Here is a 72,089-nt window from a genome sequence, read left to right on the forward strand (position 1 = left end):
GTGCCCCCTTTTTCCTTCCCCTTTTTGACGGGGAAGAGGTCCGGTTTTCGACATTCACGTGGTATAATAACTCATTTCTTTTTGGGAATTGGATATTTGAAGAGTCGCCACTTAACAGGTTATGGTGCGTTAGGGCACCTAGAGCGATGAACTCTGAGTTGGTTTGCATTACCAGAGATTAGGGTAAGGGCTTGAAATAACCTCGAGGGGAAGGTTTTAGGCACTCCTCTTGGTCCACAACAGTAGGTCCTGGCCGAACTTATATTTACAAATTTGTCCATATAAATAGTTGAATCAAATAAGTTGCAAGTAAAGCACGTTAGATAACTCAAGTGGCAAGATAAAGGTTTGAACAAGCATAAATAGAGAGAGAGAGGATTTTGTAAAGAGGGGTCCTATGTTGTTTATCCTATAGGATCACCCCACGCAATGTCCAGTAAACACTCCTCAATGAGGGGCTACACATGACATTAATGCGTAGTCATCATATCCCATGTCTACCCTTCCCATCCCCTTAATGGTCATGCAAAGCGAGTGTTTGGTCACTGATTGTTAATGGTCCTGAAGGGGGTTAGGACCTCTACCTATAGGTAGTTCTAGACGTACCCCTAAGGTTTAGAAAGGTGAAAACTCTAAAGCAACAGTCAAAACATTTAGGACTTTCACACATAGTGGGAGCAAATAAGAGGCTCACAGTTTACTCCTCAAGTAAACATACAAGCAGCACAACTCAAACACAATTAAGGTCTTTATTAATTAATGTCCTAAAGCAAGATATCTATGTGAATATGTAGAAACAGACAAAAACTTTTATACCCGGAAGTTAAAACCTAGTAGTTGCCTAGGGACTCCCTTTTAAAAGCCTGTTAGAATCAGAAACGCTAAGCGACAGAGACGGCTTCAGGGAAATGCAGTTTGTTTTTCTGAAAACACCCTAAGGCTTGCCTATATGCAGTATACTGGCATCTATATTAATGCAGAAACAAACAGGTTTTTCATAATAGACTCCTTTAATACCTATAGGCATGATATTTTATGATATTAAAGCAATTATGGTTTGGAACCTATAAACATGGTTTCTAACATGACAGAATGCAGAACCTTATGAACATGATTGCTGTAAAAAACAAAATTAGAAGTGAGATCCTATAGGCATGATTTCTATTAGGCAAAGCAAACAGATCCAAAAAGCAAACCTATGAGCATGTTTTCTACTTATGCAAGCAGTCAGACTTTTAAAAATAATGTCCTAAGTGCAATATTTCCACCTGTATTACCCTTTAAAGTATACATCTACCCACCCTTTTACTAAATACCCCAAATATCTATTTACAAATTATTACAGGGCAATGAATGAATTACATAAATAGAAATTAAAAATCAAGAAACTATTCAATAGGGAGCCTGCAATTAGGCCCAAGTTTCCCAAAGCCTTCAATGGTCTCACATGCCTCAATTCCATAGATAAATCAGAGTCTAGGTGCATCAAAGTTCCCTAAGGGTCTCAAGGATCCCATGCAATGCTTACACCTAGACTTAGCAAACAAGCATTGAACCAGTGCAGTGTGGAAAGGCCAGCCTCAGTATGCTAGAGTTCAGAGGGCTCTCAAGAGGATCCCAAGGCAGTACACATACTAGAGGGGACAAAACTTATTGACTAAGAGTGAAGTGAATGTGCAGGACACAAGTTGAAATAGGTTTATTAAAGACTGGGTAAGAAAGTCTATTTTGAAAGTAATTAGTAAAGCAACAGAGATTGTTGGAAAAAGAGGTTGGAGTAGTAAACAAAGCTTAAACACCTTAAGATAGGATCACACACAACTAGTTTACAAAATCCAAATGAATTCAGTAGTTACACAAGGGTCAAGGATTTTGGGAATCACAGACATTTGACTGCAAACACATAACCCAGCAAGGGTCTTAGGACTGGTTTGGACATGCTTAGTAATAGTTGACACTGGTATAATCACAAACCAGTCAGGAAGGACACACACACATAGAGGGGGATAGGGATTTGGGATTTATCAGATGGTAAGTACGTAGTAATTAAAAGCCAATTGACAAGGCATGCTTTGAAACACACATAAGGGAATACATTAAACTAAAGGGAAGGGTAGACATAATAACATGCTGATAATGTAACTTAACTACAAGTTTCACAATATAACCACAAGTAAAAGCAGACTAGAAATAAGAGAAACTGAAACAATAAGAGAATATGTTGTTATTGAGGCTTTAAATTAAAACTAGGACATACCAGTGAAGAGAGAAGTAAGCAGAATGAAAGAACAAGAGAGCATAGATGATTAGCCTTGACAACCAACATAGCAGCAAATAGCACAAGAGAGAGGGGAGAGCAGAGATTTTTAGTAAGAGAGGTAGTTTTGACAACCAAAATGTTCGTCTGTTTTAATGAAAAATTTAGGGTATCTATAGTTTTGAAAATAGGCAGAAAATAAGGTAACAAGTAAAGGTTCAGCATAATTATGGAAATAATCACAATTAGAATCCAATTAATATAAGTACTCTCCTTCAATCAAGGAATCACAGCTTAAACGGATACCAAAATGGATAATCAAGGAAAGGAAATCAGTTGAGAAAGACTGATTATTACCATATAAGGGGTAGTAAAAGTATAGAGCATATGATTGAGTTTAAGTACAGAATATACCAATTAAGGAAAGGATTCAGTAAGAATGAAGTACCATAGTAAATAAAGAAATGAAATCAGTCAATTTAACCAGACGAGTAGAACTTTAGTGTTTTGAAAGAAAATCTTGCAATCAAACCATCGATTAAGGAAATTAGAATCAAATCAAGAGAGGGTCATGATTCTATATTGCAACATATAAATAGAGAAGAACGAACAGACGTAGCAAACAGGCAAAGTCAGCCATATCGACAAAAGGAAGCAAGAGATAAACAAATCAAGATGAATAACAATCACATGGAGGTGATACAAATAAGCTAAATCTCAGTAGAAAAACCCATTCGATGCATAGTAACTAGCAGGAACTTTAACAAGATCAAGTAATCATGCTAACACGCAGAACAAAACAAAGAAGGTCTTAAAAAATAAGGGCTTTTTAACAGAGTCAAGTTAAAAAGAAGTAGGAACATAAGATCAGTCAAAACTAGCAAGGAAAGAGGTTTAATCATAAAGAAAATCGGCTAAAACAAGTGTAGAAGAAACTCCGAGGAACCCTAATTTTTTTAAAGAAAGTAAATTGTTTGAAGTTGAGGATCTTTCAGAAGACATTCGAGAATAATGCAAAACATAGGAAGAAATAGACTTAGAGCATAAAAATAGCACAGATCTGAGAGATTCAGACGAGAGTTAGGGTTTCAAAGGAAACCCATATAGAAACGAAAGAACCTGTTGTAAACTTCACCGATCGTAACATATAAGGTGTGATTTTGCCCAAAATAACACCGAAGAAGGCATAAGTAATAGAAACAGAAACCCTAGATCCAAATCGGCATGGCCCAGGACCCTTGAAGGCCTTAGAGATGATGAGCAAGGCGGTGGAGTGACCATTGGAGGCTTGGGGTTGAAAGGTAGTCGCCGGAGATGACCGGAGAAGGAGGCGGTGGTTGAAGAACGATTATGGTAGGTAGAGAGAGAAGAGAGACGAGAGCATCTGAAGGAGGTGGGGGTTTGGAAATCAGTAGGGTTAGGGGGTCGTTTAGGAATTAAAAAGGAAAGGGTGTGTGCGGACAGTTGATCTAGGAGATCAACGGTTAGGATTCAACCGGGTAGGTGGGTTTCGGTTTTGGGTAAGGGTTTATAGGGTCTGGGTTGGGTTATTTAATAGGAAATTGGGCTGGGGATTGGGTCCGATTTGGGCTACAATTGAAAGCCAAATCTGGCTATTATTGAAATAGCCACTTTCCCTATTTTAATTTATAATAAATCATAAATAATTTCTGGAAAATAATTTAAGGTGCTAAAATGATTTAAATTACATAATTAATATTTTAAAAATATAGGGACTGATTTTACGCATATAAAGTATAATTATATCTTAAAATGGGCTAACATTGCAATTATATGCAATTTAGCTTAAAAATACTAAATGTAATTATAAAATTGCATGAAAATTATATTAGCTATATTTTGGCATAAGTATAGAAAGAAAATAAATAAATTATCATAACAATAATTTTGAAAATAATTATTGGGGATTTTATGAATAAAATAGGAGAAAATAAATCAACTTAAACCCTTAAAATTATGGGAAAAATTATAAAAACCTTGTGCATGCTTATATATGCATATATATGCTATTTTGAAGGTATTTATGCATATTTAAAATACATAGGGAAAAATTGGGTATCAATAGCTGCCCCTCTTTACCCGGAAAGGATGAAAGAGTTTTCGGGTAAAGAAATGATGACCAATTTTGACCGGATGGGGTGTTTTGAAAGACAGAGGCCGCGCTTCGATTTTAGAGTTGCCTACATATCCCTGGTTTTATAGGAATTAGGTCTTGTGTAGTTCTGGATTCACCTGCGGAGTATGCCGATGAAATTATTGTGAGAACATACATGAGATGTGGAAGCAGCTACGATGAGCGGTTAAGGCTCAGGACGATTGGAGGGAACTGGAGCGAGATTTCTCCTGCTAGGATAGTGGTTGTTTGTTGGTTACCTGCAGATAACAGATGCTACAAACGTATTTGCAAAATTTTAAACATGATGCAAATTCCCTTTGGACCATGAAGGTTGTCTTTGGACGGTTAAAGATGACATCCTGGGCCATGAATTGTTTAGTGAGGGATTCGCAGGCCATGAAATGGTGTTCTCGGGCCATGAAAATGGTGCCTCCGAACCATGATGCCTTTGAATAATGATATGCAAGTTCGAGAGATCCCCAGTCCATGACATGGTGTCTTTCGGCTATGAGGATGATGCCTTTAGACTATGATGCCTTTGGACAGATTGGCGATATTTCAGCCCATGATATGCAATAATATGATGTAACAAGACAAGGTATAGTCTTGCGAAGTAGAGGCAGAGCTTAGCCCGATTGAAAAGCAGGTAGATAGTAGTAGAAAATAGAGCAATATTAGTGCAAAGAGGGATAGTGTTTAGTCCCGTGCAAGTGGGGAGGCAGGGATTAGTCTTATGCAAATAGGGAGGCAAGGATTAGCCTTATGCAAATATGGAGTTAGGGCTTAGACTCATGCAAGTATGGAGGCAAGGATTAACCTTATGCAAATATGGAGTCAGGGCTTAGACTCATGCAGAGAGAAGGCGGTGCTCAGCCTTATGCAAATATGGAGTCCGGGATTAGACTCATGCAAATATGGAGTCAGGGGTTAGACTCATGCAGGTATGGAGGCAAGGATCAGTCTCATGCAAATATGGAGTCAGGGATTAGACTCATGCAAGATTGGAGACAGAGCTTAGTCTCATGCAAGGAGAAGGCAGCGCTTAGCCTTATGCAAATATGGAGGTAGAGCTTAACCTCATGCAAGATTCGGGACAGGCCTTAGTCCCATGCAAATGGAAGGCAATGCTTAGCCGTATGCAAATATGGAGATAGAGCTTAACCTCATGCAAGATTCAGGACAAGGCTTAGTCCCATGCAAATGGAAAGAAATGCTTAGCCTTATGCAAACATGGAGGTAGACCTTAACTTCATGCAAGATTCGGGGAAGGGCTTAGTCCCATGCAAATGGAAGGCAATGTTTAGCCTTATGTAGATATGGAGTCAGGGCTTAGACTCATGCAAGATTGGAGACAGGGCTTAGTCTCATGCAAATGTGGAGTCAGATATTAGACTCATGCAAATATGGAGTCAGGGCTTAGACTCATGCAAATATAGAGTCAAGGATTAGACTCATGCAAATGTGGAGTCAAGAATTAGACTCATGCAAATGTGGAGTGAGAGATTAGACTCATGCAAATATGGAGTCAGGTCTTAGACTCATGCAAATATAGATTCAAGGATTAGACTCATGCAAATGTGGAGTCAAGGATTAGACTCATGCAAATGTAGAGTCAGAGATTAGACTCATTCAAAGAGAAAATAGCAGATAAGGGTAGAGTATATCTTAGCTAGGATAGGTTCAGCGTCTAACAACCAGATGGATGGTGAATTTGCTTTGTCTACGAATGCTATCATCAAATGTGCCTGCGCTTAAAGAAAAATTGTATGTCGCATAAGGGGAGGTTAGTTCTTGCTTCGTCTACCGGCCTTGCTTTGCCCCGCCCTAGAAGCCCCCTTCGAGTTCCCTTGGTAGCACCTGACTGTTATGAAAAAATAGAATTTTCGAAAAATATGCATTCATTGATAAAATAGGATTGTTTTGGAAGCGTATTGATATATCAAGTAAATTTTGATGAACTAGCGACTATGACACATTTTAAAGGCATTGCAACTCTCTTATGTTGGAATTTTGAGGGTCCTCCTCAAATTCTGCCACCGTTTGCAGATGGTGGACGTGCTGAATCTTCTTCGGAATTTTGAGAATCCTTCAAAAAATTTTGCCCCAGTTTTTGACTGGCGACTGACTTCTTGGCATGTGATGGTGCTGGCTGGACGACTTGCTCCGGAATTTTGAGGACCCTCCTCAAAAGTTTGCCCTAGTTTCTGATTTTGAGGGAAATGAAAATTTTATTATGATATGATCGAACTTATAAGGCTGCCTATGTATCCCCTCTTAAACGGGAATCAGGTCAAGCATAGTTCAATTACATCAGAAAAAAAAATGTGAAATAATCTAGGCATAGTATCTCTTGACTGCATCTGAATTGATTGGTTTTGGCTAGATCTCTCCATCCATCTCTGCAAGTATGAGTGCTCCTCCTGTTAGTACTCTGTGAATCATATACAAACCTTGCCAGATGGGAGAGAATTTCCCTTTGGCTTCATCTTGGTATGGGAAAATCTTCTTCAATACTAGCTGCCCTGGTGCGAACTGTCTTGGTTTGACCCTTTTGTTGAAGGATCTGGTCATTCTGTTATGATAAAGTTAGCTGTGACATAGTGCGTCCATTCTCTTTCCATCTATAAGGGCCAATTGCTCATAGTGGTTCCTTATCCATTCTGCATCGCTGAGCTCAGCTTCCTGTATGACTCTTAAAGAAGGAATCTCTACCTCGGCTGGGATAACAGCCTCGGTACCATAAACTAACATGTAGGGGGTTGCCTCGGTTGACATGCGAATTGTGGTGCAGTACCCAAACAGAGCAAAGGGTAACTTCTCATGCCACCGCTTGTGATTCTCTACCATCTTCCTTAGTATCTTCTTAATGTTCTTGTTGGCAGCTTCCACGGCTCCATTCATCTGAGGTTTGTAGGCGGTGGAATTCTTGTGCTTGATTTTGAAGGTTTCAAATATAGCTTTCATCAAATCACTATTGAGGTTGGCGGCATTGTCAGTAATAATGGACTCAGGAAATCCGAATCAGCAGACAATACGATCCTTGACAAAATCTGCGACGACTTTCTTGGTTACAACTTTGTAAGATGCGGCTTCTACCCATTTTGTGAAATAATTAATGGCTACCAGAATAAATCGGTGTCCGTTTGATGCAGTGGGCTCAATCGGACCAATAACATCCATTCCCAGGCGGCGAATGGCCAAGGTGAGCTTGTTGCATTGAGCTCGTTTGGTGGAACTTTTATCATGTCGGCATGCACTTGACATTGAAAGCATTTGCGGACATACTAAATACAATTAGTCTCTATGGTCATCCAGAAGTAACCTGCCCTGAGTATTTTCTTGGCCAGAATGAAGCCATTCATGTGCGGCCCGCAGGTCCCAACATGCACGTCCTCAAGTAGCTTAGAAGCTTCCTTTGCGTTGACACACCTTAGTAAGCCCAAATCCGGAGTTCTCTTGTACAAGTTCCCTTTGTTGTGGAAGAAATGATTTGACAATCTCCGGAACGTGCATTTCTGAGTGTGATTTGCATGCTCCGGGTATTCTCCTTTTGATAAGTACTCCTTGATGTCATGGAACTAAGGCTTTCCATCTGCTTCTTCCTCAACATGAGCACAATATGCCGGCTGATTATGCATCCTCACCGGAATGGGATTAATATAGTTCTTATCTGGATGTTGTATCATTGATGACAAAGTGGCTAATGCGTCGGCGAACTCATTCTGAATTCTGGGCAAATGTCAGAATTTTATCTTCGTGAACCTCCTTTTCAATTCCTGCACAAGGTGCAGATATGGCAATATCTTGGAATTCTTGGTAGCCCATTCTCCTTGCACCTGGTGCACAAGCAAATATGAATCGTCGATCACTAACAACTCATAAATGTTCATGTCGACTGCCATGTTGAGCCCTAGTATGCAGGCTTCATATTTTGTCATGTTGTTGGTGCAGGGAAATCTTAGTTTAGCAGATACTAGATAATGCTAACATGTTTCTGATACCAAAACTGCTCCAATGCCTACTCCTTTGAAATTTGCGGCTCCGTCAAAGAACATCCTCCAACCGTCATATGATTCCGTAATGTCTTCTCCCATTAATGATACTTCTTCATCAGGAAAAATACGTTTTCAAGGGTTTGTATTCTCATGCCACCTGATTTTTAGCGAGGTGATCTGCCAATGCTTGTCCCTTGACTACCTTTTGAGTTACATAGATGATGTCAAACTCACTCAGCAGTGTCTTCCATTTAGCCAACTTTCCCATAGGCATGGGTTTCTGAAATATGTACTTCAGAGGATCCATCCTGGATATGAGGTATGTTGTGTAAGCACAGAAATAATGCCTCAATTTCTGGGCTATTCAGGTCAAAGCACAGCAAGTGCGTTCAAGAAGAGAATACCATAATTCATAAGGTGTGAATTTCTTACTCAGGTAGTATATGACTTGCTCCTTTCTTCATGTCTTATCATGTTGTCCCAAAACACATACGAAGGCTCTATCTAACATGGAGAGATAAAGTAGCAAAGGTCGTCCTAGTTCTGGCGGGACTAGAACTGGCGGTGTGGACAGGTATTCCTTGATCTTGTCAAAAGCTTTCTGGCAATCCTCGGTCCAACTTGTCTCGGCATCTTTTCTCAGCATCTTGAATATGGGTTCACATATTACTGTGGACTGTTCTATGAATCGGCTAATATAGTTGAGCCGCCCCAGGAAGCTCATCACATCCTTTTTGCTCTTAGGTGGTGGTAACTCCTGAATATCTTTGACTTTAGTCAGATCTAGCTCGATCCTTCGGCGACTAACAATGAATCCCAGTAACTTTCCTGCAGGGACCCCGAACGCACACTTTGTGGGGTTCAACTTCAAATTTTACCTCTTGAGACTGTCAAAGAATTTCCTTAAGTCTTCTATGTGATCTACGACCCTCTTGGATTTGATAATGACGTTGTCCACATACACATCCATTTGCTTATGTATCATATCATGGAAGATGGTTGTCGTGGCCCTCATGTAAGTGGCCCCAACATTCTTTAGTCCAAACGGCATCATCTTGTAACAGTATACACCCCAAGGCGTAATAAAGCTGTCTTCTCTGCATCGTCTTCATTCATCCAAATCTGGTGATAACCCGCGAAACAATCTACAAAGGATTGGAGTTCATGCTTGGCGCAGTTATCGATCAGGATGTGTATATTTGGTAGTTGAAAATCGTCTTTGGGACTTGCTCTGTTCAAATTCCAATAGTCAACACATACTTTAACCTTCCTGTCTTTCTTTGGAACTGGCACAATGTTAGCTAACCAGGTTGGATATTTAACCACCCTGAGAACCTTGTCTTTGATCTGCTTGGTAACTTCCTCCTTGATTTACAGACTCATGTCTGGTTTGAATTTTCTGAGTTTCTGCTTGGCTGGCAGGCACAAGGGATTGGTAGGCAACTTATGAGCTACTATAGATGTGCTCAAACTAGTCATATCGTCATACGTCCATGCGAAGATTTCCTCATATTCCTTTAGAAAATGGATGTACTCTTCCTTTTCTATTGGTGACAAGTGAATGCTTATGCGGGTCTCTTTGACGATCTCGGCGTCTCCCAAATTTACTGCTTCTGTTTCGTCCAAGTTGGATTTAGGCTTGTTTTGAAAATTCTCAACTTCTCTGATAATTTCCTCGGGTATCTCATCATCTTCCTCTGAGTCACTATTCTCATGTTGTGTTGCCTCATTACATGTCACAGTCACTGGTTCATCAGGAAAATTAATAATAACATTGTAGAAGGGAAAAAGTATAAAAATAGTAATTAATAATGATAAAGTATAAATGCATTTGACTAAAACTGAGAAATTGTTCAAACAAAGCTTGTCTCGGTGGGTCGAGAATTTAGTTTAAAACAAAATTGATGAATAATTTAAATGCCTAGAACAACTATAAATTCTACCAAACTACCCAAGGACTCGGCGGGCTCGGGATGGTGTGGCGGTCCAGTTTCTAAGAACAGCTCCCTTTACCAAGGTCTGAATGGAGAGGCCTTCTTCTTCCTCCTCCTCAATTATGGCACTGCAGTCCATATCCTCATCTTCCAAGAACATGTCCTTCAGCCCAACTAGTGCTTCTTCTTCAGCAGTTCCCCATATCGTGTCCGCCTAATGGAAAGCTTGTTCCAAACGGGGTGCCGGTTGCTCAAAAGGGTAATAAGGTCCACGCTATGGAGGCGACTACTCTATGTACTTTTTCCATGTATACTGGTATCTGATCCCAAAGGTGGTACCATGAGTTTTTAGCCGTATCGGCTTGGTGATACCCTGGAGGTTCTTCCCCAACCCCTTGTCGGGTTCATATCCGGACCATGCTAGTATGTTTTCTATTTTGTTACTCCACCACTTATCCTTCTCGACGGCATTGACCCATTCAATGTGATGATATGTTTCTCATCCTAGCCTCCTTCTATGTCCAATGGCCGGGATGGTTTGACTAGTGTAGATGGGGTTACTCCCATCTCTATGAATGATTACCTCCTGACGGTTCCATTCGAATTTTATGACTTGATGTAGTGTGGAGGGCACGGCTCCAGCAGCATGGATCCATGGGCTGCCCAACAAACGATTATATGAGTCTGGTATGTCAAGCACTTAGAATTCCACATTGAACCAAGTCGGCCCCATCTGCAAGCAAAGGTTGATTTCCCCGATCGTGGCCCTCTGGGAACTATCGAAAGCTTTCACATTCATGCTTCCGGTCCGTATTTTATGGAAACCTTTGTCAAACTTTTTCAGGGTATCCAGTGGACAAATATTCAGACTAGAACCTTCATCAACCAAGACCTTGGAAATGAACTTGTCTTCAAATTGTACCGTAATGTGCAATGCTCGATTGTGATTCAGACCTTCGGGCGGTAGCTCATCTTCGTGGAAGATAATCTTATGGCTCTCCAGCACCTGACAGACCATGTTGGCCATTTCTCCACCAGTGATATTATTGGGTACATAAGCCTCGCTCGATACTTTCATCAAGGTGTTCTTGTGTGCCTCTGAATTCTGTAGTAGTGACAGGATAGATATTTGAGCAGGTACTTTGTTCAGATGATCAACAATAGAATAATCTTTCGCCTTTACTTTCCTGCAAAAGACATCCGGTTCGGTTTCAATAACAAGCTGCCTAGCAGTGGCATCCTTAATTGAACCTCCCAGGTGTTCAGGTGTGTAGACTCATCCAGTTCTAGTCATTCCTTGTGCGGCGTCAGATTCCTCTATCTTAGTCTTCCCTTTTCGCCGAGCCTCAGCAATATAATCCTAGGGTATCACTTTAGAGTTGAATGGGGGTTTGGTTGACACCGTCACAGTAAAAGGTGTGACCACTTCTACTTCAAATGGAGCGGGGGTGGCTGCGGACGGAGCTACTTCTACCTCAAATGGAACTGATTCAGTTACCTCAACATCAATAGGTACTTGAGTCTGAACCACGATAGGAGTAAGTGTAACTGCAACCTTAAAGTCATCGCCTTCTCGGATAAGCCCGATTGACCCCTCAGGGCCCCATTCCTCATTTGTTTCTATAACATGTACACTGTAACCTCTATGATCAGGGAGGGGATTGCCGCGGACATTAGGTGTGGATTCTTTTGCTTGTTTGACCTTGTTGTCAATGAGTGTCTGGATCTTGTCCTTCAATGTTCGGCACTCAGCAGTGGTGTGCCCTTTCATACGGGAGTGGTATGCACAGGTTTTGTTTGGATTGACCCATTGGGATGGATTTTCTACTGCCACAGCGGGAATAGAAGTGACGTAACCTGCGTCTTTTAACCTTTCATACAATTGGTCGATGGGCTCAGCAATGGCGGTGTATTGTCTGGGTGGCTTGCGGTCGAAATTGGGTCTTGGTCTTGGATAATTTTGGCGAGTTGGTGGTGACTGGAAGTGGGATGGTTGGGAATTATAGGTGTGATAGACAGTGACTGGTTGGGAATGTATGGGTGATGAAAGTTGATATGTAGGTGGTGATGCTTGATATGTGGGCGGAGGTGTTTGATAGGTGGGTGGAGGTGTTTGATAGGTGGGTGGAGGTGCTTGATATGTGAGTGGAGTTTTTGGGCCCTGGGCCACCATTACTACCCCAACATCTCTTTTCTTCGATATGCCCCCTGATTAGAGTGCTTTATTCGTGGCTTGCATTGCTTCGAAATTTGTTACCATCCCGATCTTGATTCCTTCCTCGATCCTTTCCCCGAGCTTGATGATATCAGAGAATTTGTGATTTTCGATGACCATCAGTCTCTCATAATATTGTGGATCCTGTGCTCTGACGAAGAATTTATTCATCTATTCTTCGTCCAAAGTGGGCCTGACTTTGGATGCTTCCGACCTCCAATGAGTAGCGTATTCGCGAAAAGTCTCAGTAGGCTTATTCTTAAGATTCTGAATGTAGAAGACATCCAGTGCATTTTCTATGTTGAACCTGAAACGGTACATGAAATCTGACGCCATGCTTACCCAATTGGACCATTTCTTGGGATTCTGGCTGATATATCAAGACAAAGCGTCCCCAGTAAGGCTCTTCATAAAGAGCTTCATTTGAATATCTTCATCTTTTCCAACCCCGACCAGCTTGTCACAGTAAGTCCTTAGGTGAACCCTGGGATCACCTGTACCATCGAACATTTCAAACTTGGGAGGTTTGTACCCCTCTGGCAGTTCCACATCGGGCTGTATGCACAGATCTTCATAGTTTAAACCCTCTATTCTTCCGTTTCCTTCAACACCTTGAACTCGACTTGTTAACTTCTCGAGTTCTTCGGCCATATTCTTAATGAGAAAGTCCTTTTCGGAGGATTCTAGTGCATAGGAAATTGGCTGGATAGAATGTGGTATAGTTTCCACGTATACGAGATTGCTCTGATTGGTGCCAGGGGCTTGGGTATAGTGATGGTCATTGGTTGAGCTTTGTGGATCGGGAATGAGTGGTGGTGTATTTTGGGGAGTGTGGTAGGTGGTGGTTGGTGGGTACGAGATTGGTTGATGCTTTTGTGGTGGAGTTGGAATTGGCAATGGATTGATATTTTGTGGTGGAGTGGCGTATTGATTTGGTATGGTAGGATTTTGCAGCTGTTGGTTTTGTGTGTTTTGGAAGAGGCGTTGGGTTCTTTGCGTTCTGTTGGTGGATATCAGAAATATTGAGGGTGAGTGATAAGTTTGCCAAATTGCAGACCTGCTCAAGTTCTCCTTCCAGTTCTAGTATCTTTTGTTCAAGTCTCAAAACCAGGTCATTCGGGGCCGGAGTACTACGACCAACGGAGGTCATTGCGTTCTCAATGTTTTCCTTTCGGATTCCACTTAAGTCGTCCATCTTTGATTTCCCTCTACTTTTTGTGTTGCTTGGAAGAGGAAGAGGTGGAGGTCCTATGGATCTAGTATGATATGCTGATGAGGCCAGTATGGATGAACCAACCTATGGGGTGGGAATAATAATAAAAATAAACAAAACAAAAAGGTAACAAGTTAGTGGGATTCTGAAATGTTTGCAGTAATTAAACACATATTGCGAAATGTAAACTCATTTCCTAATTTGGGAGCCTCATTGTGCCCGAGGTAGGCCGAGCGACAAATAAATTTGGAGAACTTAAAATGCCAATAAATGCTTCATTTCATAATATAAAAATAGTTGAATCCCAAAACGACACTAAGACAATAAAAAAATAAGTCACTACTGGCAATTGGCCTTATTACATTTGGAAAGCGAGTAAACCTAATCTATTTAGTCTCGGAAGGGCCTTCCTCAGGTTGAATGCTCTCGTTGATCAAATCCTCCAGTTCGCGTAGGTTAACCAGTAAAAATGCCTTTGCCAAATGTTCTCCTTCATTTCCCCCAGCGTTCTGGAAGTCGATGACTCTCTTCCTCACTTTTCCTTCCAATTCCAACAGGTTGTATTCCAGATATTCCAGCTTCTCGCTGGATTTGGTGGCCCTCTCTTTCCATTCATTGATTTGGTCATTTGATGGAAGATTCCTCCACCAGTCCAGTAAGAGTGAGGGTATGCTAACCATACCGAAGCTAGGGACCTCATTCCTCATTTTCTACAAAACAAAAGGGTTAGCCTTACCCCACCAGACTCGACTATTTATATATTTATGATCAACATATCGGCATTTAGTTCTCCAAATTAATGCACAAACGTGGTTGTGTCCGTTGGGATCATGGAAAACCCGATGGACTTTGGATAAGGCTGATCTTAAAGGATCATTATGTGGACAACGTAACTGATCAAACTAGGTTTTACCATGATGCATGCACAATTTTAACCAGAGTAAGGTTTCTATGGGATTTTAGACTGGTACCCTCAAGCGGACAACTTGAGGGGGAAGGCACGAAACCGTCGACTACACCGCTGATCGACTGGTTTTACCGCAAATAAGTCTTTCCGAATTTAAGGGTAGTAAATAGGAAGAGCGCAACCACTCATTAAAGCATTGCTATAGGATTCAAGACGCATGAGTGGAATATGATGTGGAACATGATTTATGTAGCAATTAATAACATGTAGTCAAGTATTTTCATGTAGGGAAAAATAAATACAGTATTTAAATAATTGAAAGACAGTTACAAGAAAATGGAACTAGGGAGACAAGTCAGTTTCCGAGCAATAAAGAAGTCATAAATGCTTGAAAAATAGGCAGTTAAATTCAAATAAGGGAGCAGCGTATGGGATAATCATGCTTGGACTAATTTCTAAAAGATAAGTTCGTTATGGTAAGAGCCTAAAAATATCCCCAGCAGAGTCGCCATGCTGTCGCACCCCCTTTTTCCCTCCCTTTTTTGACGGGAAAGAGGTCCGGATTTTGACATTCATGGGGTGTAATGACTCATTTCCTTTTGGGAATTGGGTATTTTAAGAGTTGCCACCTAACGGGTTATGGTGCGTTAGTTTACCTAAACCGATGAAATCTGAGTTGGTTTGCATTACCAGAGATTAGGGTAAGGGCTCGAAGTAACCTCGAGGGGAAGGTGTTAGGCACCCCTATTGGTCCACAATTGTGGGTCCCGACCGAACTTATATTTACAAATTAGTCCATATAAATAGTTGAATCAAATAAGTTGCAAGTAAAGCACGTAGATAACTCAAGTGGCAAAATGAAGGTTTGAACAAGCTTAAATAGAGAGAGGATTTGGTAAAGAGGGGTCCTAGGTTGTTTATCCTATAAGATCACCCCACACAATGTCCGTTAAACACTCCTCAATGAAGAGCTACACATGACATTAATACGTAGTCATCATATCCCATGTCTACCCTTCCCATCCCCTTATTGGTCATGCAAAGCGAGTGTTTGGTCACTGATTCCTATTGCGTGCTGCTACCCGTCCCTTCTTAATGGTCCCGAAGGGAGTTAAGACCTCTACCTATAGGTAGTTCTAGATGTACCCCTAAGATTTAGAAAGGCGAAAACTCTAAAGTGACAGTCAAAACATTTAGGACTTTCACACATAGTGGGAGCAAATAAGAGGCTCATAGTTTCCTCCTCAAGTAAACATACAAGCAGCACGACTCAAACACAATTAAGGTCTTTATTAATTAATGTCCTAAAGCAGGATATCTAAGTAAATATGCAGAAACAAACAAAAACTTATATACCCGGAAGTTATAACCTAGTAGTTGCCTAGGGACTCCCTTTGAAAAGCCTGTTAGAATCAGAAACGCTAAACGATAGAGACGGCTTCAGGGAAATGCAGTTTTTTTTAAAACACCCTAAGGCTTGCCTATATGCAGTATACTGATGTCTATGTTGTCACACCTCCTGTTTCCGGCACCGCGAGGTGCGTAGGGAGTTTTTTCCAATTAAAGGACAGTCGAAACGGGATTGGTTTAATTATTTCAGAGTCGCCACTTGGGAGATTTAGGGTGTCCCAAGTCACCAATTTTAATCCCGAATCGAGGAAAAGAATGACTCTATATTACAGTCTGCGTACCAGAAATCTGGATAAGGAATTCTGTTAACCTGGGAGAAGGTGTTAGGCATTCCCGAGTTCCGTGGTTCTAGCACGGTCGCTCAACTGTTATATTCGGCTTATTTATCTGATTGTTAATACAATTATGAACCATGTGCAAATTTTATCTTTTACCGCTTTATTATTATAATTATTATTTTTTAGGAATGTGAACATCGCTTAAAACATATCTTTGGATTGTGTCACATGAAATGCACCTACAATACGGAACATATTTTATTTGATGTTTTAGGATTTAGATTTGGGTCGCATGAAATGCGCATCCGAGTTTAAGAAGGTAAAATTAATTAAATCGCGCCTAAAGAGTCTAACGCGTCATTATCTTTGGGGAAGGAAGTGAAATTCACTAAACAATCCATCCCAAATTCTAAGTAATTTTTTTTAATAATTAAATAAATAAATGAGATTGGAGAATCCTATACATTCGTATTATTTACATCTATTTATTTTTAGCGAAATCCTTTAATAATATCCTTTAATGACTACCTTTTTATTATTACTAAGTTTTTTTATAAATATAAAATCAATATCTACATTCTTGAAAATGACATATTAAATAGAAGAGAAAAACAAATATTAGCAGAAAGTAATAAAATTATAATCATAGATACAACATGGAATTATCAAAAAGTAAAAAATAAAAATAAAAATAAAAAAAAACTAATTATCCCATAGTTGGATTAAAATTCAAATTATTAGTAAGACTTAAGCTTATTGAAACTAATTATTTACAAATACTGAAAATTGAAAGAAATAAAAACAAAAACTTGAGTTCTAAATCATATTTCTAAAAATTTAAACAATTTAACATTAACTAACTTTGTTTTAATTCATCATGTCCTAATACTTGTTTGCAAATTAATTCATGTTATAACTGAAATTGACTACATGATTCGGATTAACTTATCGTTGACGAAAAACCTTCTGAATAAGGAACTTAGTTAATTTTTGCCAAACTGATTCAATAACGCCATTTTTACGTTATTTCTTCTATTTTTTTATTAAACAGTTTTAATTAATAATCAGGCTTAAATATATTTCCTAATAATCTGGTAAAGGCGTTATTTAATATGTCGCTATAATATGCCTAGTTATGCTGATGACAGTGATTTACAGAATAATAATACATGAATAACCTAAATACAATACAAAAATTAAATTAAACTAAATTAAAATTTAACACTCCATTCTTCATTTCAGCTTACAAAATGCCAAAATTACAGTTGTGTACCTGATATTGTCAATATAAGAAGAAGAGAGTCAGCAACGTAATACGTAACACAGCAACAGCAACAATAACCAGCAATAACCAGTCAACGAAAATCCCAGTGACAGCTTTGAAAAATTCAAAATAAAATCCAGGAATGCCGAAAATAATGGACAGAAACCAAAGGAAATTTCAGATTTTTGAAAGGCTAGTTAATCTTCAACCCTTAATTTCTACACCTGTATACCAGAATATTTCTCAGGTGTGTACTACTTTCTCTTCTAATTTTCAAATTTTTTTTCTTTGTATGTTTTTTCTTTTCTTGAGAGTTTCAATGTTTTTTTTTCGGAATAAATGTTCAGCTTTTTTTTTCAATCCCTTTTTTTCTGTCTGTATTTCTTCTCCTCTCTTGTGTTCAAGACTTCACATATATATATCCCATCCCATAAATCAATTAAAATCAATCCCTTTCTCTACCAAACCCATTATCTTCCCACTCATTCCCATTATATTAAAAAAACATATCACACCACCCCATTTCATTTTGTCCCCCATGCTTCTTTTAAAATAATGCAAGATTCCCCTTTAAATTAAATCTTGTCCCCCCTTTATATTAAATAATAATATCACAAACCACCCCATTTCATTTTGTCCCCCATGCTTCAAATAAACAATTACAAAATGTACAATTCCTAAACTACCCCTTCCGACCTTACTGAAATTACCAAACTACCCCTGAACGTATTACAAATTTACCAAACTACCCATCAGCTATAACACATCAATTAATCAAACTTAACCAAAATATAGACAATATGATCAATTTCTAACAATGTTCAAACAACAATATGAACATGGATGAACATCATAACAACAATATCACATGAACATGATTTTAACAACATTTCAACAACAAATCACATGAACACAAATTGAACAACCAAGAACAACTAAAATTTGATTGAACAATATTTTAGCAACAAACAATCCTATTTTCGGATTCAACACCAACAACAAACAAAGTATGAAGATTTCTAAATTCAATCATATTGAACTTAAAATCAACTCTAACAACATTACAACAAACAATTCTTATATTAAACTTTAAACAAGATTATGAGAACAATTCAAGCAATAATCATAAATGGTAAACAAGAAATCAAACTATACAAAATTCGGATTCAAGATCATCCAAACAAAGTATGAACATGAATGAATCTATTTTAAGACAACAAACATGACGGATTAAACGATTAAAACAATATATTCCTTTAATACAACTAAATTCTTTAAACAAATAACAAGATCGACGAAAAAACAATTATGAATTTAAACTTGAACTTATCAATATTAACAATTTCTAACAATACATAAACACATGAAACAAATTGAAGAAATAGTTGATTAAATTTCAATTTGAATCTAACAAACATCAAACTAACAAATACATACTTAAACAATAATACAAACATGAAATAAACATGAAAACAACTAATTAAACTTCTATTTTGAAATCTGAAAATTAATTTAACAAACAACATGAACATGAACAAAACCAAAAATCAAATATCTAACCATAGACATGAATAAAACAAACATTTGCCGATTTTAAATTCGAAAAATATCAAAACAAAATACGGACAAAATAAAACTCAAAAACTACTAACCGGATCGAAAGACGAACAACGACCAAACAAACAACGAACTTGACGATGAACTCACGACGTATAGGATCTTCACTTGACGAAAAACCCTCGAACTTTTGCCGGACTTTAACCGGACTGCCTTGCGTCGTCCACAACAGTGCAATGGTGAGCAACCAAACGGAAGACTCCTGGGGTCGTCGATGGCAGTACACAGCAGTGAAGGAGACGACGTGAAGCAGCAACAGTCCAAAGCAGCGAGCAGCAGCAACTGTCGACGACGTCCATGGCGGAATGGATTGCTTCCGATGGCAGCGCGCGAGCTTGGTCGTGACGAGCAGCGGCGATGGGAGCTTCGAACAGCAACTGACTCATCGAGGCTGTGTTCGTTTGGTTGTTTGGTTGAGACAGAAACAACAACGACATAGACGTCGAGCTCAACGAGCTTGAGCTCGCCGAGCTTCATCAATGGCGGATAGGGTTGGGGTCGTTTGAATGCGAAGGAGGTTGTGTCATTTGGTGGTGTTTGGACGGTGCTTGGGTGGTGTTCGACGAAGGGGGGGTGGCTGCTGGGTAGCCATGGCAGCTCACTATTTGGAGAAGGAGAAGAAGAAGAAAAGAAGAAGAAGAAGAATGGGGGGGGGGGCGGATGACTTAGGTCATTTTTAGGGTTTTTGGGTTTTTTTTTTTTTTTTTTTTGTTTTGTTTTGTGTCTTTGAAATGCAAGATAGGGGTATTGGGTCTTTTGGGTTATGGACTGGGTCGACCCAGTTCGAAATGGACTGGGTCGTAGGGAAGATTGGGCCATTTTTTGGGCCTATGGCTTGAAATCGAAGAAGAGGCCCAATTCCGACTTTCTTTATATTTTCGCTCTCTTTTCTTCTTTTATTTTTCTAAAACTAAATTATAAAAATACTTAAACTATTATTAAGAACTAAATTAAGTTATAAAAGTGCAAATTAACTCCCAATAACAATTAACGCACAATTAAGTATTAATTAAGCAAAAAATTGTATATTTGGACATTAAATGCTAAAAATGCAAACGATGCCTATTTTGTAATTTTTGATTTTTGTAAAACAAATTTAATTACTTACAATTGTAGAATTAAATCCTATATGCAAAATGCGACATATTTTTGTATTTTTTTATTAATTTATCAAATAAACACGCACAAACAAATACAAATAATTATTCAAAATATCACAAAATATCACAAAATTGCACACCAAAGAAAAATCATTTTATTTTTGGATTTTTTGGGAGTAATTCTCATATAGGGCAAAAATCACGTGCTTACAGCTGCCCCTCTTTGCCCGGATACACGAAGGGTTTTCGTGCAAAGAAAAAGCGAGCGATTTTTGCCCATCCGAGTACTCCGTGTGAAGCATTTTTTGAAAAAGATTTGACCGAACCTTTGCTTCAAAGGTTTCCTACATATCCTGGGCTAAACAAGAATCAGGTCAATGTAGTTCGGGAAGTTTTTGGTAGCTGGGACTACCGTGGGACTGCGATGTTACTGCTGTTGCATGTTGTTATCACTGCTTACCGATCTCCTTGTTACACCGTGCTTAAAAGAAAACAAGAAGCTAGGCTAAACTAAAATTTGTTCTTGTTGTCTTGCTTTCTTGTCGGCTTGTGTTTCCTCCGGTGCTTTTCTTCCGATGTTTTTCTTCCTTTTGACACATGGACTTGAGTTTATGCTGGGACCTCTTGTTGCAACCTTCTGCTTCCCGGTGCTGGGGATTTTATTGTTTACTGCTGGGGATTCCTGTTGTAACCTTCCGCCTTCTGGTGGGGTTACTGATTCCAAGCTCTGTAATACAAAACTAAAAAGTTGCTTCAATGCAAAATTATGAAATGTATGCCCGCATTATACTGGTGGACGACCTAGAACTGAAATGTATTCCCGCATTTTACTGGTGGGCAACCTAGAACTGAAATGTATTCCCGCATTTTACTGGTGGGCGACCTAGAACAGAAAGTATTCCCGCATTTTACTGGTGGGCGACCTAGAACTGAAATGTATTCCTGCATTTTACTGGTGGGTGACCTAGAACTTAAAAGTATTCCCGCATTATACTGGTGGGCGACCTAGAACATGAAATGAAAACATAAATGCATACCCGCATTATACTGGTGGGCGACCTAGAACTGAAATGTATTCCCGCATTATACTGGTGGGCGACCTAGAACTGAAATGTATTCCCGCATTATACTGGTGGGCGACCTAGAACTTAAATGTATTCCCGCATTTTACTGGTGGGCGACCTAGAACTTAAATGTATTCCCGCATTTTACTGGTGGGCGACCTAGAGCATGAAATGAAAACATAAATGCATACCCGCATTATACTGGTGGGTGACCTAGAACATGAAGTGAAAAGACAGAAATATATTCCCGCATTATACTGGTGGGCGCCTAATTGGTAAAGAATAATTTGAATTTGTTTCCTCGATTCTCCTAGAAAATTTCCGCTTGTGGCAGAAAATTTTATGCCCCAATTCTGGCGATCTTTCTTATGGCGTATTTTTAAACCATCATCAACACTTTATTTTCCTGTTCAAATCAAAGAAAATTTAGTTAGTTTTTTTTTTTTTTTTTTTTTTTTGAAAAATGGCGAATGGTCATGTCACTCCTGATGGGGATGACTGTTCCCTTTCCCTTATTCTTGTTCGGCATTCTCAAAACTTGTTGGGGATGATGTTATTTTCTGGGGATTACATTCTGCTGGGGATGGTTTTTCCATTTATCCCTTCACCATTTTGTATCTCAAAAATTTCTGGAGGTTATTTTGCCGAAGATGAATTTTCCTTTCTTCTCTTCCCCTTCTGTGTTGTCCGACCACCTCGTAGCTTGGTCGATATTCGGTCGGAGTACTTTGGGGATCGTCTTGGAACTTGGCTTACAATTTCCTCAACATGTTTTTTTTTTTTTTTTTTTTTTCCGGCTCTTCCCCGTACTTCCCTTGTCATTTTAGGACAGTATTATTCGGCCTAGCAACCAACGTCTTTTGCCTTATTGCCTTGTCTCTTGCCTGCCCTTTTCACTTTTTATGTTGTACCATTTTGGCAACTGGTAGTAAGCTCTGAAAGACCTTCCTTAAAACATAAATTTCTAGAAAAATTCTTTTAAACAACAAAATGAAAAGATAGAAAAATGAGAAAATCTTTCTGAACAAAAAAAATGAACTTATCTGGGTGATACAACCGATTCCAATGATCATGTTGTGCATTCCGGATTAATCAACCCAGTCTATTTGTGTCGATCAAACTTTCTGATGTCTTCACTTGCTGGGGATAAATAGGTGCCCAATTCTTCGCAAAATACGGATCTTTTCCGTCAATCTATCTTGTCGCCTTATAGTGCCCTTCGCGGGGTTTTCACTAACAAGGCTCTCTCATTTCTCACAACTCCCGTCGCCTTATGGTGCCTGTGAAGGTTTTCACCGATAAGACTCTCTCATTTTGTATTTCTCAGCTTACGTCGCCTTATGGCGCCTGTGAAGGTTTTCGCCGATAAGACTCTCTCATCTTATTTTCTCAGCTTGGGATTGGAGTGTTGCCGATAAGATTTATCTCTGCCGGGAATTCTTTTGGCTAAAAATTCTTTCAATTCATGATCCTCATTCAGTCAGGGACCGATGTTTTATTCTTGGTTTTCATTTGCCTATCTTAACACCTCTCGGATACTGATCGGGAGGTCTTTTTTGGATATTAATATAGGTTTTAGAAGAAAAGGATATAAAATTCAAAATAACTTTGATGGGTAAAGTATTACAACTCTTGGAATCAAACTCTTTTTTTTCTTTTTTTTTTTCAAAATTTAGAAACATAATTTCTGCCCCAGTTTTCTTACTTGGGGATTTTTCTTTTGATTTTTTTCTTTTTTTTTTTTATTTTATTACCTTATGACCGAGCCGTGAGGCGCCTACGTATCCTCTTTGAGGAATCAGGTCGAACGTAGTTCACTAACTCCTTTGTTTTCTTGCGACCTTCAAAAAGTTTTTTTTTTTTTACATTTTTTCATTAATGATTCCAAGAGAGGGGTATAAAAAGATAAGTATGGCTCAAAGGGGTAAAGCAAAGGTTAAAAGTGTTTGGATAGAAGAAAGAATTGCCTCCGTCATTTCATTATCCGATAAGCACTAAGTATAAACAAACAAATAAACAACAAAAGAAATTACACATAATATCTTTTGACTGCATCAGAATTGATAGCCATGTCGACGCATCTTCCTTCAACATCCGTCAGACGTAAAGCACCATTGGATAATACTCTGGTCACAATATACGGCCCTTGCCAATTCGGGGCGCACTTGCCTTTTGCCTCAATCTGATGTGGGAGGATCTGTTTCAATACTTGTTGCCCTACTTCAAATTTTCTGGGGCGCACCTTCTTATTGTATGCTCTTGCCATTATCTTTTGATACAACTGGCCATGACATACTGCTGCCAATCTTTTTTCATCCATTAAACTCAGCTGCTCTAGTCGGGTTTTGACCCATTCATCATCGTCAATCCCGGCCTCAGCGATAATTCGAAGGGAAGGAATTTCAACTTCCGCTGGTATTACTGCTTCGGTTCCGTATACCAACAAATAAGGAGTCGCACCTATTGAAGTACGAACAGTAGTGCGGTATCCTAACAACGCAAATGGTAGCTTTTCATGCCATTGTCTGGATCCTTCAATCATTTTCCTCAATATCTTCTTTATATTTTTGTTGGCTGCCTCAACTGCTCCATTCGCCTTGGGCCGATACGGAGTGGAATTACGGTGTGTAATCTTAAACTGTTCACATACTTCTCTCATCAAGTTGCTGTTAAGATTAGCACCATTGTCCGTGATTATTATATTTGGGATCCCAAATCTACAAATGATATGGGAATGGACGAAATCCACCACTGCCTTCTTGGTTACAGACTTAAAAGTTTTGGCTTCAACCCACTTAGTGAAATAATCGATGGCTACCAGAATGAACCTGTGACCGTTCGAAGCTGCCGGCTCGATAGGCCCAATGACATCCATGCCCCATGCTACAAATGGCCATGGTGCGGACATTGTGTGCAATTCCATTGGTGGAGAATGAATCAGATCTCCGTGTATCTGACACTGATGGCATTTTCGTACGAAACTGATACAATCATGCTCCATAGTGAGCCAATAATATCCCGCTCGCAGAATCTTCTTTGCCAACACATATCCGCTCATATGGGGCCCACAGACTCCAGCATGTACCTCTGTCATCACTATCGTGGCTTGACCTGCATCAATACATCTCAGCAATCCCAGATCTGGGGTTCTTTTGTACAACATTCCTCCACTGAGGAAAAATCCATTTTCCAGTCGTCGAATGGCTCTCTTTTGATCTCCGGTTGCCTGCTCCGGGTATATTCCTATCCTGAGGTATTCCTTGATATCATAAAACCATGGCTCGCCATCCATTTCTTCTTCTATTATGTTGCAGTAGGCATGCTGATCACGAACCTGAATATACAATGGGTCAACATGGATTTTGTCTGGATGGTGCAACATCGATGCTAAAGTGGCCAAAGCATCGGCAACCTCATTGTGAACTCTCGGGATGTGTCTGAACTCCACTGATCGAAATCGCTTGCTCAAATCGTGCAAACATTGTCGGTATGGTATAAGCTTCAAATCCCGTGTTTCCCATTCACCCTGGATCTGATGTACTAGGAGGTCCGAGTCTCCCAAGACCAAGACGTCCTGAACATCCATGTCTGCAGCCAATCGTAGGCCCAAAATACATGCCTCATATTCAGCCATGTTGTTAGTACAATAGAAACGTAGCTGAGCTGTAACAGGATAGTGATGTCCTGTTTCTGAAATAAGTACTGCTCCTACTCCAACTCCTTTCGCATTAGCAGCCCCATCAAAGAAAAGCTTCCACCCTGGCTCCTCATTCAGTTCTAACTCCTCTATATGTATCACTTCTTCATCTGGAAAATACGTCCTCAAAGGCTCGTATTCTTCATCAATAGGATTCTCAGCCAAGTGATCGGCCAATGCTTGAGCTTTCATGGTCGTCCTCGTCACATAGACAATGTCGAACTCTGTGAGTAATATCTGCCATTTTGCCAATCTTCCTGTGGGCATAGGCTTCTGGAAAATATACTTTAATGGATCCAGACGTGAAATAAGGTATGTAGTATGTGACGACAGATAATGCTTAAACTTCTGTGCTACCCAAGTTAGAGCACAACATGTCTTCTCAAGTTGGGTGTACTTATTCTCATAGACTGTAAACTTCTTGCTGAGATAATAGATGGCTTGCTCTTTTCTTCCTGTGATGTCGTGTTGACCCAACACGCAACCAAACGAATGATCCAGGACCGTTAGATAAAGGATTAATGGCCTCCCCGACTCAGGTGGAACCAATACAGGTGGATTAGATAAATAACCTTTGATCTGGTCAAATGCCTCCTGACATTCTGCCGTCCATTCTATCGCGGCATTTTTCCTCAACAATCGAAAGATGGGTTCACAAGTTGTTGTGAGCTGAGCGATGAATCTGCTGATATAGTTCAACCTTCCCAACAGACTCATTACTTCTGTTTTGTTCCTCGGTGGCGGCAATTCCTGGATGGATTTGATCTTTGACGGATCCAACTCAATGCCTCGCCGACTGACGATAAATCCTAACAGCTTTCCAGATGGAACACCAAATGCACATTTGGCTGGGTTGAGCTTAATGTCGTACCTTCGAAGTCTTTGGAAAAACTTCCTAAGGTCTGCTACGTGGTCTTCCTGACGCTTGGATTTGATGATCACATCATCTACGTACACTTCGATCTCTTTATGTATCATATCATGGAACACAGTAGTCATTGCTCTCATGTACGTTGCCCCAGCGTTCTTCAAACCGAATGGCATTACCCGATAACAATAAGTCCCCCATGGCGTAATGAAAGCTGTTTTCTCTGCATCTTCTTCATCCATCAAAATCTGATGATACCCAGCGTAGCAATCCACAAAGGAGCCGATTTCTTTCCCGGCGCAATTGTCGATCAAGATATGGATATTGGGCAATGGAAAGTTATCCTTTGGGCTTGCCCTGTTCAGATTACGGTAGTCGACGCATACCCTGATCTTCCCATCTTTCTTTGGTACTGGCACTACATTAGCCAACCAATCAGGATATCGAGAGACCCGAATAACCTTTGCTTGCAGCTGCTTGGTTACTTCTTCTTTAATCTTCACACTCATATCTGTTTTGAACTTCCTCAGTTTCTGCTTGACAGGAAGACAGGCCGGGTCAATGGGCAATTTGTGAACCACTAGCTTGGTGCTTAAACCCGGCATGTCGTCATATGACCATGCAAAAATATCTTTAAACTCAATGAGTGCTTTGATTAATTCTTCCCTGATGCCAGGCTCAATGTGGATGCTGATTTTGGTTTCTCGGACATTATCCGCATCCCCTAGATTTACAGCCTCGGTGTCATTCAGATTAGGCTTGGGTTTCTCTTCAAATTGGCATAGTTCTCGGTTTATTTCCTCGAAGGCTTTATCCTCATCATATTCAGACTCATAATCGATCTCTTGTATCATTAAATCAGAGTCAGATTGATTTATTAGACTAGGTCGAAGATCAGTCGTGCATGCCATGTCATTAGAACCAGTAAAAAGAGAACTGTTCAGAAAAAGAAAAGAATAAAACAAAATTAAAATGAGACAAGAAAAGAGTTTTATTAAAATGCGGGATAACAGGGTTCACACTTTTACAAGATAAAATGAGATTTGGATTACACCCTGAATAATCCGAAAAATAAAAAAGCAAAAATCAAAGCCTACTACCAGGACTCTCCCCGAGTAGGAAGAGGAGTAACCGTCCAATTGTTAGTTTTGGCTTCAGGCCCCATAAACTGTATGTTTGTTCCACTGGAACCCTCTCCGACTTCTACCATATTGACATTAGTGAACAATCTTTCGAAACTCTGATTCAGATCCCCGTCAATCCCAATCAATCGCCCGAGAACTTTCGGGACTGGTGACCCCTTGGCGCTTGCTCTAACAAAAGATCTTGAGAGACGTGGCACAGGTTTGGGAAGAAACCAAACTTTCTTCTTCATTTTCCGAGCTCGTTTTACATCTGCCGCAGTCGGTTTGAACCCCAACCCAAAGGTCTCCAAATTCTTGGGCAAGGAAACAGGTTGAACAATTCCCTGAAGTTCAGCTCCCAAGCCTTTTCCTGGCATAAACCCATTACCTAGCATTTCTGAAACCATCATAACCGTTGCGGAAGCTATCCTAGGATGCTGAATGATTTCACCCTCGGGGATCTTGTTTGCCGACACTGCATCAAAAATCTGGTAGACCCAGGGACCTTTGTCATCATTAGTCTCTATGAAGGGTACAATGGCGCCTCCTACGGTGCACGCAGTGTCCTCGCCGTGCAATACGACCTCTTGTCTATCCCACTCGAACTTGACCATCTGATGCAAGGTGGATGGCACTGCTTTGGCTGCATGGATCCACGGACGTCCCAACAGAAAGTTATAAGATACCGTAGCATCTAATACCTGGAATTCCATGGTAAACTGGACTGGACCGATGGTCAACTCAAGTATAATATCCCCCACGGTGGCTGTTCCATTTCCGTCAAATCCTCGGACGCAAATGCTATTCTTTTGGATTCTTCCGTGGTCGATCTTCAATTGGTTCAGGGTGGATAATGGACAAATATTGGCACTTGAGCCGTTATCCACTAATGCCCGAGTAACTGCCGAATCTTCACATTTGACAGTTAGGTAGAGAGCTTTATTATGCTCCGTGCCCTCCACTGGCAGATCATCATCTGAAAATGTTACCCTGTTCACCTCGAAAATTTTGTTGGCAATCGTTTCCAGGTGATTTACAGAAATTTCATTGGGCACATGAGCTTCATTCAGTATCTTCATCAGGGCCCGACGATGTTCATCCGAATGGATTAATAATGATAGCAGTGAGATCTGGGCCGGTGTTTTCTTCAACTGTTCGACCACGGAGTAATCCTGCACTTTCATCTTCTTTAAAAAATCCTCAGCTTCTTCTTCTGACACAGGTTTCTTTATTGCAGCCGGATTGGGTCTTCTCAACTCCGCCGGAGCAAAACACCGTCCTGATCGAGTCAGTCCCTGCGCCTCACAACTATTCTCCTCCACTTGTTGTCCCTTGTACATCACCACTGCCTTCTCATACTTCCAAGGCACAGCCTTGCTATCAATCATTGGTGTTTGGACTACTGGTTTTATGATGACCAGTTCCCTGCAGACCCCTTTCACAACAACCACGGGTGTAGATGATGCTCCCGTTATTACCAACTTGGCTGGTTCTGGTTTCCTTGTAGCGGCAGATGGATTCTTCCCCAATATCACCACTGGCTTGACATCTTCCCCCTTCAACTGTACCCCTGCTTCCTCATTGATCGATTTTTCTTTTGGAGTGGCACGGATCATCATCACTGTCTGTGGGGGTTTCTTCGGCTCCCCTACTTCGTGCACAAGCTCGATCATGTGGGCTTCAGGGTGCTTTGGCAATGGGTTCTGGTTAATGTTAGGTGACTCCGGTGCCTGTACCTCGATCTTGTTGGTATCAATAAGATCTTGTATTGCATGTTTCAGCCTCCAACATTTCTCGGTATCATGTCCGGGAGCTCCCGAACAATATTCACATCTTACCGAGTGATCCATATTTTGGGGTAAGGGATTTGGTAATCTAGGCTCAACAGGATTTAATAAACCCAACTGCCTCAATTTGTGGAACAAGGCAATATAAGTTTCCCCCAACTCAGTAAAAGTTCTTTGCCTCTGCAATCTTTCATTTCTGGCGGCCGGATTTCCCCTGAAACCCATCCCTGGAGGGTTCCTGTAGGCTCTTGGTGGTGGATAGGTGTTTTGTGGTGGTGGGTATGTGTTATGTGGAGGTGGGTATGTACTGTGGGGAACCGGCGCGCGCCATTGTGGGCGAACCGGAGGTTGGGTGTATGTCTGGGCTTGATGGACGGTGAAATGTTGTTCTTGTGGTTGGTAGTAGGGTTGTGGAGGGTAATTTGGAATGTGTGGGTAGTTTAGACGATGGGGTCTGGGTTGGTAATGAGGGGAAGGACCTCTAGATCTGGACCAATTGTCGGCCTCTAATGTCGTGACCTCCTCTCTCCTTTTCTTCCCTAGCGCACCTCCCGTGCCGCTCTGAATGGCCTGAGTTGTTGCCTTAATTGCCGAATAACTCAGGATCTTATTAGACTTAAGTCCCTCTTCTATCATACCTCCCATTTTCACAACTTCATTAAATGATTTGCCAACTGACGTCACCAAGTGACCAAAGTAAGTTGGCTCGAGAGTTTGTAAGAAGTAATCCACCATTTCTCCTTCTCTCATTGGGGGATCAACTCTGGCTGCCTGTTCTCTCCATCGGAACCCAAATTCCCGGAAGCTTTCTCCGGGTTTCTTCTCGAGCTTTAGCAATGTGAGACGGTCTGGGACTATCTCAAGGTTGTATTGGAAATGTCCTGCGAAAGCCTGTGCCAAGTCATCCCAGGTGTACCACCTGCTCGGATCTTGTCTTGTATACCACTCTAACGCCGACCCGCTCAAACTCTGGCCAAAGTAAGCTATTAATAGCTCATCTTTGCCCCCTGCTCCCCTCATTTTGCTACAAAAACCTCGTAGATGTGCCATAGGATCACCATGCCCTTCGTATAAATCGAACTTGGGCATTTTGAACCCTGCTGGTAATTGAACGTCAGGGAAAGGGCATAGATCCTTGTAAGCCACGCTGACTTGGTTACCTAACCCGTGTATGTTCCTGAAGGATTGCTCCAGGCTTTTAAATTTCCGCATCACCTCGTCCTGCTCTGGGCTCTTAGCCGGCTTTTCAATCTCCGCCGGGACCTCAAAGTGGGGATTATAGGTATGTGGCTCGGGTGCTTTGAATGTGAGTTCAGGGGGTAGTATTGTGTATCGTGAGCCTGAAACAATGGCTCACTAGATGATCTGTGCAATGGGGCTGGGGGAGGTGCCACAAAGACGGGAACATTTGGTGGAGGAGGGTTTTGAGTGGGTGGTGGAGCTTGGGAATCATAAGCCTCTCTTCCCTGATAATAATGATGGCTTGGGAAACTTGTTGAAGGACCGGGAGAAGGGTATTCCGGCGTGTGTGTTGGTTGGAGGGTAGGAGTAACGGGTAATTCTTGCCCCTTCTGGGCTCTAGCTAAGGCTATCTGCATTTCATTCATTTCTAGCCTCATTTTTTCCATTTTCTCCAGGGCTTCTTTCAGCATCTGATTGGCCGTTTTTTCTGACTCAACGCTGTTGTCTGACCCAGTCATACTTTCTGGTATAGGACCTTTTGATCTTGTCTGATAATGGTACGGTGCCAGTACGCTCTAACAACTAACTGATTGTTATGAAAAAACAACAAACTTGTCAGTGGTAGAGTCTTAACAGATATTGTAATTGCACGTTAGGGGGATGCAATGCTCCTAGGCAGTTAATCATTTCTAACATGCTTTTGCTCCGATCCGCATGCATCATCCCGGCTTATTTTTGCTCTGACAAATATATATTCTTCCTCTTTTTTTTTTTCTTCTTTTTTTTCTTTTTAATTACGGTCGAATCCTATAGAGATTGCCTACGTATCGTGACCCCGCACGAATCAGACCAAGCGTAGTTCGTGCCATAAGACCAAATATATATATATATTTTTTTTTATATTACTCAAAAATAATGCTATTACAAGCCATCACAGAAAAAACAAAAAATACAGACTTTATATATATATATATATATATATATATATATATATATATATATATATATATATATATATATATATATTTTTTTTTTTTTTTTTTTTTTTTTTGAGAATGTTTGAAGAAAAGGAAAAAACATATGGGTAGACAACAGACTCGAAAAACAAACAAGTGCAAGATTGAACTAGGGATACATTAAAGCTTTGAATTTTGGTGCCCACGAGGCATCATTCGGCCTTTCCGCGGGCTTGGGGGCCAGGCTTCTTTGCAAGCTTTTTAGTTCCTCCATGATCTGATGGACATAACCCATGATTGAGGCAAATAGGACATCACGAGGCATCTCTTCACATGTTAGGCACTTTGTGGTGATATAGCGCCCTATATCATTGATCCTACCCCTGATTCTATCCCTCTCTATGCACAGCTGTTCTATCCGTTGATTCTTTAGTCCCAATATTCGAGTATTGTCAATGAGCTGCTCTTGGAACCTCTCCATTTGTTCTTCCATCCGGGCTATCGACTCATGGTAGTGTTCTCTATATGTTCTAGCATCCTGGGCTTGTTTGAGGACCCGATTATTGAGAATGGAGTTTATCTCTCTCAATGTCGCGACACTCATTTCATAGTCCCTTTTTACTTTCCATAGGTGCTCTCTCCGTGATGTTGTAACTGTAGCCCACCTGACCCGCATTCTTGTTATACAAGCCTGGGATCTCTCCAAGTCTTCTCGGCTTTGGCTGACTTGATTTCTCAATTCCGCTATCAACCTTTCATCAGATCGACGTTTCTGTCGGTCGCTATCACTCTTACTGACTTGGCGAATTCGGGCTTTCAGTGCCTGGTTTTCTTTGGCTAATTTGTTCTTCTCACCCTGCTCTGAGGCTACCTGAACGTTGTTTTCAAACATAAGTCTTTCAATTTGTCGCTTCAGCTTCCCGATTTCAACCCGGTAGCCTTCCTCTCTCTCTAACCAGCCCCACTGTTCCTGCGAATCATCCGTAAATTGTTGGACGTGAGCTCTTTTGGCAGGCCTCTGACGAATCTGGAACCTTTTCCCGAACCAAACATCGTATTTTGGGTCTACCTCACCCTTAGCCAGCTCTCGAACCATAGTCTTGGGTTCAAGGAATCTACATTCGTGCCACAACTTTCTAATTTTTCCTTCGGGGAACACGACTCCTGGACTCAACTCAATGGCGTGCTTGCTTAGATCCTCATCAGTGGGAATTACCTGAAATCTTCCTAGTTGGCGCAGTACCCGATGAGGAGCATATGGTTGGATGCTACGAAGTCCCATCAAAAGAACATGACATTCCTCGGCCGCCATGTATATTACCTCAGTATCATTCAACCACCCAAATGCCCATTCAACTTGGTCGGCTGTTGTTGACCTCAATTGTGCAAGCCATGCTTCGACGCCTTCGGGAAATATGACGCCTGTCATTCGTTTCTCAAAGCCGCTAATGCAATTTTTCTCAGTCAACCCGTGGTTCATGTATCCCACTCGGTGATGGAGGTGTTCTTGCATCCACAACTGGAGTAACAGATTGCATCCCTGAAAGAACTTGCCTCCTTCTCGGCATATAGTTAAAGCTCGGTAGATTTCAGACAAAATCAAAGGAACCACAGTACTGTCGGTTCTTTTGATTGCAACATCGGCCATCCCTACAAGGCCTATCTCTATTTTTTTATCTTTGCGGGGACAGACCACAATTCCCAGAAATGCTGTGATAAATGCCAAAGTACGTCTTGCTTCCCACCTGATTCTGTTCCCAGTGTGAGTTAATCCGAGGTTTGGTTCTTCCAAACCCTGAGGAATTCCGTACCGTTGATACAAGAATTGGAGAGTACAACATCCCTTCGACAAATCATCATTCTGTACCTTCCGACTAATGCTTAGTAAATCCAAGAACGCGTGCGGAGATACTGGTCTTGGTGAAAGTAAATACTGCCCTCTTAGTTTCCCATTCAACCCCGCATATCCGGCGACTTCCTCTAGTGTAGGTGAAAGTTCAAAGTCAGCAAAACGAAACACGTTGCGTGTTGGGTCCCAGAACGGTATTAGAGCCTCGATGATATCTGTCCTTGGCTTGATATTCAACAGATCGACAAAACCTCCCAAAACTCTTTCCACTATCTTTATACTATCCTTTCCCATATCATTCCACCACATGTGGAGTTGCGAAGGGACCTCGCTACACACTGAGAATGGTTCATTTTGACTTGTGCTCATCCTGCACATTTATTATAGTGATTAAAGAAGGAAAAACTTTTATTTGACTTAAAAACTATCTATATTCTAAAGAAATATTTTTTGGATTTTAATAAATTTTTTTTCTTGAAAAAAAACTTTTAAGGAGAAAGGAAATATTTTTGAACCAATATTCTGAATTTATGAAAGAAATACTACAGAAAAAATATTTTTGAATTTTATTTTGAATATCTTTTAAACAAATAATTGGGATTTTGAGATTAAAAGGAAATATATTTTTTTTTTAAAAAAAAAAAATTGAGGTCTAAAAGAAAAACTTTCTAAAGAAGTGAGTAATGTTAAATATTTTTGGATTTTTTTTTGAATATGGTGAGCCGAAACCAAAGAGGTTTGCCTCTGATCTCACATCCGGTGAGAATCATACCCGCGTAGTTCAGGCTATAAACTAACTAATTTTTTTTTTTTGAAAACAAACAAATTTTTCCACTTCCTTTTATATAAAAAAAAACTATTTTCATTTTTCATTTTTTTTTTTAATAAAGCAAATTAAAATAAAAGACTTATTCCTACACACTTTCTGCTTTCTAGGCAAAAAAAATAAAAATATATATATGTTTTTTTTTTTTTAAAAAAAAATTCGGCAGCACTTCGACAGTACTTGGACACTGATTTTTTCTAAATTAATCAAATAACTTTTCACTTGCTATTTTTATTTTATTTTATTTTTTACACTCCCGAGACTCAGAAGCCGGTCAACATGCAAGACCGAGCAAATAAATGCACATAAAACAAATAAGATGCATCAGGATGGTCATTTTCATTTTTGGTGCACCTGTCCTAGACAGACCCAACCCCTGTGTTGAGCCTCCAAAGTCAGATGCACGTGATGCAAACAAACGTTCCTACTAGGGATCCGACATGTGGTTTTGTTATACTAGGTTCAGAACCTGGGTGTTTGTTCTAGACCTGGCTTACCCGAGCGGACAGCTCGAGCCGAGGGGGGTAGCGTACCGGGAATACAGAAGCTTCACCGGCTTAGCAACTTGTCCGAACCTCGTTCTAAATTGGGATTTTATACTATACAGAAAAGAAGTCGTACGAAGTACACCCTTCTTCATGATTTAGAAGACTCAGAGAGGAGATGGGTTTCGGCACAGTTTATACACAGTTCATGTAATATCAAAGCGGTAAAAGCAGCATTTAGCACATTAGGCTCAAACATGTAAAAATCAGATAAAACCAAATATAACAATTTATATGAGCTCGAATTTCTAACCCTGAACCAGAGATTCTGGGTTATAAAATTCCCCAGCAGAGTCGCCAGAGCTGTCACACCTCCTGTTTCCGGCACCGCGAGGTGCGTAGGGAGTTTTTTCCAATTAAAGGACAGTCGAAACGGGATTGGTTTAATTATTTCAGAGTCGCCACTTGGGAGATTTAGGGTGTCCCAAGTCACCAATTTTAATCCCGAATCGAGGAAAAGAATGACTCTATATTACAGTCTGCGTACCAGAAATCTGGATAAGGAATTCTGTTAACCCGGGAGAAGGTGTTAGGCATTCCCGAGTTCCGTGGTTCTAGCACGGTCGCTCAACTGTTATATTCGGCTTATTTATCTGATTGTTAATACAATTATGAACCATGTGCAAATTTTATCTTTTACCGCTTTATTATTATAATTATTATTTTTTAGGAATGTGAACATCGCTTAAAACATATCTTTGGATTGTGTCACATGAAATGCACCCACAATACGGAACATATTTTATTTGATGTTTTAGGATTTAGATTTGGGTCGCATGAAATGCGCATCCGAGTTTAAGAAGGTAAAATTAATTAAATCGCGCCTAAAGAGTCTAACGCGTCATTATCTTTGGGGAAGGAAGTGAAATTCACTAAACAATCCATCCCAAATTCTAAGTAATTTTTTTTAATAATTAAATAAATAAATGAGATTGGAGAATCCTATACATTCGTATTATTTACATCTATTTATTTTTAGCGAAATCCTTTAATAATATCCTTTAATGACTACCTTTTTATTATTACTAAGTTTTTTTATAAATATAAAATCAATATCTACATTCTTGAAAATGACATATTAAATAGAAGAGAAAAACAAATATTAGCAGAAAGTAATAAAATTATAATCATAGATACAACATGGAATTATCAAAAAGTAAAAAATAAAAATAAAAATAAAAAAAAACTAATTATCCCATAGTTGGATTAAAATTCAAATTATTAGTAAGACTTAAGCTTATTGAAACTAATTATTTACAAATACTGAAAATTGAAAGAAATAAAAACAAAAACTTGAGTTCTAAATCATATTTCTAAAAATTTAAACAATTTAACATTAACTAACTTTGTTTTAATTCATCATGTCCTAATACTTGTTTGCAAATTAATTCATGTTATAACTGAAATTGACTACATGATTCGGATTAACTTATCGTTGACGAAAAACCTTCTGAATAAGGAACTTAGTTAATTTTTGCCAAACTGATTCAATAACGCCATTTTTACGTTATTTCTTCTATTTTTTTATTAAACAGTTTTAATTAATAATCAGGCTTAAATATATTTCCTAATAATCTGGTAAAGGCGTTATTTAATATGTCGCTATAATATGCCTAGTTATGCTGATGACAGTGATTTACAGAATAATAATACATGAATAACCTAAATACAATACAAAAATTAAATTAAACTAAATTAAAATTTAACACTCCATTCTTCATTTCAGCTTACAAAATGCCAAAATTACAGTTGTGTACCTGATATTGTCAATATAAGAAGAAGAGAGTCAGCAACGTAATACGTAACACAGCAACAGCAACAATAACCAGCAATAACCAGTCAACGAAAATCCCAGTGACAGCTTTGAAAAATTCAAAATAAAATCCAGGAATGCCGAAAATAATGGACAGAAACCAAAGGAAATTTCAGATTTTTGAAAGGCTAGTTAATCTTCAACCCTTAATTTCTACACCTGTATACCAGAATATTTCTCAGGTGTGTACTACTTTCTCTTCTAATTTTCAAATTTTTTTTTCTTTGTATGTTTTTTTCTTTTCTTGAGAGTTTCAATGTTTTTTTTTTCGGAATAAATGTTCAGCTTTTTTTTTCAATCCCTTTTTTTCTGTCTGTATTTCTTCTCCTCTCTTGTGTTCAAGACTTCACATATATATATCCCATCCCATAAATCAATTAAAATCAATCCCTTTCTCTACCAAACCCATTATCTTCCCACTCATTCCCATTATATTAAAAAAACATATCACACCACCCCATTTCATTTTGTCCCCCATGCTTCTTTTAAAATAATGCAAGATTCCCCTTTAAATTAAATCTTGTCCCCCCTTTATATTAAATAATAATATCACAAACCACCCCATTTCATTTTGTCCCCCATGCTTCAAATAAACAATTACAAAATGTACAATTCCTAAACTACCCCTTCCGACCTTACTGAAATTACCAAACTACCCCTGAACGTATTACAAATTTACCAAACTACCCATCAGCTATAACACATCAATTAATCAAACTTAACCAAAATATAGACAATATGATCAATTTCTAACAATGTTCAAACAACAATATGAACATGGATGAACATCATAACAACAATATCACATGAACATGATTTTAACAACATTTCAACAACAAATCACATGAACACAAATTGAACAACCAAGAACAACTAAAATTTGATTGAACAATATTTTAGCAACAAACAATCCTATTTTCGGATTCAACACCAACAACAAACAAAGTATGAAGATTTCTAAATTCAATCATATTGAACTTAAAATCAACTCTAACAACATTACAACAAACAATTCTTATATTAAACTTTAAACAAGATTATGAGAACAATTCAAGCAATAATCATAAATGGTAAACAAGAAATCAAACTATACAAAATTCGGATTCAAGATCATCCAAACAAAGTATGAACATGAATGAATCTATTTTAAGACAACAAACATGACGGATTAAACGATTAAAACAATATATTCCTTTAATACAACTAAATTCTTTAAACAAATAACAAGATCGACGAAAAAACAATTATGAATTTAAACTTGAACTTATCAATATTAACAATTTCTAACAATACATAAACACATGAAACAAATTGAAGAAATAGTTGATTAAATTTCAATTTGAATCTAACAAACATCAAACTAACAAATACATACTTAAACAATAATACAAACATGAAATAAACATGAAAACAACTAATTAAACTTCTATTTTGAAATCTGAAAATTAATTTAACAAACAACATGAACATGAACAAAACCAAAAATCAAATATCTAACCATAGACATGAATAAAACAAACATTTGCCGATTTTAAATTCGAAAAATATCAAAACAAAATACGGACAAAATAAAACTCAAAAACTACTAACCGGATCGAAAGACGAACAACGACCAAACAAACAACGAACTTGACGATGAACTCACGACGTATAGGATCTTCACTTGACGAAAAACCCTCGAACTTTTGCCGGACTTTAACCGGACTGCCTTGCGTCGTCCACAACAGTGCAATGGTGAGCAACCAAACGGAAGACTCCTGGGGTCGTCGATGGCAGTACACAGCAGTGAAGGAGACGACGTGAAGCAGCAACAGTCCAAAGCAGCGAGCAGCAGCAACTGTCGACGACGTCCATGGCGGAATGGATTGCTTCCGATGGCAGCGCGCGAGCTTGGTCGTGACGAGCAGCGGCAATGGGAGCTTCGAACAGCAACTGACTCATCGAGGCTGTGTTCGTTTGGTTGTTTGGTTGAGACAGAAACAACAACGACATAGACGTCGAGCTCAACGAGCTTGAGCTCGCCGAGCTTCATCAATGGCGGATAGGGTTGGGGTCGTTTGAATGCGAAGGAGGTTGTGTCATTTGGTGGTGTTTGGACGGTGCTTGGGTGGTGTTCGACGAAGGGGGGGTGGCTGCTGGGTAGCCATGGCAGCTCACTATTTGGAGAAGGAGAAGAAGAAGAAAAGAAGAAGAAGAAGAATGGGGGGGGGGGGGCGGATGACTTAGGTCATTTTTAGGGTTTTTGGGTTTTTTTTTTTTTTTTTTTGTTTTGTTTTGTGTCTTTGAAATGCAAGATAGGGGTATTGGGTCTTTTGGGTTATGGACTGGGTCGACCCAGTTCGAAATGGACTGGGTCGTAGGGAAGATTGGGCCATTTTTTGGGCCTATGGCTTGAAATCGAAGAAGAGGCCCAATTCCGACTTTCTTTATATTTTCGCTCTCTTTTCTTCTTTTATTTTTCTAAAACTAAATTATAAAAATACTTAAACTATTATTAAGAACTAAATTAAGTTATAAAAGTGCAAATTAACTCCCAATAACAATTAACGCACAATTAAGTATTAATTAAGCAAAAAATTGTATATTTGGACATTAAATGCTAAAAATGCAAACGATGCCTATTTTGTAATTTTTGATTTTTGTAAAACAAATTTAATTACTTACAATTGTAGAATTAAATCCTATATGCAAAATGCGACATATTTTTGTATTTTTTATTAATTTATCAAATAAACACGCACAAACAAATACAAATAATTATTCAAAATATCACAAAATATCACAAAATTGCACACCAAAGAAAAATCATTTTATTTTTGGATTTTTTGGGAGTAATTCTCATATAGGGCAAAAATCACGTGCTTACATATGTTAATGTAGAAACAAATAGGTTTTTCGAAATTGACTCCTTTAATACCTATAGGCATGATATCTAATGAGATTAAAGCAATTGTGAAAGAGCTTGTTTCAGGAAATGTTTAACACTTAATAAGACTAGTTTTTTTAAATGAATGAGGTGTAGTGAAGTTGATTTGTTAGGCCGAATTAAATTATCAGACAGTATTGCGAGTAGAATCCCTATAGGTATGATGTCTAGGTGGATTACTGATTTTAGTCGATTCGCAACAACATACAGAAAGACTTATTAGAATTGAATCAGAGTTGAGTCCTATAGGCATTGCGTCTACTAATTTAAGACATAATGGTTTGGAACCTATAAACATGGTTTCTAACATGACAGAATGCAGAATATTATGAACATGATTATTGTGCAAACGAAATTAGAAGTGAGATCCTATAGGCATGATTTCTATTAGGAAACACAAACAGATCCAAAAAACAAACCTATGAGCATATTTTCTACTTATGCAAGCAGTCAGACTTTTAAAAATAATGTCCTAAGTGCAGGATTTCCACCCATATTACCCTTTAAAGTATACATCTACCCACCCTTTTATTAAATACCCTAAATATCTGTTTACAAATTGTTACAGGCCAATGAATGAATTACATAAGTAGAAATAAAAAATGAAGAAGCTATTCTATAGGGAGCCTATAATTAGGCCCATGTTTCCCAAAGCCTCAAATGGTCTCACAAGCCTCAATTCCATAGAAAAATCAGAGTCTAGGTGCATCAAAGTTCCTTAAGGGTCTCAAAGACTCCGGCCAATCCTTACACCTAGACTTAGCAAACAAGCATTGAACCAGTGCAGTGTGGAAAGGACAGCCTCAGTATGCCAGAGTTTAGAGGGCTCTCAAGAGGATCCCAAGGCAGTACACATACTAGAGTGGGTAGAACTTATTGACTAAGAGTGAAGTGAAAGTGCAGGACACAAGTTGAAAGAGGTTTATTAAAGACTGGATTAGAAAGTCTGTTTTGAAAGCAATTTGTAAAGCAACAGAGATTGTTTGAAAAAGAGGTTGGAGTAGTAAACAAAGCTTAAATACCTTAAGATAGGATCACACACATCTATTTTACAGAATCCAAATGAATTCAGTAGTTACAAAAGGGTCAAGGGGTTTGGGATACACAGACATTTAACTGCAAACACATAACCCAGCAAGGGTCTTAGGACTAGTTTGGACATGCTCAAAAATAGTTGACACTGGCATAGTCACAAACCAGTCAGGAAGGACACACACACACATAGAGGGGGGTAGGGATTTGGGATTCATAAGATGGTAAGTACACAGTAAGTAAAAGAAAATTGACAAGGCATGCTTTGAAACACACATAAGGCAATACATTAAACTAAAGAGAAGGGGAGACATAATAACACGCTGATAATATAACTTAACTGCAAGTGTCACAACAGAACCACAAGTAAAAGCAGACTAGAAATAAGAGAAACTGAAACAATAAGTGAAGCATGTTGTTGTTGAGGCTATAAATTAAAACTACGACATACCAGTGAAGAGAGAAGTAAGCAGAATGAAAGAACAAGAGAGTACAGATGATTAGCCTTGGCTTGAAGCCGGCTAATAGCAGCAAATAGCATAAGAGAGAGGGGAGAGCAGAGATTTTTAGTAAGAGAGGTAGTTTTGACAACCAAAATGATCGTCTGTTTTAATGAAAAATTTAGGGTATCTATAGTTTTGAAAATAGGCAGAAAATAAGGTAACAAGTAAAGGTTCAGCATAATTATGGAAATAATCACAATTAGAATCCAATTAATATAAGTACTCTCCTTCAATCAAGGAATCACAGCTTAAACGGATACCAAAATGGATAATCAAGGAAAGGAAATCAGTTGAGAAAGACTGATTATTACCATATAAGGGGTAGTAAAAGTATAGAGCATATGATTGAGTCTAAGTACAGAATATACCAATTAAGGAAAGGATTCAGTAAGAATGAAATACCACAGCAAATAAGGAAATGAAATCAGTCAATTTAAAAAGACGAGTAGAACTTTAGGGTTTTGAAAGAAAATCTTGCAATCAAACCATCAATTAAGGAAATCAGAATCAAATCAAGAGAGGGTCATGATTCTATATTGCAACATATAAATAGATAAGAACGAACAGACGTAGCAAACAGGCAAAGTCAGCCATATCGACAGAAGGAAGCAAGAGATAAACAAATCAAGATGAATAACAATCACATGGAGGTGATAAAATAAGCTAAAAACTCAGTAGAAAAACCCATTCGAAGAATAGTAACTAGCATGAACTTTAACAAGATCAAGTAACCATGCTAACACGCAGAACAAAACAAAAAAGGTCTTAAAAAATTAAAGCTTTCTAACAGAGTCGAGTTAAAAAGCAGTAGGAACATAAGATCGTCAAAACTAGCAAGGAAAGAGGTTTAATCATAAAGAAAATTGGTTAAAACAAGTGTAGAAGAAACTCCGAGGAACCCTAATTTTTTTAAAGAAAGTAAAATGGTTTAAAGTTGAGGATCTTTCAGAAGACGTTCAAGAATAGTGGAAAACATAGGAAGAAACAGACTTAGAGCATAAAAATAGCACAGATCTGAGAGATTTAGACGAGAGTTAGGGTTTCAAAGGAAACATAGATAGAAACGAAAGAACCTGTTGTAAACTTCACCGATCGTAACATATAAGTGTGATTTTGCCCAAAATCACACCGGAGAAGCCATGAGTAACAGTAACAGAAACCCTAGATCCATATCAGCATGGCCCAGGACCCTTGAAGGCCTTAGATATAATGAGCAAGGTGGTGGAGGGACCATTGGAGGCTTGGGGTTGAAAGGTAGTCGTCGGAGATGACAGGAGAAGGAGGTGATGGTTGAAGAACGATTAGGGTTAGGTTGAGAGAGAAGAGAGACAAGAGCATCTGAAGGCGGAGGGGGTTTGGAAATGAGTAGGGTTAGGGAGTCGTTTAGTAATTAAAAAGGAAAGGGTGTGTGTGGACCGTTGATCTGGGAGATCAACGGTCAGGATTCAACCGGGTAGGAGTTTCCAGGTTTGGGTAAGGGTTTATAGGGTCTGGGTTGGGTTGTTTAATAGGAAATTGGGCTGGGGATTGGGTCCAATTTGGGCGACAATTGAAAGCCAAATCTGGCTATTATTTAAATAGCCACTTTCACTATTTTAATTTATAATAAATAATAGGTAATTTCGGAAAAAAAATTTAAGGTGCTAAAATGATTTAAAATACATAATTAACATTTTAAAAATATAAGGTCCGATTTTACGCATATAAAAAATAATTATATCTTAAAATGGGCTAACATTGCAATTATATGCAATTTAGCTTTAAAAATACTAAATGTAATTATATAATGCATGAAAATTATACTAGTCATATTTTGGAATAAGTATAGAAATCAAATAAATAAATTATTATAACAATAATTTTGAAAATAATTATTGGGGATTTTATGAAAAAAAAGGGAGAAAATAAATCAACTTAAACCCTTAAAATTATGGGAAAAAATTATAAAAACATTGTGCATGCTTATATATGCATATATATATATATATATATATATATATATATATATATATATATATATATATATATATATATATATATATATATATATATATATATATGCTATTTTGAAGGTATTTATGCATATTTAAAATACATACGGAAAAATTGGGTATCAACGCACGACCGCGCACGTCTTGTTCCGGAAAAGTGTCCTATGTCAAGTAGGAGAAGGTGTTTTCGTTTGGGCCCGACCCTACTTTGTATATATACATGTTCAAAATGGTATTTTGAGAATTTTGACATATCTAAGACCTTAGGAGGCTAAGGAGAAGTTGGAGAAGCAAGAGCACAAGGAGTCCACCATTCAATCTTAATCATGACAAGGGTTTGGATTGTTTTATATTTTTCTTTGCTTTATTGTATTGATGAATTACTTCATATACATGGAGTAATTTCCTTTACGATTTGATGGATTTTGTGTATTGATACTTGTTTGTGGATAATTAACTCTAGTTCTATGTATTGAATTATTTTGGATGTTTTAATCGTTGCATCTATATTCACTTTGTAACGACTCGACCGGTCATTTTGAGCAATTTCACTTTGTTCGCCAGTTCTCGGGAATGACTAGCCCCATGTGCTGTATTATGACTCATGTAAATCATCGGTTTTGGTTTTCAAGATAATTGGAATAGATTTGGAAAAACAATTCTCAATTTGAAGCTTTAAATTTGAAAGGTTTGACAAAGTTTTGACTTCTTAGTATTCGATTTTGGATTTGAATTTTTATGATTTGGTTAGCTCCGTCGGGTGATTTTGGACATAAGAGCGCGTTCGGAATGGAATTTGGAGGTTCGTGGAAGATTTAGGCTTGATTTGGCGAAATTGGAATTTGGCATTTTCCGGTCGGTAGTAGAAATTTTGATATCGGGGTCGGAATGGAATTCCATAAGTTGGAGTAGTTTTGTAGTGTCATTTGTGACGTGTGTGCAAAATTTCAGGTCATTTGGATGAGGTTTGATAAGTTTCGGCGTCGTTTGTGAAATTTGAAAGTTTATAAATCCTTAGGCTTGAATCCAATGGTGATTCGATGTTTTGATGTTATTTTGCATGTTCCGAGGGTTGGAACAAGTTTGAATGATGTTATGGGATATGTTGGCATATTTGGTTGAGGTCCCGAGGGCCCTCGGTGTGTTTTCGATGCTCAACGGGACATATTTGGACTTAAAGAGTTAGCAGATTTTTGCTAGTTTTATGTTGCAGAGGATTTGTTCTATGCGATCGACAACTTGGGACTGCGATTGTGAAGGTCTGTGAAGTTGGCTATCGCGAACGCGTGGCTAAGGTCGCGTTCTTTTAGCATTGGGTCTCAGCTGAGGTTGATGGTTATCTCTTCGCATTCGCGAGGGTTGTTCCGCGAACGCATAGTTCATCCAGCAATGTTTTAATGCGATCGCGAAAGGGATTATGCGATCTCGTAGGGCAATTTCAGGAGCATCTTTTCTTCTTCTTTGCGATCGTGATGGTTCTTCCGCGATCGTGATGAATGTGTATCTGGGTAGAATTAAAAGATTCAAACGAGGGTTCCGAGTTCATAACATAAAATTGAAGTGGGAGCTCGGTATAAGGCGATTCTTGAAGGGATTTTCAGAGAAGTGATTGGGGTAAGTGTTCTTCACTTAATTTTTGTTAAATTCCATGATTTCATCTTGATTTTTATCATATAAATTGGAAATTTGGGGTTAAAATTGGGGGGGGGGGGGAATGGAAGAGAACTGGAGAGATAATTTTTGGAATTTGAATGGGAATTTGATGTCGGATTTTGATGATTTTGGTATGTATAGACTCGTGAGAGGATAAGGATTCTATTGATGTGATTTTTATCGTATTCCGAGATGTGAGTCCGAGGGTCAGGTTTAACCAATTTTGGGATTTTGAGTTTAATGTGATAATTTTCGCGTGGGCTTTGTCCCTTTGGCATGTATTGATGATATGATTCTGATTTTGGATAGATTCAAGGTGATTTGAGGTCGATTCAAGAGGTAAGGGAATTGCGGAGTAGATTTTTGTCCGATTTTAGGTAAGTAATGATTGTAAATATTGTCTTGAAGGTATGAAATCCCGGATTTCACATCGTTGTGCTACTTTGAGGTGACACACACACTAAATGACGAGTGTGGGGTTGTGCACCGTTGGGGATTGTGACTTGGTCCATCCCGTACGATTGTTAAGTCGCGTACTTGATTGAAAACTATTTTGATATCAGTGTGTTTTGGAAAGTATTGCTATGTTTTGAGCGGAATGCCATGATTGGGCCTCGTGCCAACTATTTTGGACCCTTATGGGGCTTTTTACTACTATTCCTCACTGTTTTGACTTAATATTTGTACACAGTCATGCTGTGTTTTAATGATTTCATAACTGAGCCTTATTCACTCAATTTTGATATTATAAATGATATTTTTGGGTTGAACGCCCTGTTTTATTGATAGTCCAAGTGGCTTGTGAGGTTTATGGCTGAGAGAGAGGCTGAGGGCCTGATTGTGAGGTTGATGATTGAGAGAGAGGTCGAGGGACTAGTTGTGAGGATTATATATTTATGGATCGGGTTGCACGTCACAGCGATATATATATATATATATATATATATATATATATATATATATATATATATATTCACTCAATTTTGATACTATAAATGATATTTTTGTGTCGAATGCCCTGTTTTATTGATAGTCTGAGTGGCTTGTGAGGTTTATGGCTGAGAGAGAGGCCGAGGGCTTGATTGTGAGGTTGATGATTGAGAGAGAGGTCGAGGGACTAGTTATGAGGATTATGTATTTATGGATCGGGCTGCACATCGTAATTATATATATATGTATCTATATATATATATATATATATATATATGTATGTATGTATATATATATATATATATCGGGCTGCACGCGTAGCGATATAGCGCTTGGGCTGTAGGAACCCCTCCGGAGTCTGCACACCCCACTGAGCGCAGTCAACTATATATATGGATCGGGTTGCACGCCGCAACGATATATGGATTCGGCTGCATGTCGCAGCGGTTATTATATGGTACCTATTGAGCGTGAGTGCTGATTGATGAGAGTTGAGTCATGAGTGACTGAGAGGCTTGCCCGAGGGGCTATATATACATGTATACGAGTGATGCTTTGCCTGAGGGGCTTGTTTTACTAAATTACTGTTTTCACTTATTTTTATACTGAGCCTCTATTGAAAATGTTAAACAAATATTTTGAACAACTTTCATTGAAACTAGAATTTTTACGAGATGTTTGGAATTCAATTGCTGATTTGATTTTGTTATTTCCATTGAAATGTTCATGTTATGTGATGTATATGAATGACCGAGGGGTTTGCTAGAAGGGTGATGGGCTGATTACGATTTTCATCACTTTCACTATAAACTACATTGAACCTCTATTGAAACTATTAGAAAGTTATTTTTCAAAGGATTTTACTGAAATTGGAGTTTAACGAGATGATTTGATTTGTGTCTTGTTTTTTGGAAACATATTGTACCCGATGTGGTGCTATGATATGGATTACGTGATTTCTTACTGCTTAGTCTTTATTTACTTTTATTACTTACTAAGTTGGCGTACTCACATTACTCCTTGTACCTTGTGTGCAGATTCAGGTATTTCTTAGCTTTCAACAGCTGTTGTGTATTTTCCGGAGTTAGCAAGGTAGCTGCACGACGTTCGCAGCCCTGACCTTCTCCTTCCTATCCTAATACTTTATATTTTAGACTTAATTTGTATTAAATAGACAATGTTGAGTTGTACTTAGTGGCTCATGACTAGTGACACCAGATTCAGGCTGTGTTGATTGTATTTTCGCACTTGTTTCCGCATATTTCTCTTGATAATTTAAAATGAAATAATTGAGACTTAATCTATTTAGAAAAAGAGTAAATTTTACAAAAGATTTCTATGTGGTTTGTGTTGTTTCGGCTGGCCTAGTACTGTGATAGGCGGCATCACGACTGGAGTCTTTGGGGTCGTGACAAGTTGGTATCAGAGCCTAGGTTACATAGGTCTCACGAGTCATGAGCAAGTTTAGTAGAGTCTCGTGGATCGGTACAGTGACGTCTGTACTTATCCTCGGGAGGCTGCAGAACCTTTAGGAAATCCCACATTCTTAAATTCTTATCGTGCGTCATTGATTTAGCTTGAAATGTAACTCTTTAAATTCCTTCCACGCGTTTGTATGTGCACATGAGCGCTCGGTATCTGGTGTGCATTGATGCCTTGTGATTTCCCTGATTGAGGGGCGATATGTGGTTTTTGTGTGTTGATGTTAGGCCAGTCTGGAGGACTCGAGGACAAATTTTTGCTTGTAGCTTGAGCGCTGAGGCATTGATTATGTGAGCACGTGCTTCTGGATTTATATGTTCGGTAGTGTCCCTACTAGTGGAAGTGATGGCTAGATGGTTATGTGACGAGTATGATGTGACTGCGAGATGTGTTCATATGATTGAGATGTGATAAGAAGGGTCTACCCGAGGGTAGGAAGAATGATTTGGTGCTTGATTTCCATCTTGGTTTGATGTGTATCCCCGAGTTATAGGTGTGTTGAAGGATCTTTTCATGTTGTCTAGTTGTGGAATAAAGTAAATTTCATGTCGCGATATGAGTTCAGACTCAGGACGGTTAAGTGATCGGGTAAAAGTTATGATTATAGAAGAGTATAAAGAGATACCAATTTGAGGCTAAGCATGTGGATTATCTCCTGCGGAGTGTTCTAAGGTTTGTGTGGTCCTTATATCATTGGTTGGGAGTCCCCTTTTATCATTCAATTATACGTGCTGTAGTTTGAGTTTGGATCGCGTAGAAGAGTTGTCTTGACTGTTACGAGGGTGAATGCGGGGTTCGCAAATGATTTGAAGTACTAAATGGTCTGTGTTGCACGAGCTTATGAAGGATTAAGTTTAACCTCGCTATGGTATTTAGATTATATGCATTATGAGTTATTGTGTGTTTGGATCTACGGTTTTGAGCCAAGTGGGGGAGTCTGCTATTAATCAGTTAATTGCACGATTATGTACTATGTTGATAACAGTTTGAGGCATACTGGTGAATCAATTATGGCTTACAGAGGTTGAGATCAAGGACGACCCGAATAAAGGGAATTTTGGATAGAGGTCGTGTTATGCCTTATGGGTGTATAAGAATTTTGGAATGACTTGAGTTGTTATTGGTGAGAGATGTAATGTACGCGGAGCAGGAATTTATTTGGTTGCATTAAGGTGGGGTTACTCTCTGGGGTGTCAGAGTACTAATGGAGCACAGGTCGTCCAGTCCATTTGACCAGTCTAATTGAGGTTTGAGCAGAGTGGATGACTCCCAAGAATGGTTCTAATGGTTCAAGATTTTACATGTAATAATTGGGATTTCAGGTGTATTTGGCTAGAAGGTCTCTTCAGAGCGGGTATCTCGGTTGTGGTACTTTTGGGGTGCTTCAGAAGAATCCAATGGTTTATGAGCCTTAGTGCGGTGTGGTTTTATACTTGAGTCTCGTGTGGTGATTCTGGGTTGAGGACTTTGGTATCATGGCAAGGAGAAGAATCAATTCGAAGTTAAATCAGAAGAGACTTGGGATAAATAGGACAGCTTGGTAGTAGGTCGGATTGGCATGGTAAGGGATATGATTAGTTCTTTGGGTGCTTATGAGGTAATGAGTTTCTATAGGTATTTCGTGGCAATGCTCTTAGGTTTTGATGGCTTGTGCAGCATGGTTGAGATAAAAGGATTCAGTCCTGACGGTCTGGTTTTGTGCAAATAAGATTCAGAGAGTTCTTGATGATTTCTACCACGGTTAGAGATGTATATTTTCTACTGGTGTGAGGAGCATGTGATACATAGCGATTTTCTTCTAGATGGGATAAACTGGAAAGTTCTTGGCTAGCTGAGTACGTAGTAGCTTGTGGCTCAGAATGGATTATGAAGTCCTCGTATTTGGCATAGGATGGCATGGTATATGCGGTATGTTGTGTAGGGTTGAGATTGCATGTGTAAGGTTACGGTTCAATTTTGGAAGGAAGGTTATAAATTCTTAAGAAGCATGGATAGTTTTAGATGACTAGATAAATGAGGTCATTGATTGGTGTGGCTTGATAAGGGTATACGTTTCAGGAAGGGTGATGTGTTTGAGTTATGTATACTTCATTAGTATTGCGACACTCTCTTGGGTGATCGATTGCTGGAGTTCATATTTTACCTTACGACACAGAAAAATTTCAGGAGTATTCCTCATAGGATAACTGTGTAATCGGAGAAGTGAGATATTCAGGCGGTGGAGTTGAGACCAGAAATGGTGATTCATATGTTCTAATTGATTTGGTGACTGAGAGTTTCATAAGTAGATGGTTTCGTGGTTGTGGACTGTGAAAATGTAGCTAAGGTTAGTCAGAGGGTGGTATGTGTTGTGATTCAATCACTGTGGACTTTCGGAGGGTTATATATCTATTGTGGGTGACCAGAGTTGATTTAGGGATCATTAGTAGGCCTAGTATGGATGTGTGTTCTGCATCGAGTCGAAATTGTTGACTCCAAATTGCTATTTTCGAGGGTTGTGCCATTCGATTGTCATTGAACCTATTCGTGTTCTAGAGTGATCTATGAGTTACCCCTCCATGCTATGAGGGGTTGTGATTTGTTGGTTATATGCACATATGGTGCGGTTCTATTTGGGCCTTATAGCGAAACTCGAGCGGAATAGGTATTTGGGTGTTTCATGATTGATTACGCATTGGATATGCTCTTTCAGACTGGTATGGCATTGTGTTACTTACTTCTCCATGGTTATGGTGATTCACTTTTGGGTGCTAGACATCAAATTGTGCGTGGTTGTTGATTTTGAGTATAGTAACTTGAGGTGTTTCATGTGGACCCATGTTTGGATAGGATCGCGCATTGCAGCAAAGTTATCTTGAGGTATGATCCTTCAGGTTAGATTCGTGTGTTCTGGTTGTACGGTGTGTGATGGGTTCATAGCATCGTGTTGTTGTGGTACTGGTGAGGTTGTGGTATAGCTCTCTTATTTGATTCACTTCCAATGATTTGAGTACATTCGGACTGTTGCTTATTGGTGCACGGATTGCATGGGTTGTGGATTTAGATTGTATTGATGTGTCATGTCACCAAAGTATTCGTGTTGGATTAGATGAGGTCATTGGACCTAGAATGGATACTAACGGATTCGATTTCAGCATGTTGGAAGGATAATATCGATGTTCGGCATAGAAAGTTACTATGGTCCTTGCCAAAGGAGAAATGGCTCCACGAATGCTTGATGTGAGGAATGGTTATGACTTTCTGCGTGTTTCATTCATCATTGGAAGCATACGGAAGTGTTGGAATGAGGCTTTATTTGATAAGAGGTTTGTCGCGCCCTCTTTTTCTCGCGAAATCGGGGTTATGATATTTGGATGGACAACTCGTTCCTTTTGGGAACTAGGTTTTTGCATTTGAAGAGTCGCCACCTAATGATTAAGGTGCATTAGGACACCAATAGAGATTCAGTTCTAAGTTTGTTTAGGTAACCAGAGATTGGGTAAGGGCTTGAAATTATCCCAAGGAAAAGTGTTAGGCACCCCTCAAGATCCACTAGTGTGGTTCCCAGCTAGACAATTATTGTGAATTTGGGGTGCAATTAACATATAAGCAGATAAGGCTCAAATAAGAGGGGATTTCAATGTAAAATGTTTTGAAAGTAAAAAATGTTTGAAAGAGCAATTAAAAGAGCTGATTTTAAATAAGGAGTTACAATGCTTAAAAAAAGAAGGGGGGAATAAAGAAAGGGGGTCATAGGTTTACAAAAAATATGGATCACATCAACGAAATATCCGGTAATCACTCATCAATAGAGGGGTTACACGTGGCATTAGCGCACCGGTCATCATATCCATATCCACCCTTCCCACCTTATTAAGGTATTACAATGCGGATTGGTCTCGATTACTATTGCATGCTATTATCCGTCCCATTCCTATCAATCCCGGAGGTACTTAGGACTACTATTCCTAAAGGGAGGGGATATTAGGCTGATTGGTTTCAAAGGATAAAAATCTAAGGCGACATACAAAAATAGATAATATGGCATATAAAGGGGAAACATGTAAACAGACAAAAGGCTCATGTATACCTCCTCAAAACAAAAGCACATAACTAGCATGACTTGCACATACCTTTTAGGTCTGATTTAAAGCACATAAAGACAAGGGAAGTTAATTGTTGAGGCAGATTAGTTTATTACATAACTCAGATAAGAAGTCCGAATGAGGCCTGTCTGCTGGTTGTAATAACTAACAAAGGCGGATTCAATTTTACAGTTATTACTCTAAATCTTGCCTAAGTGTTTAGACGGGGTCCTATAGGCATGATATCTACTTAATTCAGAAGGTGGTGAAACAGTGATAACTCAAAACGTACTGCTTGAAATCCTATAGGCATGCTTGCTAAACCTTGTTTAAACTAAGGGAACTATTAAACAGAGGTTCAGAATGGACGAATTTAAATTAGACTAGTTCCAAATTCTGTAGATGATGGTATCTACTATTACTGATTCTAATCCACATAGGCATGATATATAACATTGAATGTGAATGAAATGACTCAAACTTATTTACGAACCCCTATAGGCATGATTTCTATGTGTTACTGATTTCAGCATGCTACTGGGTTATAACCAATAGGCCCTAAAAAAACATGATATCTAAACGGTGACAAATGTGCAAAATTTTATATAATCCCTATAGGCGGGTTATCTAGATGTGATGTTGAACAAGTAAGTCCTATAGATATGGTTTCTAAATGTAATGTGAATATACAGAATTGGAGCGGTCCTATAGGCATGTATTCTAAATGCGATTTGAACAAGTAGAGAATGTAGTCCTATATGCATGTTTTCTACCCTTGAGCATGCATAATTTCCCAACCCTTTTTTCACTAGCCAGCCCCAAATGTTCATTACAAATTATTACAAACCAGGAATAATAAATTAAATCAGAAAAGTACAAAGAAAAGTTACAACCAAAGGAAGCTTGATTCATGACTTCCTCTCTGAGTTATGAGATAAACCAACTCAAAATACCATTGATCCAAAGCCTTTCTCAGCCTTGAGTGTGTCAAAGTTCCCTAAGGGCCTTAATAGGACCCCGAGTAGTGCTCACACCCAAGTTTTATAATCAGAATAGGGACAAGTGTAGTGTGGAAATGCCAACCCTCATGTGTCCAAGTTCAGAGGGAGCTCATGGGTCCCAAGGCAAGGCTCACACAAGAGAGGCAGAACTTAAGTCTAAGAAGAGAGTGAAAAGTGCAAAAACTGAGTTCTAAGAACTAAGGGAATAAAGGAGAGGGAAAGGGTGATGTGAGTCAGCCATTAACACTTCAAAGAATTGATATTTCACACAAAGGGGTAGGGGATTGGGAATCCATTGCAAGGGGGCCTATATACTTAGGCATGGGTTGATTTTTGGCAAGCACATCAATAGGGAGTGCTGCCATGCTTGTAAATCAACCAAAACACACAACATATAAGGGTAACATGGAGGTTATGATCCTATGAGGATCAAGTTTGGGTCATGCTCAGCAATATTCAATGCTGTCATGCCCCAAACTAACCACAAGTATTAATCACATTGGGGTAGGGATTTGGGATTCATAATACATTGATTCAGAACAGGAGAAAGGAAATTACAGCATGCTAAATAATGGTACTAAATTAAATACAAGCAGTAGGCAGACAAGAATGCAAAATCAGTAAGTAAGCATGTTGTTGTTGGTGCTGAAAAACTTAATTAGAACATACCAGTCAAAGAAGCAAAGTGCAGTAAAGAAAAGTAGCAGGACTTCGAAATATAGCCTTGGATTTCAACCGACTAAACAGGCAGTAGTACAAGTAGTAGTAAAGCAAGAGAGAGTGTTTGTGTGTAAGTGTGAGTTCAAAACTAAAAGTGTTCGTGTTTGAAAGAGAAGAAGTAACGGGAATTTATAGTTTTTTGAAAACAAGTAAGAAAGAGGTAATAAGCTACAAACATGTAAACAATCATGATTCAGAATTAATTATACAAGTGATTGCCCTTAATTAAGGGGTCACTTGCTAAACAGGCAGTGACAAGTTCGAAATAAGGAAAGCAATCAATTAAAAAGTAGGCTGAAAGTTGCCATAAAAGAAGTGGTAAAATAAAAAGTAAGCAATTCGAGTCTAGGTACAGAGATACTTTAATTTTGGAAAGGATTCAGTAAGGCAAAAGAGGAAAGAAATCAATTAACCTTAATAGGCAAGTGGAGACATGCTCTTGAGTCTAAAGGTTTCAAGTTGAGCAGGACGAAGACGGAATACCTAGAGTGCAAATTTGGAGTTGAGCCGACGGAAGCGGGAGTTGAAGTGAGGCTTGACTCTCAAGTCATTCCCAAGAGGGGTAGTTTCAAGTACCTTGGATTGGTTATTCAGGGGATCGGGGAGATTGACTAGGATGTCACACACCGTATAAGGGTGGGGTGGATGAAGTGGATGTTAGCGTCGGGAGTCTTGTGTGACAAGAAAGTGCCACCGTTACTAAAAGGTAAGTTTTATAGAGCAGTGGTTAGGCCTGCAATGTTATATGGAACTGAATGTTGGCCGGTAAAGAACTCACACATCTAGAAGATGAAAGTAGCAGAGATGAGGATGTTGAGGTAGATGTGCGGGCATACAAGGATGGATAAGATTAGGAATGAAGATATTCGAGAGAAGGTGGGTGTGGCCCCCATGGAGGACAAGATGCGGGAAGTAAGACTCAGATGGTTCGGGCACATTCAGAGGAGGAGCACTGATGCACCGGTGATGAGGTGTGAGCGACTGGCTGTAGTGGGCACGCGGAGAGGTAGAGGGCGACCTAGGAGTATTGGGGAGAGGTGATCAGACAGGACATGACACGACTTAGCATTACTAAGGACATGGCCCTTGACAGAGAATTATGGAGGTCGAGCATTAAGGTTGTAGGTTAGGGGAAAGTTGTGAATATTTCTATAGCACAATAGAGTGAGACTAGCTAGTTAGGAGTTAGTCTAAGAATGTCATTGGTCGCCTATTGATGCAGGGCTTTACCTGCTAGTTTTACTATACCAGCCATCTATTTCGTATTTCGTATTCCGTATTTCATATCTCTTATATTGCTGTTATTTTATTATGCATTTTTATGGTACTAATATATCGGCTCCTATTACCTTTTTGAGCTGAGGGTCTCCTGGAAATAGTCTCTCTACCCTTTGGGGTAGGGGTAAGGTCTGCGTACATATTACCCTCCCCAGACCCCACTTGTGGGATTATACTGGGTCGTTGTTGTTGTTGTTGTAGGCAAATGAAATCAGAATCTCAAAAAGGAAAAGTTTAAACTTATTCACGAGTTTGAAAATTAGTCAAAGAAGGAGACTCAGAATATAAATAGGGTGCATAAACATTATACATGTGAGGCTAGGCCTATTGGTAAGAAGAAATAGCACACAACAGTAGCACAAAAGTTCAGTAAATAGCAACATTCGAAGCATGACAGTCCAGTAGGTCAAGTAGTGAAGAAAACATAGAATATTAAAAGCATGCGAAGGTCTCACAGTAACAGGTAAGGAAAACCCCTTTAGAAAAATTAGGGTTTCGAGCATTTTTGAGTTTCAGAGAAGATAGAAACTAGCAAACAGAAGAATCAAACAAAAAGGGAGAAAAAGATTTCGAAATAAAGAACTTCAAATCGAGTCATGCAATTAAACGAATAGTCTCAGACCCAAAACCCTAGGATTTTCAACAATAGGAGAGTTTTAAAAGAGAATAAGCAAACAAATCAGACAAACTCAGGCAAACAAACATTCGTTTAGTAAACAGTTAAAAGAAATTGGGGGGTTTTAACATGCAAACTCAAGTAGAAGAACGGCATAAGCAAACATAGCCAAACATGTCAAAGAATCAGAGAAACATTTTGAAATAACTTAACAGAAACCCTAATCGGAAAGATAAGGGGGTTTGAAAGTAGAGTTTTAAAAGAAAATTTGAGAAAAAGACTTAGAAGTTCAGAGCAAGCATAGTTTGAAACAGATCTAAAAAGAAATCGAAGGAACCTTAAAGGATAAGGTTTCAGAAGAACCCCAAGTGGTGAGAAAGGCTTTGAAAACCAATGATCTGAGCAGAAGAGTCAAGAGTCTGACTCGAATAGCCATAGTTGGCCAGAGAAAAAGTTGGAGACGACCGGAGAATAGCCGTGAACTGCAATCGAACAAGCCTGAACCAAGCTCTTTCGAGAACTAGCCTCGAGACCATAATAATCGAGCACGTAGAAGCCATGGGAAGTGGATATAGGCCTCCGATGACTTTGGGAACCATAGATTTGGGGAGGTATTAGGGTTGTAGTTGATGGCGGCGGCTAGGTTTTGAGAGGATTTGAGAGAGAGTTGAGAGAGAAGGGGATTCAGAGGCGGCGGAATTTGGAAATGAGGCTAGGGTTAGGGGTCGTTTGAATTAAAAAGGCAAGGATGGTTGTTGGCCGTTGATCTGAATGATCAATGGCCTGGATCAAAACGGGTGGTGGGCGGGTTATGAAGATGGGTTTGGTTCGGATTAAATCGAAATTGGGTCGGGGGTTCAAATGGTTTCAATTGAGTTCAATTGGAGTCAAAATTGGGCTATAATCGAAATGAAATTGGGCTAACATTTAAATAGCCAATTTTCCCTATTTAATTTATAAGAAATAATAAATTAATTTCTGGAAATAAATTAAAGGTACCAAAAGAGGCTAATGTTGTAATTATATAGAATTTAACTTTAAAAATAATAAATGACTTTGTAAAAATATGCAAAAATTATATTACCTATATTTTAGCATAAAGATGAGAATCCAATAAATGAATCACCAAAATGATAATTTTGGGAATAATTATTGGGTTTTTATTGATAATATAGGGCAATAAAATGATTTAAAAATCTTTAAAAATTAAGGAAAAATAATAAAACATTTGGACATACTTATATATGCATACATATGCTATTTTCAAAGTATTTTGCATATTAAAATATACAGGAAAAAATTGGGTATCAACAACTGCCCCTCTTTACCCGGGAAGGATGAAAAAGTTATCGGGTAAAGATATGATGACCAATTTTGACCGAACAAAACGGTTTGAGGAGGTTTAGGCCGCGTATTGCCTTTTGAGCTACCTACATATCCCTGGTGTTACAGGAATCAGGCCATATGTAGTTCCGCATCCGTCGGCAGAGTATGCCGATGGAGACTTTTCAAGAACGGACGTAATATCTAGGGTCGGGTGTGTGGTAGGTTTGTAGAAATGTTTAGGTTTGATATGGCTATGGGAACTGGAGCGGAACTGCTCCTGCCGAGATGGACGTTGCTTGCGAGTTTACCTGAAAATAAGGAATACAAGCATATATTGTGCATAAATTTAAACATGATGCAATTTCTCATCGGACCATGAGGATTGTCTTCAGACGGTTAGAATCACGTCCCTAGACCATGATGTCCAGGGCCATGAAGCATGTAATAAAGGATTTGCGGGCCATGAAATGATGCTCTCGGGCTATGAGGATGATGCCTTCGAACCACGATGCCTTTGAATAATGATATGCAAAAGATTAAAAAGGGTCCTCAGGCCATGACATGGCGTTCTCGGGCTATAAAAATAGTGCCAACAATGACGCCTTTGGATATTTTGGCGATCTTTTAGCCCATGAGATGCAGTAGGTGGCGATCTTTTAGCCATGCAAATGTAGAGGCGGCGATCTTTCAGCATGCAAATGTAGAGGTGGCGATCTTTCAGCCATGCAAATGTAGAGGTGGCGATCTTTCAGCCATGCAGGTGGCGATCTTTTAGCCTGCAAATGTAGAGGTGGTGATATTTCGGCCATGCAAATGTAGAGGTGGCGATCTTTCAGCCATGCAAATGTAGAGGTGGCGATCTTTTAGCCATGCAAGTAGCAATCTTTCAGCCATGCAGAATGAAGAGGTGGTGATCTTTCAGCAATGCAAATGTAGAGGTGGCGATCTTTTAGCCATGCAAATGTAGAGGTGGCGATATTTTAGCCATGCAAATGTAGAGGTGGTGATCTTTCAGCCATGCAAATGAAGAGGTGGTGATCTTTCAACCCATGAAAATGAAGAGGTGGCGATCTTTCAGCCATGAAAATGTAGAGGTGGTGATCTTTCAGCCATGCAGGTGGCGATCTTTCAGCCATGCAGAATGAAGAGGTGGCGATCTTTCAGTCATGCAAATGTAGAAGTGGTGATCTTTTAGCGATGCAGGTGGCGATCTTTCAGCCATGCAAAATGAAGATGTGGCAATCTTTTAACCATTCAAATGTAGAGGTGGCGATCTTTCAGCCATGCAAATGTAGATGGAGACAGTGTTTAGTCTCGGAAGGTAGAATGGTAGCCTTATGCAATGTAGAAAATACAGATGGAGACGACGTTTAGTCTCGAAAGGAAGAATGGTTGCCTTATGCAATAAATAAAGTAGCAAACGGAAACAGAGCTTTCTTAGCTGATAGTAGGTTGCGATATTGTGACTGCTAGGGACATTGTGCCACACGGAATATCACCGGCATGCGAGAATAGCAAATGTTGGTAAGTGCAATAATTCTGAGAATTGTATTCCTGAACAGTGTTTGTCTCGTGAGTGTATAACATGTCTGATGCTTTCGTAATCTAAGTGCCTGTATCCAAAGAAAAACCGTGAGTTTTGTAAAAGGGGGAGGTAAGTTCGTATCCTTACTGGATCTGCTTGATCTGCATGGCTTTGATCTTGTGATATTGTATGTATCATTGGGGTAGCGTTGCTAAATAGGACAGTTTCAGTAATAAACATGCATGATTTTATAAAATATGACATAAGTATATAATTAAGAAACAACTTTTAGATGAACCGACGACTGCGACGTGGTTCAAGACATTGCAATCTCTCTTGCTATGGAATTTTGAGGGCCCTCCTCAAAATTCTGCCCCAGTTTAATGGGTTGATGTTTCTGATTGTTGTTTGTGATGATTGGCTGAAATCACTTTGGAATTTTGAGGGTCCTTCTGAAAATTCTGCCCCAGTTTCCAATTGTGGGGGAAAATCAAAATTTTATTGAATTACGACCGAACCCATAGGGATGCCTCTGTATCCCCTCTTAAACATGAATCAGGTCAGGTGTAGTTCAATTTACATCATATAGGAAAGCATAAAAATTACACATAGTAACGTTTGACTGCATCTGAGTTGATAGGCTTTGGCTAGACATCTCCGTCCATTTCTGCGAGTATGAGGGCTCCTCCTGTCAGAACCCGATGAACCATGTATGGACCCTGCCAGTTGGGAGAGAACTTCCCTTTGGCTTCATCTTGATGAGGAAAATTTTTCTTTAACATCAGCTGCCCTAGTGTGAATTGTCTTGGCTTGACTCTTTTGTTGAAGGCTTTGGACATTCTATTCTGATAGAGTAGATCATGGCAAACTGCGTTCATTCTCTTTCCGTCTATAAAGTCTAGTTGCTCATAATGAATTTTTACCCATTATGCGTCGTCGAGCTCAGCTTCTTGTATGATCCTTAGGGAAGGAATTTCCACTTCGGTGGGAATGACTGCCTCTGTACCATAAACCAGCAATAGGGGGTTGCCCCAGTCGATGTGCAGAATATGGTGCGATATCCCAATAGAGCGAATGACAACTTTCCGTGCCACTACTTGTGCTTTTCTATCGTTTTCCTTAGTATCTTTTTGATATTCTTGTTCGCGGCCTCTACAGCCCCGTTTATCTGAGGTTTGTAGGCTGTAGAATTCTTGTGTCGGATCTAGAAGGTTTCACACATAGCTTTCATCAAGTCACCATTGAGGTTGAAACCATTATCAGTAGTGATTGACTCTGGAATCCTGAATCAGCAAACGATGCAGTCGCGGACAAAGTCTGCCACGACTTTCTTGGTTACTGCTCTAAAAGATGCTGCTTCGACCCATTTGGTGAAACAGTCGATTGCTACCAAGATAAATCTGTGTCCATTGGAAGCAACGGGCTCGATTTGTCCAATAACATCCATCCCCCAAGCGGCGAACGTCCATGGTGAGCTTGTTGCATTAAGCTCATTTGGAGGTACCTTTATCATGTCTGCATGTATATGGAAACGATGGCATTTCTGGACATACTGGATGTAGTCTGTCTCCATCGTCATCCAAAAGTAACCAGCTCAGAGTATCTTTTTGCTAAGACAAAACCGTTCATATGCGGACCACAGGTCCAAGTGTGAATTTCTTCTAGTAGCCTGGATACTTCCTTTGTGTCGACATACCTTAATAGTCCCAAATCAGGAGTCCTCTTATACAAGATTCCTCCGCTGTGAAAGAAATTATTGGACAACCTCCAAAGTGTGTGTTTCTGAGTAGGATTTGCAAGTTTTGGGTATTCTACTTTTGCCCAATATTCTTTGATATCATGAAACCAAGGTTTTCCATCTGCCTCTTCTTCAACATAGGCACAATAAGCTAGCTGATCATGGATCTTTACTGGAATGGGATCAATGAAGTTTTTGTCTGGATGTTGTATCATGGATGATAGGGTAGCCAATGCATCGGTGAACTCATTCTAGACTCTGGGAACATGTTGGAACTCCGTCTTCGCGAACCTCTTTCTCAATTCCTATACGTGATATAGATACGAGAGTATCTTGGAGTTCTTGGTTGCCCATTCTTCTCGTACCTGGTGTATAAGCAAGTCTGAATCTCCAATCACTAACAACTCTTGAATGTTCATGTCAATAGCCATCTTGAGCCCTAGGATGCAGGCTTCATACTCGTCCATGATGTTGGTGCACGGGAATCTGAGTATGGCGAACAGCGGATAATGCTAACCGGTTTCCGATATGAGGACTGCTTCTATGCCAACTCCCTTGATGTTTGTTGCCCCGTCGAAAAACATTCTCCAACCATCATAGGATTCTGCAATATCTTCTCCTATGAATGATACCTCTTCGTCAGGAAAATATGTTTTTAGAGGTTCGTATTCTCCATCCACGGGGTTCTCAGCAAGGTGATCTGCTAGTGCCTGTCCCTTGATTGCCTTCTAAGTTACGTAGACAATGTCAAATTCACTCAACAAGATTTGCCACTTGGCCAGCTTTCCAGTGGGCATGGGCTTCTAAAAGATGTACTTCAGATGATCCATCCTTGATATGAAATATGTCGTATAGGCACAGAAGTAGTGCCTCAGCTTCTAAGCTACCCAAGTCAAAGCACAACAAGTGCATTCTAATAGAGAATATCGGGCCTCGTACGGGGTGAACTTCTTGCTGAGATAATAGATGGCCTGCTCCTTCCTCCCTATTTCGTTATGCTGCCCCAGAACGCAGTCGAAAGCTCCATCCGATACTGCAAGGTAGAGTAATAAGGGTCTACCTGGCTCAGGCAGGAGTAAGACTGGTGGTGTTGACAAGTATTCCTTGATTCTGTCAAAGGCTTTTTAGCAGTCATCAGTCCATTTGATAGCGGCGTTCTTCTTTAACTTCTTAAAGATTGGCTCACAGATAACTGTAGATTGTGCTATGAACCGGCTGATGTAGTTAAGTCTTCCCAAGAAACTCATTACGTCCTTCTTGTTCTTTGGCGGTGGCAATTCTTGAATAGCTTTGACTTTCGATGGATCCAGTTCTATTTCTTGGCGACCTAAGTAATTTTCCAATTGGAACCCCAAATGCACACTTTGCGGGATTCAGTTTTAGGTTGTACCTTCGCAGTCTATTGAAGAACTTCCTCAAATCTTCCCTGTGATCGGTGGCTTTCTTGGACTTAATGATGACATCATCTACATATACCTCAATCTCCTTGTGTATCATATCGTGGAAAATAGTGGTCATGGCCTCATGTAGGTGGCCCCTACATTCTTTAACCCAAATGGTATCATCTTGTAATAATACATTCCCCACGGCGTAATGAAAGCCGTTTTCTCAGCATCTTCTTCATCCATCCAGATTGGATGATAACCAGCGAAATAATCTACAAACGATTGCAACTCATGCTTGGCGCAATTTTTGATCAGGATGTGTATGTTTGGCAAAGGGAAGTCGTCTTTTGGACTGGCCCAGTTGAGATCCCGAAAGTCGACATATACTCTAACCTTCCCATCCTTCTTCGGTACTGGAACGATGTTGGCTAACCATGTCGGGTATTCTACTACCCTGAGAACCTTAGCTTCGACCTGCTTAGTGACTTCTTCCTTGATTTTTAGAGTCATATCAGGGTTGAACTTTCCGAGCTTTTGCTTTACCGGTGGACATGTTGGATCGGTTGGCAGTTTGTGAGCCACAATAGATGTACTCAGACCAGTTATGTCATCATACGACCAGGCAAATATGTCCTCATATTCTCTTAGAAATTCTGTATATTCCGTTTTTTCTGATGGCGATAAGTGAACATTGATTCATGTTTCTTTGACGTTTTCTGCATCTCCCAGGTTAACAATTTTTGTAGTATATAGGTTGGACTTAGGTCTATTCTCAAAGTTCTCAACTTCTTTGACAATATTCTCTGGTATGTCATCTTCCTCTGAATCATTGTCCGTTTGTTGTGTTGTCTCATTGCATGTTACAGTCATTGGTTCATCAAGATAAGTAATAGTAATGATGTGTAAGTAAAGTAATGAGAGAAATAATAATGAGTGTTGATTCATAAGAAAAGTCAAAATGTTTTGATAAATTGCATAATTGTTTTGAACATTGAAGATCTTATTGCGGGAATTAAAAATGCGAGAAGAAAATCATTTAGTAAATAAAAATAGTGCATGATACTTATTTTAGCCTTGCTACCCCGAGGCTCGCCGAGCTCTGGTCGTCCTGATGGTCCAGTTATTGAGGCATGCCCCTCTGCTTACAGCTTGTATGGAAGGGCCTTCCTCCCCCTCCTCCTTGAGAACAACACAACGGTCTATGTCATTGTCTTCTAGGAATAAGTTCTTTACCGCTGCAGTGCTTCCTCTTCTTCTGACCCATAGATAACATCGGTCGGTTGGAAAGTTTGCTCTAAATGTGGTATTGGCTGCTCTAGCGGATAGTAAGGACCGCGCCATGGTGGCGACCAGTTGTTGGATTCTTCCCAAGTGTACTCGTATCCCAGACCGAAAGTGGTGTCGTGTTTCTTGAGTTTTTGGGCTTAGCGATTCCTTGGATATTCTTTCCGAGTCCTTTGCTAGGTTCGTACCCACTCCAATTTAGTATACTCTCGATCATATTATCCCACCATTTGTCTTTGTCAACAGCATTTACCCGTTCGATGTGATGATAAGTCTTTCCACCTAGCTTCCTTCTTCCCTCGATTGACGAAATAGTCTGGCAACTGTATATAGGGTTGCTACCATCGCCGTGAATGATCACCTCCTGGTGATTCTATTCAAATTTTACCACCTGATGCAGTGTTGATGCTACGGTCCCAGCAGCATGAATCCATGGTCGTCCCAACAATAAATTGTAAGATACTGGCAGGTCTATTACTTGGAAATCAACATCGAACCAAGTTGGCCCCATTTGTAAACACAGACTAATTTCCCCAATAGTGGACCTCTAGGAACCGTAGAAGGCTTTCACATTTATGGCTCCATCCTTTATTTGGTGCAGTCCCTTGCCCAACTTCTTGAGTGTTACCAGCGGACAAATATTGAGATGAGAACCCCCGTCGATCAAGATCCTGGTGATAAAGTAGTCCTCGCATTGCACAGTGATTTGCAGTGCTTTGTTGCGACCCAACCCTTCAGGTGGCAGCTCATCCTCATGAAAAGCAATTTTATGACTTTTCAATACCTGTCCTACCATGTTAACCATTTCTCTGCCAATGATGTTGCTTGGCACGTACACTTCACTCAGCACCCTCAACAGAGCATTCTTGTGTGCCTCAAAATTTTGTAGCAAAGCAAGGATGGAAATTTGAGCCGGTGTTTTGTTCAACTGGTCGATGACCGTGTATTCCTTGGCCTGTATCTTTCTCCAAAGATCGTTTGGACCTGTCTCAATGATGGATGACTGGTTAGAGGCCTGCTTGCTTGACTCAGCTAGGTGTTCCGGGGTATAGACCCTACCAGTTCTCGTCATACCCTATGCGGCAACAGTTTCCTCGAACCTAACCTTGCTTTTCCTCCTTGCATCGGCTCTATAGTCCCATGGTATAGCCTTTGTATGGAATGGTGTCATGGTCGACATCACCACTCGGATCGGCGTGGGTATCTTTACTCCGAACGGAGCGTGTACCTTGGGCAGTAAAACTGCAACTTTGAATGGTGTATGTGCATTTGCTAGAGACACAAATTCGACCTCAATTAGCACTGGTATTTTTGCAGATGGCGTTGTTTCAAACTTAAGTAGCACAAACATATTTACCTCAGTGTCCCCAGAGGGATGCATCTGGACTACAATCGGATTAAGAGTAACTATTGGCTTCTTTGGGTCATCACCCTTTGCGGTCAACCTGAATGATCCCTCGGGATCCCAATTATCCTTTGTTTCAATCATGTGAACACCTCAACCCTTGTGGTCTGGTAGAGGATTATTGTAGACATTCGGAGCGGGTTCCTTCGCCACAATAGTCTTGTTGTCAATCAAAGCCTGGATCTTATCTTTCAAAGTGCGACATTTGTCGATGGTGTGTCCTTTCATGCTAGAATGGTGCGCACAGGATTTGTTTGGGTTAACCCACTGAGAGGGGTTATCAGGGGTTGCAGCAGGGATGGGGGTAATATAACCAGCAGCTTTGTGTGTCTCGTACAACTGGTCAATAGGTTTAGCAATGGTTGTGTATTGTTTAAGAGGTCTGCAGTCAAAATTTGGTCGAGGTCTAGGGAAGTTTTGGCGTGCGGGAGGTGATTGGTAGTGGGATGGATGAGTATTGTAGGCTTGGTAAACATGTGTGGGTTAGAAATATATGGGTGAAGTAGGCTGATATGTAGGAGGCGGAGGTGATTGATAAGTGGGTGGTGGAGTTTGGTAGGAGGGTGAGGTTGCTTGGTAGTTTGGATTACGCTGATATGTGAGTGGAGGAGTTGGGTAAATTTTGTATTTGACAGGAGATTTGGTTCTCTATGTAACCATTACGGCTCCTATGTCCCTTTTCTTGGACACACCACTAGACTGTAAGGCCTCATTGGTAACTTGCAAGGCCTCGAAGTTCGTAACCATACCGCTTTTGATGCCTTCTTCGATCCTTTCACCTAGCTTGATAATGTCAGAAAATTTATGGCTCTCAATCAACATTAGCCTTTCATAATACTGCGGGTCCTGAACCTGGACAAAGAATTTGTTCATCTGTTCCTCCTCTAAGGCAGGTCTGACCTTAGTAGCTTCGGACCTCCAGCAAGTAGCATACTCACAAAATGTTTCTGTGGGCTTCTTCTTTAGATTCTGAATGTAGAACACATCCGGCGCATTCTCTGTATTGAACCTGAACCTATCCATAAAGTCGGACGCCATGCCTACCCAGCTCGACCATTTCTTTGAATCTTGGCTAATATACCAGGACAAATCATCTCCTTTCAGGCTCCTCATGAAAAGTTTCATGCGGATTCTCTCGTCTTTCCCTACTCCAACTAGCTTGTCATAGTAAGTTCTCAAATAGACCCTTGGATTTCCTGTACCATCAAACATTTCAATTTTCGAAGGTTTGTACCCCTCGGGTAGTTCGACATCGGGCTGTATGCAAAGATCTTCAAAGTTCAGCCCCTCAATCCCCTTGCTTCCTTCAACGTCTTGAATCCGGCTAGTCAATTTCTTAAGTTCCCCAGCCAGGTTCCTGATGAGCCAGTGTTTATCATCAGACTCGGGTGTGTTTGAGATGGGTTGGGTGGATTGTGGCATAGTCTCCACATAGATGGGGGTATTATGGTGGGTGTGGAGTTTTGGGGTTCTGGGATGGGTAACGGGGTGTTGTTTCAGGTATAGTAGGTGTTGTAGTGGTGGTGAGGAGCGGGATGGTTTTGTTGCTTTGGGATGTTCTGTGAAGGTGTAGGGTTCTGAGTGTTTGAGAAAATGATATCTGGAGTGGTGAGGGAAAATGACAAATTTTCCAGATTCCGGACCTGATCAAGTTCTTCTTGAAATTTCAGTAGTTTTTGTTCAAGTTGGGATGCATATTCCTTAGGGATCAAAGTACTATGACCATGAGTGACCTCTATCCGTTCAGTTGAGTTTTCCTTTCTGGCGTTGTTCAAATCTTCCATCTTCCCTTTGTTCTTGTATTTGACAAGACTAAGAGGAGGAGTGGGTGGAGGGCCCTTGGATCTCGTGGAATAGGATGATGTTGCCAGAGTGCACGAACTAACCTTTGGGTAGGGGAATAATAAAACAAAAAGTAAAAACAAAAAGGTAACTAAGTTAGTGAGGGTTATAAAAAGCATTGCAATATTTAAACACATAGTGCGAAATGTAAAACGTGTCCTAATTTGGAACCTCTTTGTGCCCAAGGTAGGCCTAGCGATAAATTGATTTGGAAAAATTAGGATGCTAAATGCCTCATTTTATTGATAAAGATAGACGAATCCCAAATTGACACTAAGTAAACAGGAAATGAAAATCATTAATGGCCATTGGCCATATTACAATTTATAAAGCGAAATGATAAACTCCTATTTATTTGGTCCCAGAAGGACCTTCCTCAGGTTGAACGCTCTCGTTAATCAAATCCTCCAATTTCAGTAGGTTCACCAGTAAAAATGCCTTTGCCAGGTGTTCTCCTTCGTTTCCCTCAGTGTTTTGGCAGTCGGTGACTCTCTTCCTTACTTTTTCTTCCGACTCCAGCAAACTGTATTCCAGATATTCCAACTTTTTGCTAGCTTTGGAGACCCTCTCCTTCCACTCATTGATTTGGTCATTCGATGGAAGACTCTTCCACCAGTCTAGCAAGAGTGAGGGTATGCTAACCATATCGAAGCTGGGGACCTCGTTCTTCATTTTCTTCAAAACAAAAGGGTTAAGACCATACCCCCACCGGACTCGACTATTTAATGTCAACAATTAGCATGAAGCATTTAGTTCTCCAAATAAATGAATAGAATGTTGTCACATCCGTTTGGGTTTAGGAAACCCAGTGGACTTTGGTCAAGGCTATCTTAAAGGGTCATTATGTGGACAACATAACTGACCCGACTAGGTTTGACCATGTTGCATGCACAACTTGAATAGAGTAAGGTTTCTATGAGGTTCTAGACTGGTACCCTTGAGCGGACAACTCAAAGGGGAAAGGAATGGAACCGTCGACTACACCGTTGATCGACTGGTTTTACCGTAAATACGCCTTTTTCGAATTTAGGGGGTGATAATATCGGAAGAGCGCAACCACTCATCATAAGCGTTGCTATGGGATTTGTTTGGCACGAGTGGAATATGGTGTTGAGCATGATTATGAAATAATTAAAAACATGTTGTCACATATTTGCACGTTTAAGAAAGCAGTAAATACAACAGTTTCATAATTTTACAGCAGTAGTAAAGGAAAGAAACAAAAAGACAAGTCAGTTTTGCAATCGAAAATGGGAATTGAATGTTTAAAGGAATTCAACAAGTAATAACACATAAATTCACAATAATAGTCTGAAAAGGTAAAATCCTAAAAGTCCCCAGCAGAGTCGCCATGCTGTCGCGCCCCCTTTTTCTCACGAAATTGGGTTTATGACATTTGGAAGGACAACTCGTTCCTTTTGGTAACTAGGTTTTTGCATTTGAAGAGTCGCCACCTAATGATTAAGGTGCATAAAGACACCAATAGAGATTCAGTTCTAAGTTTGTTTAGGTAACCAGAGATTGGATAAGGGCTTGAAATTATCCCAAGGGAAAGTGTTAGGCACCCCTCAAGATCCACTAGTGTGGTTCCCAGCTAGACAATTATTGTGAATTTGGAGTGCAATTAACATATAAGCAGATAAGGCTCAAATAAGAGGGGATTTCAATGCACAATGGTTTGAAAGTAAAAAATGTTTGAAAGAGCAATTAAAAGAGCTGATTTTAAATAAGGAGTTACAATGCTTAAAAAAGAAGAGGGGAATAAAGAAAGGGGGTCATAGGTTTACAAAAAATATGGATCACATCAATACAATACCCGATAATCACTCCTCAAAAGAGGGGTTACGCGTGGCATTAGCGCACCAGTCATCATATCCATATCTACCATTCCCACCCCATTAAGGTATTACAACACGGATTGGTCTCAATTACTATTGCATGTTATTACCCATCTCATTCCTATCAATCCCGGAGGCACTTAGGACTACTATTCCTAAAGGGAAGGGATATTAGGCTGATTGGTTTCAAAGGATAAAAATCTAATGTGACATACAAAAACAAATAATATGGCATATAAAGGGGAAGCAAGTAAACAGACAAAAGGCTCATGTGTACCTCCTCAAAACGAAAGCACATAACTAGCATGATTTGCACATACTTTTTAGGTCTGATTTAAACCACATAAAGATGAGGGAAGTTAATTATTGAGGCAGATTAGTTTAGTACATAACTCAGATAAGAAGTTTGAATCAGGCTTGCCTGCTGGTTGTAACAACTAACAAAGGCGGATTCAATTTTACAGTTATTACTCTAAATCTTGCCTAAGTGTTTTGACAGGGTCCCATAGGCATGATATCTACTTAATTCAGAAGGTGGTGAAACAGTGATAACTCAAAACATACTTCTTGAAATCCTATAGACATGTTTGCTAAACCTTATTGAAACTAAGGGAAATATTAAACAGAGGTTCAGAATAGACTAATTTAAATTAGACCTGTTCCAAATTCTGCAGATGATAGTATCTACTATTACTGACTCTAATCCACATGGGCATGATATCTAACATTGAATGTTAATGGAACAACTCAAATTTAATTACGAACCCCTATAGGCATGATTTCTATGCGCTACTGATTTTGGCATGCTACTTGGTTATAACCAAATGGGCCCTAAAAAATCATGATATCTAAACGGTGACAAATGTGCAGAATTTTAGATAATCCCTATAGGCAGGTTATCTAGATGTGATGTTGAACAAGTAAGTCCTATAGACATTATTTCTAAATGTAATGTGAATATGCAGAATTGGAGCGGTCCTATAGGCATGTTTTCTAAATGGGATTTGAACAAGTAGAGAATGTAGTCCTATAGGCATGTTTTCTACCTTTGAGCATGAATAATTTCCCAACCTTTTTTTCACTAGCCAGCCCCAAATGTTCATTACAAATTATTACAAACTAGGAATAATAAATTACAAAAAAGTACAAAGAAAAGTTACAACCAGAGGAAGCCTGATTATTGACTTCCTCTCTAAGTTATGAGATAAACCAACTCAAAATACCATTGATCCAAAGCCTTTCTCAGCCTTGAGTGTGTTAGATTTCCCTAAGGACCTCAATAGGACCCCAGGAAATGCTCACACCCAAATTCCATAACCAGAATAGGGACAAGTGTAGTGTGGAAATGCCAGCCCTTATGTGTCCAAGTTCAGAGGGAGCTCATGGGTCCCAAGGCAAGGCTCACATGAGGGGGGGGCGGAACTTAAGTCTAAGAAGAGAGTGAAAAGTGCATAAACTGAGTTCTAAGAACTTAGGGAATAAAGGAGAGGGAAAAGGTGAGGGGAGTCAGCCATTAACACTTCAAAGAATTGATAACTTCACACAAAGGGGCAGGGGATTAGGAATCCATTGCAAGGGGGCCTATATACTTAGACATAGGTTAATTTTGGGCAAGCACAACAATAGGGAGTGTTGACATGCTTGTAAATCAACCAGAACACACAACATATAAGGGTAACATGGAGGTTATGATCATAGCAGGATCAAGTTTGGGTCATGTTCAGCAATATTCAATGTTGTCATCCCCCAAACTAACCACAAGTATTAATCACATTGGGGTAGGGATTTGAGATTCATAGTACATTGATTCAGAACAAGAGAAAGGAAATTACAACATGCTAAATAATGGTACTGAATTAAATACAAGTAGCAGGCATATAAGAATGCAAAATCAGTAAGTAAGTGTTGTTGTTGGTGCTGAAAAACTTAATTAGAACATACCAGTCAAAGAAGCAAAGTGCAGTAAAGAAAAGTAGCAAGATTTCGAAATATAGCCTTGGCTTTCAACCGGCTAAACAGGTAGTACCACAAGTAGTAGTAAAGCAAGAAAGAGTGTTTGAGTGTAAGTGTGAGTTCAGAACTAAAAGTGTCCGTGTTTGAAAGAGAAGAAGTAACGGGTATTTATAGTTTTTTTGAAAACGAGTAAGAAAGAGGTAATAAGCTACAAACATGGAAACAATCATGATTTAGAATCTATTATACAAGTGATTGCCCTTAATTAAGGGGTTATTTTCTTAACGGGTAGTGACAGGTTCGAAAGAAGGAAAACAATCAATTAAAAAGCAGGCTGAAAGTTGCCATAAAAGAAGTGGTAAAATAACAAGTATGCAATTCGAGTCTAGGTACAGAGATACTCTAATTTTGGAAAGGATTCAGTAAGGCAAAACAGGAAAGAAATCAATTAACCTTAATAGGCGAGTAAAATCAGAATCTCACAAAGGAGAAGTTTAAACTTAGTCACGAGTTTGAAAATTAGTCAAAGAAGGAGACTCAGCATATAAATAGGGTGCATAAACATTATACATGCGAGGCTAGGCCTGTTGGCAAGAAGAAATAGCACACAACAGTAGCACAAAAGTTCAGTAGATAGCAATATTCAAAGCATGACAGTCCAATAGGTCAAGTAGTGAAGAAAACATAGAGTATCAAAAGCATGCGAAGGTCTCACAGTAGCAGGTGAGGAAAGACACTTTAGAAAAATTAGGGTTTCGAGCATATTTGAGTTTTAGAGAAGATAGAAACCTAGCAATACGAAGAATCACACAAAAGGAGCAAAAGATTTCGAAATAAAGAACTTCAAATTGAGTCATGCACTTAAACGAACAGTATCAGACCCAAAACCCTGGGATTTTCAACAATAGGAGAGTTTTAAAAGAGAATAAGCAAACAAATCGGACAAAACTCAGGCAAACAAACATTCGTTTAGTAAATAGTTAAAAGAAATTGGGGGTTTTAACATGCAAACTCAAGTAGAAGAATGATATAAGCAATCATAGCCAAACATGTCAAAGAATCAGAGAAACATTTTGAAATAACTTAACAGAAACCCTAATCGGAAAGATAAGGGGGTTTGAAAGCAGAGTTTTAAAAGAAAATTTGAGAAAAGGACTTAGAAGTTCAGAGCAAACATAGATCTAAAACAGATATAAAAAGAAATCGAAGGAACCTTAAAGGCTAAGGTTTTAGAAGAACCCCAAGTGGTGAGAAAGGCTTTGAAAACCAACGATCTAAGCAGGAGAGTCAAGAGTCTGACTCGAATAGTCATGGCTGGCCAGAGAAAAAGTCGGAGATGACTGGAGAACAGCCATGAACTGCAATCGAACAAGCCTGAACCAAGATCATTTGAGATCTAGCCTCGAAACCATAATAATCGAGCATGTAGAAGCCATGGGAAGTGGATATAGGTCTCCGATGACTTTGGGAACCATAGATTTGGGGAGGTATTAGGGTTGTAGTTGATGGCGACGGCTAGGGTTTGAGAGGATTTGAGAGAGAGTTGAGAGAGAAGGTGATTCAGAGGCGGCGGAATTTGGAAGTGAGGCTAGGGTTAGGGGTCATTTGAATTAAAAAGGCAAGGATGGTTGTTAGCCGTTGATCTAAATGATCAACGGCCTGGATCAAAATGGGCGAGTGGGCGTGTTATGAAGATGGGTTTGGGTCGGATTAAATCGGAATTGGGTCGGGGGTTCAAATGGTTTCAATTGAGTTCAATTGGGGGTCAGAATTGGGCTATAATCGAAATGAAATTGGGTTAACATTTAAATAGCCAATTTTTCCTATTTAATTTATAAAAAATAATAAATTAAATTCTGGAAATAAATTAAAGTTACCAAAATAATTTATAGCACATAATTAACTATTTAAAAATGCCAGACCTAATGTTTATGAATATAAACGTAATTAATCTTAGAAGAAGCTAATGTTGTAATTATATACAATTTAACTTTAAAAATACTAAATGACTTTTTAAAAATATGCAAAAATTATATTATCTATATTTTAGCATAAATATGAGAATGCAATAAATGAATCACCAAAATGATAATTTTGGGAATAATTATTGGTTTTTTATGGATAAAATAGGGCAATAAATCGATTTACAAATCTTTAAAAATTAAGGAAAAATAATAAAATATTTGGACATACTTATATATGCATACATATGCTATTTTGAAAGTATTTTTTATATTAAAATATACAGGGAAAAATTGGGTATCAACAAGGTTTATTATCGATATTCGGTTGTTCTGAGCAACTGCTGTGATTAGAAGTTATCGCTACGAGTGTTTGAGCTATGTGGTATATCATGTAATTGCATCTGAGGTTGTAGGTATGGTTTGTTACAATTTTTTCGGACTTATTCAGAGTATAAATGTGAGATTCTGATCTTATAGATGATTTCGGAAGTGGAAATTTGGTTCTAAGGTTTATGGGATAGGTTATATTGTGAAATTTCAGTTATGTTGTATTATCGGACCTATATGGGATAGGGTGTTGTGGGATCACCCCCGGGTATATGCATGGTAAGGTTTCATAGTGGTTTGATGGTTTTCGGAACAACTCTCGGTACGTTCGAGGACGAACATATATTTAAGTGAGGGAGGACGTAACGACCCGACCGGTCATTTTGAGAAATTGCATTTCACTTGCCAGTTCTCGGGCATGAATAGCCATGTGTGATTTATTATGACTCATGTAAATCATCGGTTTTGGTTTTCAGGATAATCGGAATATATTTGGAAGAACAATTCTCGGTTTGAAGCTTTAAATTTGAAAGATTTGACAAAGTTTTGACTTCTTAGTATTCGATCTCGGATTTGTATTTTTATGTTTGGTTATCTCCGTCAGGTTATTTTTGACTTAGGGGCGCATACAGAATAGAATTTGGAGGTCCGTGGAAGATTTAGGCTTGAATTGGCGAAATTTGAATTTGGCATTTTCAGGTCGGGCAGTGGAAATTTTGATATCTGGGTTGGTATGGAATCTCGAAAGTTGGAGTAGGTTCATAGTGTCATTTGTGACGTGTGTGCAAAATTTCAGGTCATTCGGATGAGGTTTGATAAGTTTCGACGTCGTTTGTGAAATTTGGAAGTTTATAAATCTTTAGGCTTGAATCCGATGGTGATTCGATGTTTTGATGTTGTTTTGAGTGTTCCGAGGGCTGGAACAAGTTTGAATTATGTTATGGGATATGTTAGCATATTTGGTTGAGGTTCCGAGGGCCCCAGGTGTATTTCAGATGCTCAACGGGACATATTTGGACTTAAAGAGTTAGTAGATTTTTGTTGGTTTTATGTTGCAGAGGATTTGTTCTATGCGATCGCCAACTTGGGTCTGCGATCGTGAAGGTCTATGAAGTTGGCTACTGCGAACGCGTGGCTGAGGTCTCATTTGCGTAATGTTGGGTCTTAGCTGAGGTTGATGGTCTGAGGTCTCATTCAGAGAAGTGATTGGGGTAAGTGTTCTTCACTTAATTTTGGTTAAATTCCATGATTGTATCTTGATTTTTATC

This window comes from Nicotiana tabacum, chromosome 10, assembly GCF_000715075.1.
Source record: "Nicotiana tabacum cultivar K326 chromosome 10, ASM71507v2, whole genome shotgun sequence".
Taxonomy (NCBI): Eukaryota; Viridiplantae; Streptophyta; class Magnoliopsida; order Solanales; family Solanaceae; genus Nicotiana; species Nicotiana tabacum.